Here is a 72089-nt window from a genome sequence, read left to right as displayed (position 1 = left end):
AATTGCCTATTGAGCAGAGGGGAGAGGGCCCCTCCCCAATTTCATTCAGTAAGGGGAGAGGTGTGTCCTCATTTTAATCAGCTCCCTCTGCTCAATAGAGGACAAAAAAATATATATATTACCTGAGGCCATTAACACCTTCAGGCCTGTGACTTGGGGTGAGTGTAGCCCTTAAAAAAGCACCCCAGAATGGCGACTACATCATCGCCGGTGGCGGGGCAAGCCAAGACTTATGCGGGAGCGGCAGCCACAGCCACAGCCACAGCTGCTCCCGCTGCTTCTGCTGCCCCGTCACCATTTAAACTGATAACGAAAAAGCTTGGGGTGAAGAGCTACACTCACCCTACTATGACCATCGAGGCCTGCGTCAAAGCCATGGCTGGGGTTGTCGGCCCCTCAGCCATCGTCGCGGCCTCGAAAATGTACGGGAAGGCTGTGTTCTTCCTGGGGTCGGAGCGGGCGGTGTCCCTGGCCGTCACCAAGGGGCTCACCGTGGGCGGGACCTTCCTGCCGGTGGATCCTCTCGAGGCCACCGCGCAGAGGATTGTCATCTCTAACGTCCCGCCCTATGTTCCTGGTGAGCTCCTCCTTCCCCATTTGCGTCAGCTTGGGGAGGTGAGGTCGGGGATCACGCCTATCCCACTCGGCTTCCGGGAGGCCAGCCTTCGCCACGTCTTCTCCTTCCGGTGCCAGCTGTTTATCCAGTTGGCGCGGGAGGAGGACACTGACGGAGCGTTCGTCGTCCTCCACGAGGGGACCGCCTATCGCGTCTTTTGGACGTTGGACGGTGTGCGGTGCCATGCCTGCAAGGAGGTGGGGCATATCAGGAGGAACTGCCCTGCCTCCAAGGCCGCCGGATCATCTCGTGCGGCCGAGGCGGGCGCCGCCGCTGCTCCTCCCCCCGGGTCTGCCCGCGCATCAAGTACGCCTGATGCGCGGTTGACGTCGGGGGCCGATGCCACCAAGGCCTCCGGCGGGGGGGAGGGAGCGTGTCCGGTCAGAAAAAAGGCGCGGGGAAAGAAAAAACACCTTAGGGCGGGTCCCCCCGTGGATGGCGAGCCCTTGCCCCTTGAGCCCCTTACACCCGCGCTCCTCGCGGAGTTGACCGGGGCAGATGCGAGCGGGAGGGGCCTCGTGCCCGAGCCTGTGGCCGCAACTGCCGCAGCGGTATTGCCATTACCTGCGGCCGGGCTCGGGCCCAAGGAGCCCGACAAACCTGCTCCACCGGAGGGAGTTGAGGAGGAGGCCTTTGCAGACATGGAGGTCTCCCTCGCTCCCTCCGCGCTAAAAAGAAGGCGCGACACCCTGGATGAGGAGGAGGACCGGGAGGTGGAGGGTCCCTCCGAACAGGGGGAGTCGTCGCCCGCCGCGGGGGCTGCGCCCCCCCCCACCGCTGTCACCATCACCGACGATCGGCAGGGGTCGCCTGTCCCTCGGGAGGCTGAGGCAGATGTGTCTGTGCAGCACGTGCCTCCCGGGGATGGGGACGAGACCCTGCCCGTGGGGGGGGTCGCGGATCAACCCGCGGCTGAAATAGACTATTTATCGGTGTCGTTACCCCTCGACGGGTCGGGCGGCCTGGGGTCTGGGTCGGGCGAGTTCGAAGATAGTGAGCTCGCCCAAAGCGGCCCGGTCATTTCCCAGGGGCTGCTCGACCTGGTTGAGGATTTAGCCAAAGACGCCCCATCTGCCGGGTCAGAGGCCGGTGGCGCGGATGAGGAAGGTCCTCTGGCTGTGTCTCGTGCGCCGGACGTCCTGGGGGAGTTCGGATTTGTGTTCTCCCCGATTTCTCCATTCGATCTGGCGTCTGGGGCGGAGGGGGGCTCCGAACCGCCGCCGCCGTCTTCTGGCCCGGCGCCCCCGGAGGAGCCCAGGGAGAATTCCTCCACCACCGATCCTGGGGGTGGGATCCGGGCAGAGGCGGGGCCGGCTGTTGCGGCCGAGCCGTCCGCCGCGCACTGCGCGGCGGGCGGGTCGGCCGCTGGTGACGACCCCCTGGAGGAGGATGGGGACTCGGTGATGGGCACGGAGGACGAGTCGGACTCCGGCGCCGACGAGGCGGTGGATGACCTCGTGCCCCTTGCCAAGTCTCCCCTCATTCCCGCAAGGGAACTCCGGGATTTTATGGCCACGTGCCTGGGTCGGCGCGGGAAGGTCCGGCTGGCCCTCGACAGGTGGTCGGAGCTGGCGCTGCTCATTGATTCCGTCCGCGCCGCCGTTAAGACCATGGACGCGGACGAGGGTGTGAGCCCACTTGAGCTGCGTCGGCTCAGAACACTTCTCACTGGGCTGCTGAGGAGGTGGCGGCTGACTAGCGGCTGCGCTTCCTCCCCCTGTTAGTTGTAGGTAGAGGTTGCACTATGCTTCTGACATGAAGATAACCATAGCCAGCCTCAACATCAACGGCAGTGGGGAGGGCGCGCCGCAGATTCAATAACTTCTCGGTCCTTCGGGACGGGAAGTATGCGGTGTGCTTCCTGCAAGAAACCCACACCATTCCGGGAGACGAGGCCACGTGGCTCCTGGAGTGGCAAGGAGGGGTCAGCATGAGTCACCTCTCCAACAATTCCAGCGGGGTGGCTATCTTGCTGGCCCCGCATTTTCAGCCGGAGATCTTGGGGGTCAAGGAGCACGTGCCGGGCCGCTTGCTCCAGGTCACTGTTCGCCTGGGGGGCGTGCCGCTCCATCTAGTGAACGTGTATGCCCCTCAGGCCGGTGCGCAGCAAGTGCACTTCTTTGAAGAAGTGTCCACTCTTCTGGGCTCCATCGACGTGGGCGAGTGCGTCATCCTCGGGGGGGATTTTAACTGTACCCTCGAGGCGAGGGACCGTACGGGTCCCCCGCGATGCCCGCCGGCGATGGAGAAGTTGAGGGACCTGGTCGGGTCCTTCGACTTGGTGGACGTCTGGCGAAATCTTCATCCCGACTCCAGCGCCTTCACTTACGTGAGGTCTGGAGGAGGAGGGTCCAGAATCGACCGCCTCTACATTTCCCGGGCGTACGTATCCTGCGTTCCGGCGGCTTCCATGCGGCCGGTGCCGTGCACGGACCACCACCTGGTGTGGGCGGAGCTCGTCCCGCTGCACGCTCGGGGAGGGTCCGCGTACTGGCACTTTAACAACCTGCTGCTGGAGGACGCGCGGTTCCGGGATTCGTTTCGTCGGTTCTGGGCCGACTGGAGAAGGAAGCAGGGGGGCTTCCCCTCCTTGAGGCTGTGGTGGGGCGTGGGCAAGGCTCACGTGCGTCTCTTCTGTCAGGAGTATGCGAAGGGGTCGACCAAGAGGCGGGAGGCCCGGGTCGGGCGGTTGGAGAAGGAGGTGCTCGACCTGGAGTCCCGTCTCGGTCAAGTCGTCGGGGACTCGGCCCTGCGGAAGGTGTATGAAGAGAAGAAGGGCGCGCTGAAGGACCTGCAGCTCGTCGGGTCCCGAGGCGCGTACGTGAGGTCGCGGATCCAGCTCCTGCGGGACCTGGACCGCGGCTCCCACTTCTTCTACTCGCTGGAAAAAAGACGAGGGGTCTGTAAGCAGCTCTTGGGGCTGCTGGCCGACGACGGATCTCTGGTCTCGGATCCGGAGGGAATCAGCGCGGAGACCCGCGCCTACTACGGGGCTCTGTTCTCTCCGGATCCGTCCAGCGAGGATGCGCGCAGAGTTTTGTGGGAGGACCTGCCGAAGGTCAGTCCGGAGGGCGCCGAAAAATTGGACGCTCCGCTAAGCCTGGCGGAGCTGACCGGCGCCCTCCGCCAGCTCTCTAGGGGAAAGTCCCCGGGGCTGGACGGGCTGACCGTGGAGTTCCACAGGGCGTTCTGGGACGTCTTGGGGGGCGACTACGCGCGGGTCCTGGGGGAAAGTTTGGCGGCCGGGGAGTTGCCCCTCTCTTGGCGCAGGGCGGTCATTGTCCTGCTGCCTAAGAGGGGTGATCTCCGCCTCCTCAAGAACTGGCGCCCGGTCTCCCTCCTTAGCACGGACTATAAAATCTTTGCCAGGGCTATGTCTGCTCGCCTTGGCACCGTGCTGGCCCACATGATCCACCCCGACCAGTCCTACACGGTGCCGGGCCGGACCATCCACGACAACATCCATCTGGTCCGGGACCTGGTCCACCACTCCCAGAGGGCTGGTCTGTCGGTCGCCTTCCTCTCCCTGGATCAGGAGAAGGCGTTCGACAGGGTGGATCACGAGTATCTTTTCGGGACTCTGCGCGCATTCGGGTTCGGGACGCATTTCATCGCCCGGATCCGACTTCTGTACGCCGCCGCAGAGTGTCTGATTAAAGTTAATGGGTCCTTGGCGGCGCCCCTTCGCTTCGGGAGGGGGGTGCGTCAGGGATGCCCCATGTCCGGTCAGTTATACGCCATTTGCGTGGAGCCATTCCTGCGCCTCTTGCGGAAGAGGTTGACGGGACTGGCTCTGCAAGGGCCGGGCGTGGAGGTGGTCCTCTCGGCTTACGCCGATGACGTGCTCCTCACGGTCACGGATCCCGCTGACTTGCGGAGGATGCGGGAATGCCAGCAGATTTACTCGGACGCATCCTCCGCCAAGGTCAACTGGGAGAAATGTTCCGGACTCCTGGTGGGTCAGTGGCGGGTGGACTCCCTGCCGGAGGAGTTCAGGCCTTTCGCCTGGAGCACCACGCACCTCCTCTATTTGGGAGTCTACCTTAGCCCTGCCGAGGACGCCTGGCCGGCGAACTGGCAAGAGCTGGAGGCCAAAGTCACCGCTCGCCTAGGACGCTGGACAGGACTGCTCCGAGTGTTGTCCTACAGGGGTCGAGCGCTGGTCATAAACCAGCTGGTGGCTGCCATGTTGTGGTACCGGTTGGTCACTTTGATCCCTCCCCCTGCGTTTGTCGCCAAGATACAGAAGAAGCTCATCGACTTCTTCTGGGACAAAAGGAAGCACTGGGTCTCTGCTGCGGTTCTGTGTCTCCCGCTTAGGGAGGGCGGTCAGGCGCTGGTGTGCCTTCGCACCCAGGCTGCGACTTTCCGTCTTCAGACGCTGCAGAGATACCTGTACGTAGAGAATCCTCCGAGATGGTGTGCGCTGGCGACGTTTTTCTTCCGTCAGCTGCACGGCCTCAATTACGACACGCAGCTCCTGTTTGTGAAAGTGGGCTGCAGGCGTGCCGGCCTGCAGGAGCTGCCTGTCTTCTACCAGGAACTACTATGGGTTTGGAACTATGTCGCTTCCAGGCGGAGCTCTCCCCCGTCAGGAGCGGCGGCTCTCCTTCGGGAGCCGCTGCTCAGGAATCCGCACCTCCGTGAATGTGGGTTCGGGCGGCTGGCGGAGGGTGGGGCTGTGGCTGGCGGTGTGACCAGAGTCGGGGACCTGCTCGATGTCGGAGGAGCGGGCTGGATGGCGCCGGAGGAGCTGGCGTGGCGCCTGTCCTGGGCCAACGTCTGGCTCGCGGCCGAAGCCATCGAGTCGGTGAAAGTGGCACTGGGCCCCGATTCCACTAGGTGTATCAAGGCGGCTCAAGCATGTGGGGCGATCCGGTCCGAGCTTACCCCCGTCCGGACGGAATTCCTTATTGGCGCCCGGCCCCGAAACTCCCCTCGGGAGCCGGCGCCTCACAACTTGAGCCGTCTCGAGGAAATACCCTCCGTGCCTTTTCATTCCGCGCGGAGGGGTTTCCTGTACGGGCTGCTCCTGCACACTCTCCACTTTGCCATCTTCGTCTGCCGTCCAGACACGCCTTGGCGTGGCGTCTTGCCGACTGGCGGTGGCGGAGGTCCCCAATGGAGGGCTCTCTACGCAGGAGTCCTCCCTTGTTCCATCGGGGACTTGGCCTGGAGGGTGTTGCACGGAGCGGTCCCGTGCAATAAGGTTTTAAGTAGGTTCACGGACTCCCAGGCCGCCTGTGTTTTTTGCGGCCTGGAGGAGTCCGTTTTCCACGTTTATATGGAGTGTGAGAGGTTGCAGCCCCTCTTTCACTACTTAAAGGGGCTGCTCCTCGATTTTTGGTTGCACTTCAGTCCCACGCTCTTGATCTACGGTCACCCGGTGCGGAGGGGAGCGGATAGGCTGGAGGACCTCCTTGTGGGCCTGCTCCTGGGCCTGGCTAAAAGAGCAATCAATTGGTCCAGGCAGCGGGCGATCGAGGGGGTCATCCAGCCGGATTGCCTGCCTCTCTTCCGCGGCCATGTTCGCGCCCGGGTGGCCCTGGAGATGGAGCACGCGGTGTCCGCTGGTACGCTTGAGTATTTCCGCGACCGTTGGGCGCCGCGGGGGCTGGAGTGCATCGTCAATTTGGAACACCAAATTTTAAATTGATTTATTAAGGTTTAGTTGAACTTTTGTTTATTTACAGTTGATCTGGTTTAGATTTTAAATTTTGGTTCAAATAAAAAGAGGACCTCCAACCAGTAAAGACCTGTTTTTGATTGTTATTAATTAGTCTGTGTCTTAATTAACTAGATAACTCACAGATTTAACACTGGCGACGAGTCTGATTCGGACCCTGCGGCAGTCACTCCACGGCAGCTTCGTCCACAGCCAGGACGTTGCAGAGAGGTTTCCACCCTCTCCACCCCACTGGAAGACATCCTGACCTCGGAGCCTCCATCGGCGACCGTCAGCTTCTTCTCCAGCTTGGTGGTGGGTAAGCCGTTGTCTGAGCTGGGCAGCGACGTGACAGGCAGTCGACCGCGTTGGCCGCACGAACGGGGCTGGGGGAGCCGGAGGAATAGGGCGCGAGAGCCGCTTCGAGCGGGAGGCGTTTCAACAGAGCGATCGCATCTCCTGATAAGGGCCGAGAGCCGCGAGAGCGATCGCATCTCCAGATAAGGGCCGAGAGCCGCTTCGGTCGGGAGCCACTTCGCGATCCAGCGATCGCATCCGCTGATAAGGGCCGCACTCGGGCGATCGCGGCGAAGATAAGGGCCGCACTCGGGGGCTGAAGGGAGACGGCGTCGGGGGACGGGTGAAGACCGCCAAGCGCGGGAAAACCGCCATTTTGTGGGCGGAGGACGACGGCAAGAGCGGGAAGCCGCCATCTTGGAAAGCAGTAAAAAAAAAAAAATCTGAGAAATTGCAAATCTCATAAAGTACTACAATGCCTAAACACGGGAATATTAGCAACTTTGATAGTGACATCGAAGATTGGGCCATATATGTTGAACGAGTTAAAAATTATTGTAAGGCCAATAAAATTCGTGAGGCTGATAAAGCACTAACATTATTAAATTTAATGGGTGCGAAGACATACGGGCAATTGAAACACCTGTTATCACCAGATGAACCGGCGGATAAGACGTTCGATGAGATTGTTACTGTCCTGAAAGATCATCTAAACCCCACGCCGCTGATGCTAGCGGAACGATTTAAATTTTACGACAGAAGGCAGCTACAGCATGAAAGCAATGCTGAATATTTGCTGGAATTGCGTAAATTAGCGAAATATTGCAAGTTTGGAACGGGACTGACAGATGCACTACGAGACAAATTTGTGTGTGGTTTATTTAAACAGGATACACAAAAGCGACTGCTCGAGGAGAATGAGCTGACGCTTGAGAAGGCGGTCACTATGGCAGCAGCACACGAAGCCGCAGCGAGAGGCACGGCAGTAATGCAGCTACGGTCACCGGAGCTCAGTGCACACAAATTGGGTGTGAGTTCTGGCAAATGTTATCGTTGTGGAAAGACAACGCATGATCAGAACCAGTGTTGGTTTAAAAACCAAGAATGTAGAACTTGTGGTAGGCTTGGACATATAGCTAGAGTATGCAGGTCAGGGAAGAAGACCAGCAACAAGAAGTCACCGCAAGGAAAATACGCAAAGGTACACAAGGTGACCGAACAGGAGTCCGATTCAGACGCTAGCTGTAATGAACTGGCTAGCTTAAGAGTACTCAACGCTGGTAAGGGTGCAGACCTCCAGACAATTTGGGTCACTCTTCAGATAGAAGGAGTCCAAGTAAAACTGGAATTGGACACTGGATCGGCATTGACGGTCATAAATAAGAAAGATTACGGAAAGTTATTCCAACATATTCCCCTACAGGATACGGGGATTATATTGAAAACATACACGGGGCAAAGAGTGTACCCCATCGGGAAAATAGAGGTTGCAGTGGTCCACAAGGGCGAAGACAGTCAAATAATGGACTTATATGTGATATCTGAAGGAGGTCCTCCACTACTAGGACGGGAGTGGATTAGGAAAATGAATATGGACTGGCATTTCCTACAAACAATAACGAGTGAGAACTCGGTGAAGATAGTCGGCCCAGACTCTGGAACGGATGATGGTAAGCCCAACTCAGGTGCAAAAGACAAAGTTTCAGCACAGAATTCCACTGAGCAACAACAACATAGGTTAACTGTGGATTCTGAGTCTGGCAAGTCTACTGATGTGCCCATTTCTGAGGGACACCGGGCTCGAACTCAACTCCATTTCAAACTACAACAGCAATTAGAACAAATGCTTCGCCGTTTTGAGCAAGAGTTGAATGCAACGAAAGAGTTCTTTGATATAGAGTTGGAGAATCTGGAAAGACAACAGAAGCAGCTGATGGAGAAAATGGAGCAGGAGCACACAAAACGTCTGATGTCAGAGGAGTTAACGGTCAGCCAACTCCTGCATATGCTGAAGGACAGGACTCTGAAATGGGAAAAACTTGAACACGAACTTCAATATTCAAACGAAAGGGGTTCGGAGCTCTCAAAGGTTATTGGAAGAGCTGAGGTGGCAACACAGACTGAGATGACTGCAACAGAGCAGCCCTTGGATGCCAAAAGTACGCTGACTCACGTCAACGTAGAACAACAGACCGCTGAAACAGCTGCTCCGGTAGAGGGATTGAATAGTCCGATCAATCAATCTCCAAAAGAAGTTGAAGTAGTAAAATCTCAAATGAGGTCATTAGTAAACGACTTGCTGAAAGCCCAGAAAAAGCTGGATGAAGAGGTACGCATGAAGAAGTCTCTTCAGGAAAGATGTCTGGACTTGGAACAAAAGCTGGCTAACGCCCAGCTGGGTATGGAGGAAATAGAAGACCCTCTCGCTGGCCTAGATCAGGACGACACCGAATATTACTATGTCCTGTCCTGCCCAACTTGTAACTTCGACTCCCACCATACAGAAATCATGGAGGAGCACCGAAAGTCTACGGAACATCGGGAGAAGGTGGCTCTACTACGGAAAAAGGAGGAAGAGAAGGAGGAACTGCGCATGCAGCTGGCAGCTGACAGTGGAGCCCAGAGAGTCTCCAAGAAGCAGAAAAGGAAAAGTCGAAACAGAAGATGACCCATCTGAACCATTATTACCTCTACCAGATCACACACGTGGTCCCTCCGAACGGAGCCAATTCAGTTCGGAAGTTCAAACTGTTAAATCCATGGAAGGACTATTGAATGAGTCACTCCAGCAACGTGAACCGACTACACCACAGAGATTGAATCTGTGAACTGTTTTCCACAGAGACTGAATCTGTGATATGTTACGTTAAACATGAAGTTATATATGTATATATGTTATTACGTTATGTTAAATGGGGGGGATGACTATAAAGCTAAGAAGGGAGGAGTGTTGTGTATGTAACCTGTTCCACCTTAAGAGAGCTTAAGCCTGTTCCACCTTAAGAGATGTACTACTTTCTCAGGCTGCTGTAGACGTAATACCGGGGGTGAACACACCGGCATATAAGCACTGTGCAGTAATCTTGTATTCAGAATAGTCCCTACCTCCAACCAGTAAAGACCTGTTTTTGATTGTTATTAATTAGTCTGTGTCTTAATTAACTAGATAACTCACAGATTTAACAACCAGGACGATGGGTGTTGCCCACTCGCTCCAATCTACCTTGGATAACACGCCTGCCTTTTCCAAATTCTCCAGCTCTGCCTCGACTGCTGGACGAATTGCGTATGGCACCGGCCTTGCCTTAAAAAACTTGGGAATTGCCGCATCTTCCACTTTTATTGAGGTGGTGACGCCTTTCAAGGTTCCTAGTTCCTGTTGAAACACTTCTTTGGCGTTGGCCAAGATGTCTTTTAATCGTTCAGGTATGACGTCATCATCATTTTTTTTCTTACTGGTCACCGTCAGTGCCTGAATGGAGTGCCAGTCTAAACGTATCTTCCTGATCCATTCATGTCCCAACAGCGGTGGACCACCATCTTGCAGAATGTATAAATACTACTTCTGTATTTCCTTGCCGTTGTATATAACAGGCACCCTTATTTTCCCTCTGGGGTATACTTTCTGCCCCGTATATGTCTTCAAGATAATGGATGTGTCTTTCAAAGGTATATGCGGAAATAGCCGCTCGTAATCCCGTCGAGTTATGACGGTCAGAGCTGATCCTGTATCTAGCTCCATTTTAACTGGGGACCCCGCTATCGTGAGGGTAACCCAAATGGTCTGGTAATCTTCTTTGGCAATTACATTATGTAATTTGACACAGCTTAGTCTCTTGTTTCCGGAGTCGCTATCACTCTTCTGGTCTTCGGAGCTACTGTCCGTCATCATTTGTACCTTTCTGTACTTTTCCTTATTGATTTTTTTTTCTGTCAGTGGATTTTTTGTTTCCAGATTGGCATACACGTGCAATGTGTCCCATCTTTCCGCATTGCCTGCATGCTTTGTCCTTGAACCAGCAGTCCCTCTGGTCATGGGTGGATCTGCCGCAGCGATAACATCTCTCGAAATCCCGTGTCATTTCATGGGTGCCGAAGTCCTGTGGCTTTTGCTGTATCTCTGCAGCTCCTCTTGCTGTTGCTTCGTGTGATACAGCCACACTGAAAGGCTTGTCCAGTGTCAAATCTTTCTCAGAAAGTAGCCTTTTCTGTGTTCCTTCACGCAGATGAATTTGTCTCGTAGAGAATCTGCCAGTCCTGCCCCGAATTGGCAGTGCTTTGACAGCTTTCTTAATTCGGTGAGGTAATCAGCATTACTTTCATTCTTGTGCTGATTCCTCCTGAAGAATTTGAATCGTTCCGCTATCAGCAGCGGTGTTGGGTTTAAGTGCTCCTGTAGGGTATCAACAATCTCCTTAAAATTCTTGTCCATCGGTTTGGCTGGAGTGATTAAGTTTCGTAACAGCCCGTATGTCCTTGCGCCCATCAGATTTAGAAGTACCGATGCCTTTTTATCATCCTCTACTTCATTCGCTGTGCAATATACCTCCACTCTTTCCACATATGTGGTCCAATCCTCTATATTACTATCGAAAGCAGTAATATTGCCAGTCTTAGGCATCCTGAAAATCAAAAATGGCGCCTCACGCACTTTCCTTTCTTCCCTGCCGAGAAAAAATGGCGCCTCCCGCGCTTTCCCGCCGCTGCTGACAACGCTGTTCTCCGCGGTTTTTATTTACACAGATATTTTTAATAGTTGGAGACTCGTTCCCGCCGGACTCTCTGGGATTTTTCCCTCCCTCTGCTTGGTCCGAACGCCGACCTGCTTTGCAGCGCCGGCTGTCTCCCGAGTGCTCCACCCTCCATCTCTGTTTGCCTCCGCCTTCCGACTCGCTGCTCGGCCCCGCTGTAGAGCCACCGGATTGAGCCCCAGCCCACCGCCCAGGAAGGATTAGTGCAGTACCTGCCACCAGCCCGGCTAGCTGGTGAAACCACACTTTTTTGTTTTTTTCTTTTCTTCGACCTTCATCTGAGGAATCGATCTCCTTGAGGTGCTGCTGAATTGCAGGTAAGTCCGTTTCCAATTCGTTGCCACTGTTGTATCCGTGTATTAATGGAGACACGGAATGCAGGAGTTGGTTTAACAGGTGTTTACTGAAGAAAGTCTGGAGGTGAACTAAAAGATACAAGACACTATACAGGCTTATATACCCGAGTGGTCACTACCGGTATTACAGTAAACAGGGGCTCTTAAAGGTACATACACTACAATTCCCAGCGACACTGCACCCGGCCACGGATTCTCTCCAACACAGCTCCTGAGGAAAGGTTCTGCAAACTTTCTCTCTGCAACACCTCCGCACCCCCCGCCACCCACCCAACATCCCCGCTAAAAAAAATACTGCAGAGTGCCCATCAAACCCATCAATACGGATGCCATCAATCATCAATGAGGCAGAACGTGTGGATCATTAATCACAGGCAGTCAACAAAGACACACCCTCCAGAAAAACTATCACCAGGAACTCAAAATAATAATGATAAGGCATAAGAACGTAAGAAATAAGAGCAGGAGTCGGCCATTTGGCCCCTCAAGCCTGCTCCGCCATTCAATGCGATCATGGCTGATCATCCAAACTCAGTACCCTGTCCCTGCCTTCTCCCCATATCTCTTGATCCCTTTAGCCTTAAGAAATATATCCAACTCCTTCTTGAATATATTTAATGAATTGGCCTCAACTGCCTTCTGTGGTAGAGAATTCCACAGGTTCACCACTCTCTGGGTGAAGAAATTCCTCCTCATCTCTGTCCTAAATGGCTTACCCCTTATCCTTAGACTGTGACCCCTGGTTCTGGACTCCCCCGTCATCGGGAACATCCTTCCTGCATCTAGTCGTTAGAATTTTATAAGTTTCATTGAGATCCCCTCTCATTCTTCTAAACTCCAGCGAGTATAAGCCCAATCGACCCAATCTCTCCTCATACGTCATTCCTGCCATCCCAGGTATCAGTCTGGTGAATCTTCGCTGAACTCCTTCCATGGCAAGAACATCCTTCCTCAGATAAGGCGACCAAAACTGCACACAATACTCAAGATGTGGTCTCACCAAGGCCCTGTACAACTGCAGCAAGGCATCCTTGTTCCTGTACTCAAACCCTCTCGCTACGAAGGCCAACATACCATTTGCCTTCTTAACCGCCTGCTGCACCTGCATGCTTACTTTCAGCGACTGGTGCACAAGGACACCCAGGTCTCGTTGCACATCCCCTTCTCCCAATCTATTGTCATTCAGATAATAATCTGCCTTCCTGTTTTTGCCACCAAAGTGGATAACCTCACATTTATCCACATTATATTGCATCTGCCATGCTTCTGCCCAATCACCCAACCTGTCCAAATCATCCTGTAGTTTCTCGGCATCCTCCTCACAGCACACACACCCACCCAGCTTTGCGTCATCTGCAAATTTGGAGATATTACATCTAGTTCCCTTGTCTAGATCATTAATATATATTGTGAATAGCTGGGGTCCAAGGACTGATCCCTGCGGTACCCCACTAATCACTGCCTGCCACTCGGAAAAAGGCCCGTTTATTCCAACTCTTTGCTTCCTGTCTGCCAACCAGTTCTCTATCCAAGTCAATACCTTGCCCACAATCCCATGTGCCTTAACTTTACATGCTATTCTCTTATGCGGGACCTTATCGAAAGCATTCTGAAAGTCCAAATACACCACATCCACTGGTTCTCTATTATCAATTTTACTAGTTACATCCTCAAAAAATTCCAGTAGATTAGTCAAGCACGATATACCTTTTGTAAATCCATGTTGACTTTGTCCGATCCTGTCACTGTTTTCCAAGTGCTCTGCTATTACATCTTTTATAATGGACTCTAGTATTTTCCGCACTACCGATGTCAGGCTTACCAGTCTGTAATTCCCCGTTTTCTCTCTACCACCTTTTTTGAATAGTGGGGTAACATTAGCTACCCTCCAATCCATGGGTACCATTCCAGATTCCATTGAATGTTGGAAGATGACCAGCAATGCATCTACTATTTCTAGGGCCACATCCTTAAGTACCCTAGGATGTAGATTATCAGGCCCTGGGGATTTATCGGTCTTCAATCCCATCAATTTCCCTAACATCATTTCCCTCCAAATACTGATTTCTTTCAGTTCCACCCTTTCATCAGACCCTATGTTCCCCAACATCTCTGGGAGGTTATTTGTGTCCTCCTTTGTGAAGACAGAACCAAAATATGTATTTAATTGGTTAGCCATTTCTTTGTTCCCCATTATAAATTCCCCTGATTCTGATTGCAAGGGACCTACGCTTGACTTCACCAATCTTTTTCTCTTCACATATCTATAAAAGCTTTTGCAGTCAGTTTTTATGTTCCCTGAAAGCTTATTTTCATATTCTATTTTCCCTTTCTTAATTAATCCCTTTGTCCTCCTCTGTTGAATCCTAAACTGCTCCCAATCCTCAGGTTTACTGCTTTTTCCTCTCGCTGATCCTCGCTCCTCTCGCCGCTGATCCTGCCGCTGATCCCGCCCCTCCCGCCGCTGATCCCGCCCCTCTCGCTGCTGATCCCGCCCCTCCCGCCGCTGAACCCGCCCCTCTCACTGCTCCTCTCATGTTCTTGGGCAGACAAGTGGCAGATGGAATTTAATACAGAGAAGTGTGAGGTGATGCATTTTGGCAGAAGGAACAGGGAGAGGCAATATAGAGTCATAGAGTTATACAGCACAGAAAGAGGCCCATCGTGTCCGCGCTGGCCATCAAGCCCTGTCTATTCTAATCCCATTTTCCAGCTCCTGGTCCGTAGCCTTGTATGCTATGGCGCTTCAAGTGCTCATCTAAATGCTTCTTGAATGTTGTGAGGGTTCCTGTCTCAACACCCTTTCAGGCAGTGAGTTCCAGATTCCAACCACCCTCTGGGTGAAAAAGTTTTTCCTCAAATCCCCTCTAAACCTCCTGCCTCTTACCTTGAAACTATGCCCCTTGGTTATTGACCCCTCTACTAAGGGGAAAAGTTCCTTTCTATCTATCCTATCTATGCCCCTCATAATTTTGTACAGGTCCCCCCTCAGCCTTCTCTGCTCTAAGGAAAACAACCCCAGCCTGTCCAGTCTCTCTTCATAGCTGAAGCGCTCCAGCAACAGGTAACATCCTGGTGAATCTCCTCTGCACCCTCTCCAATGCAATCACATCCTTCCTATAGTGTGGCGACCAGAACTGCACACAGTATTCCAGCTGTGGCCTAACTAGCGTTTTGTACAGCTCCATCATAACCTCCCTGCTCTTATATTCTATGCCTCGGCTAATGAAGGCAAGTATCCCATTGATGTGCCTCAATAATCCCGAGACTCGATGTTAGCGAAACAAAACAAGGCTTTTATTAACTTAGAAGATAACACGCAGTGGAGAGAGGTATCTTCCCTGGAGGTCTGCAGTACTGGCTGTGAGGCCAGACTGAGCTGGCTTACATAGAGGCCAGGTATGGGCGGAGCCCTACACACAACACATTCCATACATTCCAATACACAATACAATGGTGAGGAGAAACCTGAAACCAACCACAGTCACAGGCAATACAATGGTAAGGGGGAACCTGAAACCAACCACAGTCACAGTCACAGGCAGTGATGAATGGAATATTTCATCACACCCATATGTCTTTTTAACCACCTTATCTACCTGCCCTGCTGCCTTCAGGGATCTATGTACATGCACACCAAGGTCCCTCTCATCCTCTGTCCTTCCTAGGGTCCTACCATTCATTGTATATAACCTTGCCTTGTTAGTCCTCCCAAAATGCATCACCTCACACTTTTCAGGGTTAAAGTCCATTTGCCACTATTCTGCCCATCTGACCAACCCGTCTATATCGTCCTGTAGCCTGAGGCTTCCCTCCTCATTATTAACTATGCCACCAATTTTCGAGTCATCTGCGAACTTACTGATCATACCTCCTACATTCATATCTAAATCATTAATGTACACGACAAACAGCAAGGGATCCAGCACCGATCCCTGCGGTACACCACTAGACACAGGCTTCCAGTCACAAAAACAACCTTCGACCATCACCCTCTGCCTCCTGCCACTAAGCCAATTTTGGATCCAATGTGCTAAATTGCCCTGGATCCCATGGGCTCTTACCTTCTTGACCAGTCTCCCATGCGGGACTTTGTCAAAAGCCTTACTGAAGTCCATGTAGACTACATCAACTGCACTACCCTCATCCACACACCTAGTCACCCCCTCTCAAAATTCAATCAAATTGGTTAGACATGATCTCCCCCTGACAAAGCTATGCTGACTATCCTTGATTAATCCTTGCTCTCCAAGTGGAGACTAATTCTGTCCCTCAGAATTTTTTCCAATAATTTTCCTACCATTGATGTTAGGCTCACTGGCCTGTAATTCCCTGGTTTATCCCTACTACCCTCCTTGAATAATGGTACTATGTTAGCTGTCCTCCAGTCCTCTGGCACCTCCACTGTTGCCAGAGAGGTTCTGAAAATTTGTGTCAGAGCCCCTGCAATCGCCTCCCTTGCCTCACACAGCAGCCTGGGATACATCCTGTCAGGGCCTGGGGATTTATCCACTTTTAAGCCCGCTAAAACCGCTAGTACCTCCTCCCTCTCGATGCTAATTTGTTCAAGTATATCACAATCCCCCTGCCTGATTTCTACGCCTACATCGTCCTTCTCCATACTGAACACAGATGCAAAATATTCATTTAAAACCTCACCTACATCTTCCAGCTCTACACACAGATTGCCACTTTGGTCCCTAATGGGCCCTGCTCTTTCCCTGGTTATCCTCTTGCCCTTAATATACTTATAAAATACCTTGGGATTTTCCTTTAATTTGCCCGCCAGTGTTTTTTCATGCCCCCTCTTCGCTCTCCTAATTTCTTTTTAAGTACCCCCCTGCACTTCTACACTCCTCTAGGGCTTCCACTGTTTTTAGTCCTTTGTAACTGCCAAAAGCCTCCCTTTTTTTCCTAATCCATTCTTGTATATCCCTTGACATCCAGGGTTCCCTGGACTTGTGGGTCCCACCCTTGACCTTTACGGGAAAATGTTGGTGCTGTACTCTCTCTATTTCCTTTCTGAAAGACTCCCACTGCTCTGATGTGGATTTTCTTACAAGTAGCTGATTCCAGTCCACTTTGGCCAGATCCTGATTTATCATATTAAAATCGGCCTTCCCCCAATTTAGAACCTTTATTTCCGGTCGATTTATACAACTTAATGGCACAGTTTTAAAGAGTGTGCAGGGACAGAGGGACCTGATGTGCATAGGTCCCTGAAGGTATTGAGTACAAAAGTAGAGAAGGTATGCTGAACCTTTATAAAGCGCTGGTTAGGCCACAACTGGAGTATTGCATCCAGTTCCGGTCACCACACTTTAGGAAGGATGTGAAGGCCCTTGAGAGGATGCAGAGGAGATTTATCGGAATGGTTCCCGGGATGCGGGATCTTAGCTACAAGGTCAGGTTGGGGAAGCTGGATTTGTTTTCATTAGAGCAAAGGAGGTTGAGGGGTGATTTGATAGAGGTGTACAAGATTATGACTGGTTTGGATAGGCTAGACGGGGAAAGGCTGTTCCCACTAGTTGATGGTACAAGGGCTAGGGGACACAGATTTAAGGTTTTGGGCAAGAGATACAGGGGGGACGTGAGGAAAAACTTTTTCACGCGAGTGGTGATGACCTGGAACTCGCTGCCGATGGAAGTGGTGGAAGCGGAGACACTCAATGTTTTCAAGGGGAGACTGGATAGGCACTTGAGGGAAATAAACTTGCAGGGCTACGGGGATAGAGCGGGGGAATGGGACTGACTGGATTGCTCTACAGAGAGCCGGCATGGACTCAATGGGCTAAATGGCCTCCTTCTGTGCCATTATTGGGTGATTGGGCAGGTGCACTATAATGTGGATAAATGCGAGGTTTCCACTTTGGTGGCAAAAACAGGAAGACAGATTATCTGAACGGCAATAGATTGGGAAAAGGGGAAGTGCAACGAGACCTGGGTGTTCTTGTGCACCAGTCGCTGAAGGTGAGCATGCAGGTGCAGCAGGCGGTTAAGAAGGCAAATGGTATGTTGGCCTTCATAGCGAGAGGATTCGAGTACAGGAGCAAGGATGTCTTGCTGCAGTTGTACAGGGCCTCGGTGAGACCACACCTTGAGTATTGCATGCAGTTTTGGTCGCCTTATCTGAGGAAGGATGTTCTTGCCATGGAGGGAGTGCAGCGAAGATTCAGCAGACTGATACCTGGGATGACAGGAATGACGTATGAAGAGAGATTGAATCAATTAGGCTTATATTCGCTAGAGTTTAGAAGAATGAGAGGGGATCTCATTGAAATTTATAAAATTCTAACAGCACTAGACAGACTAGATGCAGGAAGGATGTTCCCGATGGCGGGGAAGTCCAGAACCAGGGGTCACAGTCTAAGGATAAGGGGTAAGCCATTTAGGACTGAGAAGAGGAAGAATTTCTGCACCCAGAGAGTGGTGAACCTGTGGAATTCTCTACCACAAAAGGCAGTTGAGGCCAATTCATTAAATATATTCAAGAAGGAGTTAGATATATTTCTTAAGACTAAAGGGATCAAGGGATATGGGGTGAAGGCAGGGACCGGGTACTGAATTTGGATGATCAGCCATGATCTCATTGAATGGTGGAGCAGGCTCGAGGGGCCGAATGGCCTACTCCTGCTCCTATCTTCTATGTTTCTATGTTATGACTATGGCTCTTTATAGCGCTGCTGATCCCATTCACCGTGTATAAAGTTAGCACCCTTACTGTAACCCAAATTGGGGCAGCAAGCAGGAAAACAGTAAGCTTAAAATGGGATTTTGCACCAACACACTGCAGGCTCTCAAAATCCCAATTGACGATTCAGAAAATTTAATTTGAACTGGAGGGCAGAAATTCAATGCCAAAAAGGAAAGATTAAAGGATTGTTGGGACATGTGGGGGAAGCAGAATCCATTCGAGCTTTTTGAAGGAGCATGAAGTATTTAAGAGAGTACGAGGATAATAGAAACATAGAAAAATAGGAGCAGGAGTAGATCATGGGCGTGTGTGCTGTGCGGAGGATGCCGAGAAACTCCAGTATGATTTGGGCAGGTTGGGTGATTGGGCAGATGCAGTATAATGTGGATAAATGCGAGGTTATCCATTTTGGTGTCAAAAACATGAAGGCAGATTATTATCTGAATGGCAATAGATTGGGAGAAGGGGAAGTGCAACGAGACCTGGGTGTCCTTGTGCACCAGTCGCTAAAGGTAACCATGCAGGTGCAGCAGGCGGTTAAGAAGGCAAAGGGTATGTTGGCCTTCGTAGCGAGAGGATTCGAGTACAGGAACAAGGATGTCTTGCTGCAGTTGTACAGGGCCTTGGTGAGACCACATCTTGAGTATTGTGTGCAGTTTTGGTCGCCTTATCTGAGGAAGGATGTTCTTGCCATGGAGGGAGTTCAGCGAAGATTCACCAGACTGATACCTGGGATGGCAGGAATGACATATGAGGAGAGATTGGGTCAATTGGGCTTATACTCGCTGGAGTTTAGAAGAATGAGAGGGGATCTCACTGAAACTTATAAAATTCTAAAAGGACTAGACAGACTAGATGCAGGAAGGATGTTCCCGATGGTCAGGGAGTCCAGAACCAGGGGTCACAGTCTAAGGATAAGGGGTAAGCCATTTAGGACAGAGATGAGGAGGAATTTCTTCACCCAGAGAATGGTGATCCTGTGGAATTCTCTACCACAGAAGGCAGTAGAGGCCAATTCATTAAATATATTCAAGGAGGAGTTAGATATATTTCTTAAGGCTAAAGGGATCAAGGGATATGGAGAGAAGGCAGGAACAGGGTACTGAATTTGGGTGATCAGCCATGATCTCATTGAATGGCGGAGCAGGCTTGAGGGGCCGAATGGTCTACTCCTGCTCCTATCTTCTATGTTTCTATGTCATTCGGCCCTTCGAGCCTGCTCTGCCATTCAGTGTGATCATGGCTGATCCTCTATCTCAATACCATATTTCCGCTCTCTCCCCATACCCCTTGATACCTTTTGTGTCTAGAAATCTATCTATCTCCTTCTTAAATATATTCAGTGACTTGGCCTCCACAGCCATCTGTGGTAGAGAATTCCACAGATTCACCACCCTCAGAGTGAAGAAATTTCTCCTCTCAGTCCTAAATGTCCTACCCCGTATCCTGAGACTGTGACGCCTCATTCTCGACACCACCACCCCCCCCCCCCCCCAGACAGGGAAATCAGGGACACTTCCTGTGTCCCTGGCGACCATGTGTGCGGGAAGCGTATCCAGCCGCACCTACTGGCAGACCGCATTGCGGCACTGGAGCTGCGAATGGATACATACTGGAGCATTCGCGATGCTGAGGACGTCGTGGATAGCACGTTTAGGGAGTTAGTCAGACCGCAGGTAAAGGCTGCACAGGCAGGAAGAGAATGGGTGACCACCAGGCAGAGTAGTAGGCGCAGGCAGGTAGTGCAGGGGTCCCCTGTGGCCATCCCCCTCTCTAATAGATATACCGCTTTGGATATTGGTGAGGGAGGTGGCTTATGAGAGGAAGGCAGCAGCAGCCAACCAACTTCCTGGCACCGTGGGTGGTTCTGCTGCACAGGACAGGAGGAAAAAGAGTGGGAGAGCTTTAGTGATAGGGGATTCTATTGTAAGGGGAATAGATAGGCGTTTCTGCGGCCGCAAATGAGATTCCAAGATGGTATGTTGCCTCCCTGGCGCAAGGGTCAAGGATGTCTTGGAGCGGCTACAGAGCATTTTGGAAGGGGAGGGTGAACAGCCAGTTGTCGTGGTTCATATAGGTACCAACGATATAGGTAAAAAATGGGATGAGGTCCTAAAAGCTGAATATAGGGAGTTAGGAGGTAAATTAAAAAATAGGACCTCAAAGCTAGTAATCTCAGGATTGCTACCAGTGCCATGTGCTAGTCAGAGTAGAAATAGAAGGATATTTCAGATGAATACGTGGCTAGAGGAATGGTGCAAAGGGGAGGGATTCAAATTCCTGGGACATTGGAACCGGTTCTGGGGGAGGTGGGACCAGTACAAAACGGATGGTTTGCACCTGGGCAGGACTGCGACCGATGTCCTAGGTGGAGTGTTTGCTAGTGCTGTGGGGGAGGTTTTAAACTAAAATGGCAGGGGGTTGGGAACCTGTGCAGGGAGACAGAGGAAAGGGAAACAAGGTTAAAAGCAAAAGACAGGAAGGAGAAAAGCAAAAGTGGCAGGCAGAGTCATCAAGGGTCTAAATCAAACATGGCCACAGTAAATAATTATTCTAAAAGGTCTAAGAGTGTTAAAAAAACAAGCCTGAAGGCTTTGTGTCTTAATGCGAGGAGCATTTGTAATAAGGTGGATGAATTAGCTGCGCAAATAGATGTAAATGGATATGTGATTGGGATTACGGAAGCATGGCTCCAGGGTGACCAGGGCTGGGAACTCAACATCCAGGGGTATTCAATATTCAGGAAAGACAGGCAAAAAGGAAAAGGAGGAGGGGTAGCATTGCTGGTTAAAGAGATTAACACAATTGTAAGGATATTAGCTCTGATGATGTAGAATCTGTATGGGGAGAGCTGAGAAATACTAAGGGACAGAAAACGTTAGTGGGAGTTATATACAGATCCCCCAAACAGTAATGCGGAGGTTGGGGATGGCATTAAACGGTAAATTAGAGACGCGTGCAGTAAGGGCACAGCAGTTATCATGGGTGACTTTAATCTACATATAGATTGGGCTAACCAAATTAGTAACAATACTGTGGAGGAGGAATTCCTGGCGTGTTTACGGAATGGTTTCCTGGACCAATATGTCGAGGAACTAACTAGAGATCAAGCCATCTTAGACTGGGTATTATGTAATGAGAAAGGAATAATTAGCAATCTTGTTGTGCGAGGCCCCTTGGGTCAGAGCGATCATATGATAGAATTCTTCATTAAGATGGAGAATGAAGTATTTGACTCAGAGACTAGGGTCCTGAATTTAAATAAAGGAAACTACGGTGGTATGAGGCATGAGTTGGGTAGGATTGATTGGGGAATGTTACTCAAAGGGTTGACGGTGGATAGGCAATGGCAAACATTTAAAGATCGCATGGATGAACTACAGAATTTGTTCTTCCCTGTTTGGCATAAAAATAAAACAAAAAGGGTGACTCAACCGTGGCTAACAAGGGAAATTAGGGATAGCATGAGATCCAAAGAGAGGACATATAAATTGGCCAGAAAAAGCAGCAAACCTGAGGATTGGGAGCAGTTTAGGATTCAACAAAGGAGAACAGAGGGATTAATTAAGAGGGGGAAAATAGAGTATGAGAGTAAGCTTGCAGGGAACATAACAACTGACTGTAAAAGTTTCTATAGATATGTGAAGAGAAAAAGATTGGTGAAGTCAAGCGTATGTCCCTTGTAGTCAGAATCGGGAATTTATAATGGGGAACAAAGAAATGGCGGACCAATTAAATACACACTTTGGTTCTGTCTTCACAAAGGAGGACACAGGTAGCCTCCCAGAGATGTCGGGGAATATAGGGTCTAATGAGAGGGAGGAACTGAAAGAAATCAGTATTTGTAGGGAAATGGTGTTAGGGAAATTGATGGCCGATAAATCCCCAGGGCCTGATAATCTACATCCTAGGGTACTTAAGGAAGTGGCCCTAGAAATAGTAGATGCATTGCTGGTCATCTTCCAAAATTCTATAGACTCTGGAACAGTTCCCATGGATTGGAGGGTAGCTAATGTTACCCCACTGTTCAAAAAAGGTGGTAGAGAGAAAACGGGGAATTACAGACTGGTAAGCCTGACATCGGTAGTGGGGAAAATGCTAGAGTCCATTATAAAAGATGTAATAGCAGAGCACTTGGAAAACAGTGACAGGATCGGACAAAGTCAACATGGATTTACAAAAGGTATATCGTGCTTGACTAATCTACTGGAAATTTTTGAGGATGTAACTGGTAAAATAGATATGGGAGAACCAGTGGATGTGGTGTATTTGGATTTTCAGAAGGCTTTCGATAAGGTCCCGCACAAGAGATTAGCGTGTAAAGTTAAGGCACATGGGATTGGGGGCAAGGTACTGACTTGGATAGAGAACTGGTTGGCAGACAGGAACAGAGTTGGAATAAACAGGTCTTTTTCCGAGTGGCAGGCAGTGACTAGTGGGGTACCGCAGGGATCGGTCCCAGGACCCCAGCTATTCACAATATATATTAATGATCTAGACGAAGGAACTAGATGTAATATCTTCAAGTTTGCAGACGACACAACGCTGGGTGGGTGTGTGTGCTGTGAGGAGGATGCAGAGAAACTCCAGTATGATTTGGACAGGTTGGGTGATTGGGCAGATGCATGATAATGTGGATAAGTGTGAGGTTATCCACTTTGGTGGTAAAAACAGGAAGGCAGATTATCTGAACGGCAATAGATTGTGAGAAGGGGAAGTGCAATGAGACCTGGGTGTCCTTGTGCACCAGTCGCTGAAGGTAAGCATGCAGGTGCAGCAGGCGGTTAAGGCAAATGGTATGTTGGCCTTCATAGCGAGAGGGTTCGAGTACAGGAACAAGGATGTCTTGCTGCAGTTGTACAGGGCCTTGGTGAGACCACACCTTGAGTATTGTGTGCAGTTTTGGTCGCCTTATCTGAGGAAGGATGTTCTTGCCATGGAGGGAGTGCAGCAAAGATTCACCAGACTGATACCTGGGATGGCAGGAATGACGTATGAGGAGAGGTTGGGTCGATTGGGCTTATATTCGCTGGAGTTTAGAAGAATGAGAGGGGATCTCATTGAAACTTATAAAATTCTAACAGGACTAGACAGACTAGATGCAGGAAGGATGTTCCCGATGGCCGGGGAGTCCAGAACCAGGGGTCACAATCTAAGTATAAGGGGTAAGGCCATTTAGGACAGAGATGAGGAGGAATTTCTTCACCCAGAGTGGTGAACCTGTGGAATTCTCTACCACAGAAGGCAGTTGAGGCCAATTCATCAAATATATTCAAGAAGGAGTTAGATATATTTCTTAGGGCTAAAGGGATATGGGGAGAAGGCAGGGACCGGGTACTGAACTTGGATGATCAGCCATGATCTCATTGAATGGCGGAGCAGGCTCGAGGGGCCGAATGGCCTACTCCTGCCTTCTATGTTTCTTCTCTGTTTCCTCCCTGCATCCAGTTTCTCTAGCCGTGTCAGAATTTTATACGTTTCAATGAGATCCCCTCATTCTTCTAAACTCTAGTGAATACAGGCCGAGTTGACCCAATCTCTCCTCATACAACAGTCCTGCCATCCCAGGAATCAGTCTGGTGAACCTTCGCTGCACTCCCTCTATGGCAAGTATTTCCTTTCTTAGGTAAGGAGAACAAAACTGCACACAGTACTCCAGGTGTGGTCTCACCAAGGCCCTGTATAACTGTAGTAAGACATCCTTGCTCCTGTACTCAAATCCTCTTGCAAAGAAGGCCAACATGCCATTTGCCTTCCTAATTGCTTGTTGCACCTGCATGTTTGCTTTCAGTGTACAAGGACACCCAGGTCCCTTTGTACATCGACATTTACCAATCTATCACCATTTAAATAATACTTTGCCTTTCTGTTTTTCCTAAGGGAAATGGGACTAAATTTACCTCCCTCTCTGACCAAGCTTTTGGTCACCTGGCCTAATGTCTCCTTGTGTGGCTCGCTGTCAAAGTTTGTTTGATAATCGCTCCTGTGAAGCGCCTTGGGACGTTTTACTACGCTAAAGGCGCTACAGAAATGCAAGTTGTTGTTGTTGTAAATGGATAGCTAAAGAAACCTACTGTCCTTACCAATGTTCCCTCTAAGCTACACGGTCGCAGCCCAGGACCGGCTTTTTCAATGTTAAATTACACACATGCGCGAACCTGTGAATGGGCTGCGCGCCCCTTTAAGCGTCCGCACACCCCAAAAAGAAATGATGGGGAACATCGGACCTTACCTGTTCTGGCCTATATGTGGACTCCAGTCTAACACCAACGTAACTGCCTAACACGCCACTCAGCTGTATCAAACCGCTACACAGCAGCAGGTCAAGAAAGCCTACTACCATCTTCTCAGGGCAACAAAAAAACAATGCCGGCTTTGCCAGCGACGCCCACATCCCGCGAATAAATATATTAAAAAAAACAAAGAACCAGAATGGGACATAAAGAATTGTAATCAACGTCTGGGCTAACAGCTGTTGGATATTGCAATCAACACGTTCAACATTTCAGAACTCAAATCACTCCTTAATAATCAAAGTAAACTTAGATAATGTTGAAAATTCTACTGGAAGTTTGTTTGCACACACAAGTCGGTACATTGGCCAAGTCCTATGCAGTCAGCGATGAGTGTGTTTGTAGAATTATTTTAGGTAAAAATGTTAATGTCTCAATTGTTGACATTGAGAATTCACTACACCATCCAAGTGAAGGAAAGCATATTCCAAGAATGTTAAACTTCTCCGATGTGATACTTAACTCTTTTTCAACCACATCCAAACCAATTGTTTATAACCTTCTCAGAACTGTTTGATTGGACTGCCAGCTCAAGTCTCTTGCTCCTAGTTGACTGCTGTAGGCTCCTACTGATGTGAGAAATTCAGGGACTGAAAATTAAACAAGCTCGCTAAAAATAGGAATTTTTTTTTTTTTTTTTTTTTTGAGTGCCCATAAAAAAACTCTAAGGCCCCAAAATTTCACTGCCCAGAGGCAGTAAATCTGTAAACAGTAAGTTAGAACATAAGGAATAGGGACAGGAGTAGACCATTTGGCCCCTCGAGCCTGCTCCGCCAAGTTACGGCAGCAGAGCTCCCGGCTTCTGAGCGGACGCCAATCAGCAAGTCGACTTATCTGGTCATTTCTCATAGCTCACCCATTTACCATGGATCAGCCTCCTCGCTCGCTGTTGCACCAGCTCAAAGGCTTGGGAACCCCTTTAATGTTTCACTGACCATAACTGTACAGAGTAGTTTGGAGCAACTCGACAGGAGCAGCAGCTCAGCTTCAGCACGTCCCCTGGGAGATCTGAACTCAACCGATTTGGCATATGCACCAACTTATTTACTTTATTACTGTTTGCTGCTGGTGAGCCAGCATCCTTGGGTCACCTCATACCTCTCTGCGCATTGTGGGGCACAGTTCCAAACTCACCTCCAGCTTTGATACCTTACACAGGAGGATGGGCTACTCCACTGCAGCCGATTCCGATCCTGTCCTCGCCCAGCGATCAGGAGCAGAAACTCCGTCCTGTTTATTTTCTCCTGCCTGATCTGTGGACACTAACCCCAGATACAGTAAGGTCTAACTGAGGCCGGCTAACTCTGGGCAGGTCGTGAACCAAGCCTGCAGTGCCGTCCGCTTGCTGGGAACCTATTCATTGAACGGCCAGGTAGAAAAACATTGTTACCTTAAATGAAACTGGACAAAAATATATCAAAACTAGTCAAACGGCAATAAAGAATCTGATTAAGTGCTTCATACCATTGAATTCTCCATCAGAAAATGGAACATTTATTCTCCCTTTACCTCCCAATTATAACTGGATTTAAACCGTTTGAAATTAAACCTGAAAAATTCTCGAAAATGTTGTATTGAACAAATAAGCTTCCACATAATGCAATGCGCAGTAGGACATGGAGGGGGCAGGGAGGGAACGTCGTTACTGGGTCTGAGCTTTCACTGAACTGATCAGCCGAACACAACAGGCATAAATCAGTGAGGTTAACCTCTCGCCAAGTCCAGATAAACTCAGTATCGGGCTTTCCAAAATAAAATCTTGCTCAGTTGTGGACAGATTATCCGCCTCTTTAAGATAATAACCATAGAAATTTACAGCACAGAAGGAGGCCATTCGGCCCATCGTGTCTGCTCCGGTCGAAAAAGAGCTCTCCAGCCTAATCCCACTTTCCCGCTCTTGGTCCGTAGCCCTGTAGGTTACGGCACTTCAAGTGCGTATCCAAGTACTTTATAAATGTGACGAGGGTTTCTGCCTCTACCACCCTTTCAGGCAGTGAGTTCCAGACCCCCACCACCCTCTGGGTGAAATAATTTCTCCTCAACAGACATCTCTTGCTGCCTGACTTTATAAGCAATCTAAAAAGATTTGTAAATGTATCTTCACACTTAGACTAAAATTGTTTTTTAAAAGATGGAAAAGATTAAAAAGCTCACATTACCAAACATCATGGGAAATCTAAATTGTGCCGTAAGTTCTCCAATGTGGACAATACAATAAATCAGCATTGATAAAGCACCTTGAATGTCGAAAAATAATCCAAGGCATTTCCCAGAGGAGTGAAGTGGACACTGAGCAGTCAGTGAGGGAGGGAGGAAAGGAGCCCCAGCAAGCCTGGTTGAATAGGTGAGAGGGTGGAACGGGAGAATGCACAGAAGCCAGAGTGAGCGCAACAAAGGGCTCGGGGCTTAAGGGTTGAGGCAGTGACGAGAGGTGGATTGAGGGGCGTGGAGGGATTTGTAGATGAGGATGAAGCCTATGTGTTGACGAGAGACGGACCAATAGGCAGGTTGGGAGTTGGTGCAGGGGATGGAATTCTGGACCGGTTGAAGTTTATGTGAGACAGAGCTGGAAAAATACACGTTGGATTGACCAACGATTCCATTTGATTCATCGACTCTTGTTCTTCAAACACGAACTGGGAAGGTTATGGGCTGGCACCATGAAAATAACCATGAAAAACCCAACTAGTTCACTAATGAGGAAAGATCACTGCCCTGAAACGTTAACTCTGTTTCTCTCTCCACAGATGCTGCCTGACCTGCTGAGTGTTTCCAACATTTTCTGTTGTTATTTCAGATTTACAGCATCCGCAGTATTTTGGTTTTTCTTTAGTTCACTAATGCCCTTCAAGGAAAGGGAAGCTGTCACCCCCATACCCAGACCGGGCCTACACGTGACTGCAGTCCCACACAATATGGTTGACAATTAAGCCACTCAGTTGTCAGGACAACTAGGGATGGGCAATAAATAATGGCCACATCCCAAGATGATAGAAAAATCAGTACCCTGTATTTGCTATATTCAGAGAACAAGATAGGGTAGTAGAAATCTGGGAACTCTCCTCCCCAAAAGGCTGCGGATACTGGGTGACCATTGGAGTTTTCCAGACTGAGATTGATAGATTTTTGTTGGGTAAAGGGTATCGAGGGAAAGGGAGCGACGGTGGATAATTGGAGTTCAGGTACAGACTGAATGACGGAGCAGGCTCGAGGGGCTGAGTGGCCTCCTCCAGTTCTTATGCAACAGGCTCAAGGGGCTGAATAGCCTCCTCCTGTTCCTGTGTAACAAGCTCGAGGGGCTGAGTGGCCTCCTCCAGTTCTTATGCAACAGGCTCGAGGGGCTGAATGGCCTCCTCCTGTTCCTGTGTAACAGGCTCGAGGGGCTGAATGGCCTCCTCCTGTTCCTGTGTAACAGGCTCGAGGGGCTGAATGGCCTCCTCCTGTTCCTGTGTAACAAGCTCGAGGGGCTGAATGGCCTCCTCCTGCTCCTGTGTAACAGGCTCGAGGGGCTGAATGGCCTCCTCCTGTTGTTAATGTTCCTATGATCGGAAGCGCCAGGACCATCTCCTGTTGTGTTACAGCCACGGGCAACAGAAATACTGAATATTCCCTTTAAATTACTCAAGAAACTCGAGATGAGTGTTCAGCGTGGGGCTCCTGTGCATTGTTTTCTAGCTTTAGTTGGGGTTTGTTCAAGCACAGGGCAAAAAGGAATAAACCCAGCATGAATTAATACCATTTACACTGCATTTTATCATCACAAACCCATAATTATTCATACTGGGGAAAGAAAAAAAACACTGCATTTCTCTAACAAATGAATTAATTGAATATTATTTACAGCAATAGAAGATGCAATTATGGCTTTTAAATTATAATTTATGACAAGCAGTTTAGAGCATTGATGATCCTTTTGCAGATTTTGAGAAGCCAAAGTACGTTACGTTTTACCCAGAAACGAGTAACCTAAAAAATAAGAGACTGATTGAAAAAAGTGACCAATGTTTTATAAACCCGAGTTATTTAGACTTTTACCTTTTTTCAGGCACAATCAGACTGACTAAACGGAGCTTCAAGTATTCAATCCATCTTAAGTAAAAGGAACATTATGCTAAAGGCAAACAATGTCTACAAACCGGATTCATGGCAGGATAGACAGTCACAGTGTGGAATTCTGTTCTATTGTACAAAAAGAAAAAGAGAGGGGGCAGGAAGGTTCCAGTTGAAGAGCTTCCAGCCGTTTTGTTTCCTTTCTCCCAGGCGCATTTATACATTGACTGACGATACCATGAAATATATAAAGTGTCTCGGTGCTGCAGCCAACATTGCCCTGTTTGGATTGGTCTTGGAGTTTCCTCCACATTTACAGGAGAAACTGTACAATGAACCAAAGCTGGTACTGTCCGTGCAGGTTCCACGTGTTTCAGCTCTCTTCTGGCTTTGCGTCTGTTTCTTTGCTGGTTTCTCCCTCTGCGCCTTTCTTATATTTTCTGATGTGTTTGTATTTCTCTACGTAACCCTTCACAAGGTTAGCAACCTTGACTGGATTAATTTCACCACTCTTGCTGTGGCAGATCTGCAGCATGATAAAAAAACACAAAGCCACATTTCTCAATCTTTGTATTCAAACTTTGCTTCCAAATCTGGACCCAATGGGCTGGATTTTGCTACGGGGGCGGGTTGGAGGTGGGAAACCCACATTCGGGCTTGTTGTCCCGCCTCCATGGAGATGTGGCCAACCCACTGGATTTTCCTCTGATTGACCTTGTTGAGCCCGCCCTGTGGGCTCAGCAGGCCAATTTAAGGGCCACCCGGCAACAGGTGACGTCAGAGATTGACATTTCATCTGTCAAAAGCTTTTGGCACATGAAATATCAGTGTTTAACAGCTGTTTGAAGCTGTCAAGCACTGAAAAACTGCTAATTCAGCCTCAGTCCTTTCTCAGGATAACTTTAAAATCATTTTGCTGTAGAAACAAAGAAGCTGATTTTTTTTTTAAAACTCGGAGCTTCTGTGGTTCTTGCAGCCGACTCCCGACACCGGAATGCAGGACTCCTGTAAAAGTAAGTTAAACTTATTTAAACACTTGCAAAACACTTACCTTTGCACTCCTGCACCCCTCACTCACCTGAACACTGGGCATCTCGACCCCTCCAAGACCTCAGACCCACGTCCCGCCTCGAAAACTTTTCGTGGTTTGGAGCTGTCGGGAAGCCCACAAACCTGCAATAAAAATCGCGAAAAGGCAAAAAACTACCTGTTAACAGGCAGTTTAATTGCCTTTAATCCCTTCCCGCCTCTGGGAGTCGAGTTCCAGCACTTGTCGGCAACCCGACTCCTATGAAATTGACATGGAGGCGGGATGGGGTCGGGACCCCCGGATCTCCGATTTTTATCGCACGCACGCCTCCAACCCGACTCCAGGGGCTTAGGAAAATCCAGCCCAATGTCTCCATCTCCTCCTCCTATTGCACTGAGATGACTATTAATTTTCAGTGTGGTACCATGGCTTAGTTGATAGCACTCTCACCTGAGACAGGACGCTGTGGGTTCAGGCCTCACTTCAGGACTTGAGCCCATAATCTAGACTTGACACTCCGGTGCAGTGCTGAGGGAGTGCTGCACTGTCAGAAGTGCCCTCTTTTGGATGAAACGTTAAACCAAGGCTGCCTCTTGCCTGCTCGTGTGGCCGAAAAAGATCCTGGGGCTGTAATCAAAGTAGGGCAGGGGAGTTCCCCATGTGTCCTGATCAACATTTCCCCCTCACCCGACACCACCGGTTAACTGGCCATTCATTTAACTTGCTGTTTCTGGGACCTTGCTGTGTGCAAATTGTCTGCCTGCATAACAGCAGTTGCAGCACTTCAATACTAACTCATTGGCTTCGTTTGATTGCACAAGAGGAATGAGGGACAACAGTAGCAGGTTTAGGAGCAAAATTCATTTATTGCCCATCCCTAGTTACCCTTGAGAAGGTGGTGGTGAGCCGCCTTCTTGAACCGCTGCAGTCCGTGCAGTGAAGGTACTCCCACAGTGCTGTTAGGGGGGGAATGAGTGGGGTGGTGTATGGTGGGGTTTGAATTTGAGTTCTCTGGATTATTAATCGGGTTATCAGGAGAACTCTCCTGCTCACCTTCAGATACTGCCATAGGATCTTTTATATCAGATTAGTTCAATCTCGTAACTTTCCACCAATGTTCCCTCTGCTGGTCCCGCTTTTCCAATGTTACTGTGAATGGGCCACGCAGCCCCTTAAAGGGGCCGGCACCCAAAAAGAAATTAAGGGGAATGTTTCTGTCCAGTAGTTTGGTTTTTTAAATTGTTCGGACATTTAAATCGTCTATTTCCATCTTAACTTGACCTTTATAAAGCAGCCTGCTGCTACACAGCATTAGCTCACTGGGCTGAGAGCTTGTTTTTAAAGAGGTCATTCTATCGTGTTCTTACCTTTTGCACTGCTTTGCGTAGAATCTCTTTGTACTCCTCTTTGGTGATCTCTTTACTCTGGTAAAAGGGCTTTAATGCTAATTTGGCTTCTTCAACAGCCCTCTCCTGCACATGAAGCTTCTTTATATACTGAAATAGATAGAAAGGAAATAGTTTAATGAGAATTTTCTGAGGAAGGATGTTCTTGTCATGGAGGGAGTGCAGCGAAGATTCACCAGGCTGATACCTGGGATGGCAGGAATGACGTATGAGGAGAGATTGGGTCGATTGGGCTTATACTCGCTGGAGTTTAGAAGAATGCGAGGGGATCTCATGAAACTTATAAAATTCTGACAGGACTGGACAGACTAGATGCAGGAAGGATGTTCCCGATGGTCAGGGTGTCCAGAACCAGGGGTCACAGTCTAAGGATAAGGGGTAGGCCATTTAGGACAGAAATGAGGAGGAATTTCTTCACCCAGAGAGTGGTGAACCTGTGGAATTCTCTACCACAGAAGGCAGTAGAGGCCAATTCATTAAATATATTCAAGAAGGAGTTGGATATATTTCTTAAGGCTAAAGGGATCAAGGGATATGGGGAGAAGGCAGGGACAGGGTACTGAATTTGGATGATCAGCCATGATCGCATTGAATGGTGGAGCGGGCTCGAGCGGCCGAATGGCCTACTCCTGCTCCTATCTTCTATGTTTCTTTCTAGCCGGTCATAAAATTACAGTGTGCAGTCACTATTTACTCTAACCTAACTGTAAATGTACATTAAAGTTCCTTCCTGCACATAGAATTACTTTGAATGTACAGCACGGGAACAGGCAACTCGGCCAGTGTTTATGCTCCACACGAGCCTCCTCCCACACTATTTACTTCATCTCACCCTATTAGCATATCCTTCGATTCCTTTCCCCCTCATGTGCTTATCCAGCTTCCCCTTAAATACATCAATACTATTCGCCTCAACCACTCCTTGTGGTTCCACAATCTCACCACTCGCTGAGTAAAGACAGCCTTAATGTGTATACTTCCCTCTTACTCTGGCCTATTCTAACCTAAAAGTTATCCAATTGGCTGACTTTGCATCCCAATTCACTCACAATTCTGCTCGTGTGTTACACAGTTGGGATCACCTGCTAACAACTCACGTTTATTTAGATTCTTTAAAGCAAAAAAACGCTCCAAGAAGTTTCACGACCAGGAACAAGGAAAACTGGCCCTGAGGAAGGGTGACTGAAGCTTGGTCAAAGACCCGGGCCCTGAGGAAGGGTGACTGAAGCTTGGTCAAAGGCCCGGGCCCTGAGGAAGGGTGACTGAAGCTTGGTCAAAGGCCCGGGCCCTGAGGAAGGGTGACTGAAGCTTGGTCAAAGACCCGGGCCCTGAGGAAGGGTGACTGAAGCTTGGTCAAAGGCCCGGGCCCTGAGGAAGGGTGACTGAAGCTTGGTCAAAGACCCGGGCCCTGAGGAAGGGTGACTGAAGCTTGGTCAAAGACCCGGGCCCTGAGGAAGGGTGACTGAAGCTTGGTCAAAGACCCGGGCCCTGAGGAAGGGTGACTGAAGCTTGGTCAAAGGCCCGGGCCCTGAGGAAGGGTGACTGAAGCTTGGTCAAAGACCCGGGCCCTGAGGAAGGGTGACTGAAGCTTGGTCAAAGGCCCGGGCCCTGAGGAAGGGTGACTGAAGCTTGGTCAAAGGCCCGGGCCCTGAGGAAGGAAGGGTGACTGAAGCTTGGTCAAAGACCCAGGCCCTGAGGAAGGAAGGGTGACTGAAGCTTGGTCAAAGACCCGGGCCCTGAGGAAGGGTGACTGAAGCTTGGTCAAAGACCCGGGCCCTGAGGAAGGAAGGGTGACTGAAGCTTGGTCAAAGACCCGGGCCCTGAGGAAGGGGGACTGAAGCTTGGTCAAAGACCCGGGCCCTGAGGAAGGAAGGGTGACTGAAGCTTGGTCAAAGACCCGGGCCCTGAGGAAGGGTGACTGAAGCTTGGTCAAAGACCCGGGCCCTGAGGAAGGAAGGGTGACTGAAGCTTGGTCAAAGACCCGGGCCCTGAGGAAGGGTGACTGAAGCTTGGTCAAAGACCCGGGCCCTGAGGAAGGAAGGGTGACTGAAGCTTGGTCAAAGACCCGGGCCCTGAGGAAGGGTGACTGAAGCTTGGTCAAAGACCCGGGCCCTGAGGAAGGAAGGGTGACTGAAGCTTGGTCAAAGACCCGGGCCCTGAGGAAGGAAGGGTGACTGAAGCTTGGTCAAAGACCTGGGCCCTGAGGAAGGGTGACTGAAGCTTGGTCAAAGACCCGGGCCCTGAGGAAGGGTGACTAAAGCTTGGTCAAAGACCCGGGCCCTGAGGAAGGGTGACTGAAGCTTGGTCAAAGACCCGGGCCCTGAGGAAGGAAGGGTGACTGAAGCTTGGTCAAAGACCCAGGCCCTGAGGAAGGGTGACTGAAGCTTGGTCAAAGACCTGGGCCCTGAGGGAGGAAGGAAGGGTGACTGAAGCTTGGTCAAAGACCTGGGCCCTGAGGAAGGGTGACTGAAGCTTGGTCAAAGACCCGGGCCCTGAGGAAGGAAGGGTGACTGAAGCTTGGTCAAAGACCCGGGACCTGAGGACGTTCTTAAAGATGGAGAGAACGATGGAGAGGTATTATGAGGGAGCTCCAGGGAGTAGGACCAAGGTGGCCTTAGACTCCGTCATTAATCGTGGGGTGAAGGGAGGCATGGGGTGGATAATTATTATCACGTGATGTAGCCAACGCCAGCAAGGCCGGCATTTATTGCCCATCCCTGGGCACCCTTGAGAAGGTGGTGGTGAGCCGCCTTCTTGAACCGCTGCAGTCCGTGTGGTGAAGGTGCTCCCACAGTGCTGTGAGGGAGGGAGTTGCAGGATTTTGATCCAGTGACTATGCAGGAACAGCAATATATTTCCAAGTCAAGGTTATGCGCCACTTGGAGGGGAACTTGCAGATGATGGTATTCCCATGATCTTGCGATTGGACTATCAGAAGAATTCTGGGATTTGGGAAGGAGGGATGACAATAACCCATGTCAAAAATATTTGGGGGCAGGGGAGGGACATATCTTAATCATTCTCCCCCCAACATGTGCACGATTAAACTTTCAAGTTTGATTCTCATCAACAGAGCAATGGAACAAAGATTAAGGTGCAGAGTGTTAAAGGGAAAGCAGCATGGATAGAGAGCTGGCTAGTGAACAGAAAGCAGAGAGGGGTGTTTTTACAGATTCCTGAGCTGTGGGTAGTGGTGACCCCACAAGGATCCGTAGTCGGAACTATGTAATTTGCCATTTATATAAATAATTTGGACACAGATCAAGAGGAACAATACGGAAGTTTTCCAATACAAAGTAAGGGGTTATGCAGGAGGTTTTGAGACACAAACAGGTTCGCAGAGCGGACAGACCGGTGGCAGATACAGTTTAGAGCAGAGAAAAATGAGGCAGCCAATTTGGCACAGCAAGGTTCCACAAGCAGCAATGAGATAAATAGCTAGACCATCATTTTTTAAAATTTTTTTAAAAGGATAAATATTGGCCGGGTCACAGGAGAACTCCCCTGCTCTCCTTCAGGTACTGGCATAGGATCTTTTATACCCAGCCAAAGGAGCAGACAAGGCCTCAGTTTAACGTCTCATCCGAAAGATAGCACCTCTGAAAGTGCAGCGCTCCCTCAGTACTGCCCCCTCCGACAGTGCAGCGCTCCCTCAGTACTGCCCCTCCGACAGTGCGGCGCTCCCTCAGTACTGCCCCTCCGACAGTGCGGCGCTCCCTCAGTACTGCCCCTCCGACAGTGCGGCGCTCCCTCAGTACTGCCCCTCCGACAGTGCGGCGCTTCCTCAGTACTGCCCCTCCGACAGTGCAGCGCTCCCTCAGTACTGCTCCTCCGACAGTGCAGCGCTCCCTCAGTACTGCCCCTCCGACAGTGCAGCGCTCCCTCAGTACTGCCCCTCCGACAGTGCAGCGCTCCCTCAGTACTGCCCCTCCGACAGTGCAGCGCTCCCTCAGTACTGCCCCTCCGACAGTGCAGCGCTCCCTCAGTACTGCCCCCTCCGACAGTGCAGCGCTGCTTCAGTATTGTCCCTCCGACAGTGCAGCAATCCCTCAGTACTGCTCCCCTGGCAGTGTAGCACTCCCTCAGTACTGCCCCTCCGACAGTGCAGCGCTCCCTCAGTACTGCCCCTCCGACAGTGCAGCGCTCCATCAGTACTGCCCCTCCGACAGGGCAATGCTCCCTCAGTACTGCCCCTCCGACAGTGCGGCGCTCCCTCAGTACTGCCCCTCCGACAGTGCAGCGCTCCCTCAGTACTGCTCCTCCGACAGGGCAATGCTCCCTCAGTACTGCCCCTCCGACAGTGCAGCGCTCCATCAGTACTGCCCCTCCGACAGGGCAATGCTCCCTCAGTACTGCCCCTCCGACAGTGTAGCGCTCCCTCAGTACTGCCCCCACAGTGTAGTGCTCCCTCAGTACTGCCCCTCCAACAGTGCAGCGCTCCCTCAGTACTGCCCCTCCGACAGTGCAGCGCTCCCTCAGTACTGCCCCTCCGACAGTGCAGCGCTCCCTCAGTACTGCCCCTCCGACAGTGCAGCACTCCCCCAGTACTGACGCTCCGACAGTGCAGCTCTCCCTCAGTACTGCATCAGAGTGTCGGCCTGGATTATGTGCTCATGTCTCTGGGGTGGGACTTGAACCCACAACCTTCTGAGTCAGAGGCGAGAATGAGCGGACTCCGAAATAAATTATACCGTAAATGGCAAGACACTTGAGGAATCTTGGGGGCGGGGAGGGGAGCAGACATATAGATCTTTAAATCAGAGGGCAGCTGTAAAATGCCATAAACAGAAAAATGGGATTGCAGGTTTTATGGATGGGACGCTGAATATAAAAGCAAGGAAGTGATGGTTAACTTGTACAAGACGTTGATCTGCCCACAAATGGAGTACTGCAAATCTCGGACCTCATTAAAGGAAGGATCTGAGAATCAGGGAAGATTCACTCGCATGATATTAGAACAAAGGGTGGAAATTAGAAGACAAATTTTTCTCAGTTATTACAAAGTGCAATACCTTACCGCAAGGGGCTTTAAAAAAAAAAAACTTATTTCTCAGGAGGTGGGCATTGCTGGCAAGATGGGATTTGAACTCACGTTCTCTGGATTATTAGCCAGTGGATTAATAGTCCAGTAGCATAACTACGATGGTACCAGCTATTAAGACAGAGACTGTAACATAATATAAAAAAGAACAAAATTATAAAAGGATATGGTGACAGGGCAGGGAAATGTGATTAGAGTAGATATCTCCAGTGTATCATATAGAGTCATAGAGTTTTACAGCACAGAAAGAGGCCCTTCGGCCCATCGTGTCTGCGCCGCCCATCCATCCCTGTCCAGTCTAATCCCATTTTCCAGCATTTGGTCCATAGCCTTGTATGCAATGACATTTCAAGTGCTCATCCAAATGCTTCTTGAATGTTGTGAGGGTTCCTGCCTCCACCACCCTTTCAGGCATTGAGTCCCACATTCCAACCACCCTCTGGGTGAAAAAGTTCCTCCTCAAATCCCCTCTAAATCTCCTGCCCCTTACCCTGAATCTATGCCCCCTTGTTATTGACCCCCCTACTAAGGGGAAAAGTTCCTCTTTGTCTACCCTATCTATGCCCCTCATCATTTTGTACACCTCAATCAGGTCCCCCCTCAGCCTTCTTTGCTCCAAGGAAAACAACCCCAGCCTGTCCAGCCTCTCTTCATAGCTGAGGCGCTCCATCCCAGGTAACATCCTGGTGAATCTTCTCTGCACCCTCTCCAAAGCAATCACATCCTTCCTATAGTGAGGCGACCAGAACTGCACACAGTACTCCAGCTGTGGCCTCACCAGCGTTTTGTACAGCTCCATCATAACCTCCCTGCTCTTATATTCTATGCCTCGGCTAATGAAGGCAAGTATCCCATATGCCTTTTTAACCACCTTATCTACCTGTTCCGCTGCCTTCAGGGATCTATGTACATGTACACCAAGGTCCCTCTGACCCTCTGTACTTCCTAGGGTCCTACCACTCATTGTGTATTCCCTTGCCTTATTTGTCCGTCCAAAATGCATCACCTCGCACTTTTCAGGGTTAAATTCCATTTGCCACTTTTCCGCCCATCTGACCAACCCGTTTATATCGTCCTGTAGCCTGAGGCTTTCCTCCTCACAATTTACCACCCCACCAATTTTCGTGTCATCTGCGAACTTACTGATCATACCTTTTACATTCTCATCCAAATCATTTATGTAGATCACAAACAACAAGGGACCCAGCACCGATCCCTGAGGTACCCCACTGGACACAGGCTTCCAGTCACAAAAGCAACCTTCGACCATCACCCTCTGCCTCCTGCCACTCAGCCAGTTTAGGATCCAACGCGCCAAGGCACCCTGGATCCCATGGGCTCTTACCTTCTTGACCAGTCTCCTATGCGGGACTTTGTCAAAAGCTTTACTGAAGTCCATGTAAACCACATCCACAGCATTTCCCTCATCCACCCCCCTAGTCACCCCCTCGAAAAATTCAATCAGATTTGTCAGACATGATTTACCCTTGACAAAGCCATGCTGACTATCCCCGATTAATCCTTGCCTCTCCAAGTGGAGACTAATTTTGTCCCTCAGAATTTTTTCCAATAATTTCCCTACCACAGATGTTAGGCTCACTGGCCTGTAATTCCCTGGTTTATCCCTGCTACCCTTCTTGAATAATGGTGCTACGTTAGCTGTTCTCCAGTCCTCTGGTACATCCCCTGTGGCCAGAGAGGTTCTGAAAATTTGTGTCAGAGCCCCTGCAATCTCCTCCTTTGCCTCCCACAGCAGCCTGGGATACATCTCGTCTGGGCCTGGGGATTTATCCACTTTTTGGCCTGCTAAAACCGCTAGCACCTCCTCCCTCTCGATGCTAATATGTTCAAGTATGTCACAGCCCCCTTGCCCGATTTCTATGTCTGCATCGTCTTTCTCCATAGTGAACACAGATGCAAAAAATTCATTTAAAACCCCGCCTACATCATCTGGCTCTACACACAGATTGCCACTTTGGTCCCTAATGGGCCCTACCCTTTCCCTGGTTATCCTCTTGCCCTTAATATACTTATAAAACATCTTAGGATTTTCCTTTATTTTGCTCGCCAGTGTTATTTCATGGCCCCTCCTCGCCCTCCTAATTTCTTTTTTATATATATCGCCATTCCTTCATCGTCACTGGGCCAAAATCCTGGAACTCCCTCCCTAAGCACCGTGGGAGCACCTTCACCACACGGACTGCAGCGGTTCAAGGCGGCGGCTCACCACCACCTTCTCAAGGGGCAATTAGGGATGGGCAATAAATGCTGGCCTTGCCAGCAAAGACCACGTCAATAAAAAAAGTGTTAATAAAGCACTGGCAGAGGCGTAACGAGCCAAATGGCCTCCAGTGCTGTAAATTCTACGACTGTATGAAGTCCAAGAAAACATTAAGCAGCAGCTGAATTCTTATTGCCTTTGCCTGGAGTATGGAGATTATGGACAGACAAACCAGCAAGTTCCAGAAACAATGAATAAGACAGAAAGCAGAAGGAATGTTATCAATGAGAAAATGAATCATAACTGATCCAGGTTTTTAGAAAGATTTCCAGTGCAATGAAATTAGACATGTAAGTATTGAAGATTAAGGGTGATCTGATCGAGGTGTTTAAGATGATTAAAGGATTCGATAGGGTAGAGAGAGAGAGAAACTATTTCCTCTGGTGGGGGGAGTCCAGAACAAGGGGGCAGAACCTTAAAATTAGAGCCAGGCCGTTCAGGGGTGATGTCAGGAAGCACTTCTTCACACAAAGGGTGGTGGGAATATGGAACTCTCGCCCCCAAAAAGCTGTGGATGCCGGGGCTCAATTGGAAATGTCACAGCGAGAGGGATAGTTTTGTTAGGCGAGGGTGTCGAGGGTTACGGAACCGAGGCGGGTAGATGGAGATAAGCCAGGATCTCAGTGAATGGCGGAACAGGCTCAAGGGACCGAATGGCCTCCTCCTGTTCCTAGAAAGACAACACACAAGATAAAATCCTTGTACAAAGTGTAAAAGAGCAGAAAAAATTAACAAATTCAACAGAAATTCCGCACCAGTAGCACAAAGGACAAAGGAGATTCTGACTCCAGCAACAAAACACCAGGAGGTGGAGGGAAGGAGTGGGAAATTAGTACTCGAGTCCGTGAAATCAGAAGCAAACACTGAAATTCTTATTCCAGTTGAAAGAAAATAAAACCTTTGGAAATGGAATTAGATACAGATGCTTCATTATCCATTTATGCAAGAAATTTCAATAAATGTACCACCCCAGGATTCACTTGTCATTTTAAAGACTTATACAGGACAGATGGCACCCATCATTGATGTATCTGTGACGTACGAAGATCGGACTGTTTTTGCATATTGTTTGAGAAAAGGGCCAATCTTCATTTAGAAAAATATGGCCATCTTCTACACAGTTAAATACAGAAAACTAATAGTCTCTGCAGAAGCTGAAAGGTCACCGAGCTGCCACACAAGTTGAATGAAACAGTAGAGAACCCGGTGCGTGGTTAAACTGAGTGTAAAAGGACGGCACATCAAAACTCTTTAAACCATGACCGGCACCATATGCAGCCTTTAAAAAGAACATGTCTCAGGAAGGCCCGGGGTAACTGAAAAGGTGGGTGGGTGGACGTTCACTGTTTGAATGATAAAACCCAGATGGAAGTATTGGAATTTGTAGTCACTGACCTGAAGCGCTGTGCGTTCAGCTAAACGGAGCAGGAATCTTCCAGGTATAAGCTTTCAGGGGCTCATCAGTATTCGCTGCTAACACTTCACAATTTTAAGTGTTCTTCATAGATCGAGGCTCTTATCTGTGGGCCAAGAATTACTATAGAACCACAGCCAATCATGTAGTCTATTTTAAAATCATACCCCATGGAATTGCTGTGATGAGTGTAGAATAGTTGCTTGCTCCTTTATAATTCTACCAGAGCACTCCCACTCCTAGGGATGCCTCGTATTAAGCACGTCGACAGAGCACTTCCACTCCTAGGGGTGCCTCATATTAAGCACGTCAAGGCCTTGGAGAGGGTGCGGAGGAGATTTACTAGAATGGAGCCAGGGATGAGGGTCTTCAGTGATGTGGAGAGACTGGAGAAGCTGGGATTGTTCTCCTTGGAGCAGAGAAGGTTAAGGGGCGATTTAATTGAGGTGTTCAAAAATCATGAAGGGTTCCGATAGAGTAAATAAGGAGAAACTGTTTCCAGTGGCAGGAGGGTTGGTAACCAGAGGACACAGAGTGGAGGTGATTGGCAAAAGAACCAGAGGGGAGATGAAGACATTTTTTTTACGCAGTGAGTTGCTGTGATCTGGAATGCGCTGCCTGAAAGGGCGGTGGAAGCAGATTCAATAATAACTTTCAAAAGGGAACTGGATAAATACTTGAAGGGGAAAAAATATAGGGCTAGGGGGAAAGAGCAGGGGGGAGTGGGACTAATTGGAGAGCTCTTTCAAAGAGCCGGCACAGGCACGATGGGCCGAATGGCCTCCTCCTGTGCTGCATCATTCTATGAGTGTAAGGACTGGGTGCTACCATTTTGCATTCTTCCAAAGGGGCTCCAAGAAAAACCTCTAGCAGCTGGATCATTGACCTCTGCAGAAAGATGTCATTCATACATTGCAAAGGAGGCAGTGGCCATCATCCCTGGTCTACACCAATAGCAGTCAGGGCAGGAAGTTTATTTTGATGATTGATCATGTCAATTTCTGTTGACACTGGCATCAAAGAGAGTCCGAACAGCTTCCAGACCGTGTTTATCCAGCTGTTGGCTTATCATTGCAAGAGTAAGCACAGATCCAGTCGGCAAAATGTGAAACGTTGCTGGATAACCTTGGTTAGCCCCGAAAAATACAAAATCTGACAGCTGTAACTCTACACTGCTTTCAACAGTACTGAGTTACAAACACTTCCAGTAACACCAAGTAATATTCATCCAGGTTATAAGGATGATACCAGAGCTGAGAGGTTATACCTATCAGGAAAGATTGAACAGGCTGGGGCTCTTTTCTTGAGAAAAGAGAAGCCTGAGAGATGACCTGATAGCGGTCTTTAAGAGAAAGGTTTGATAGGGTGGACGTAGAGAAGATGTTTCCACTTGTGGGGGAGACCAGAACTAGCGGCCATAAATATAAGATGGTCACTAATAAATCCGATAGGGAATTCAGGAGAAACTTCTTTACCCAGAGTGGCTAGAATGCAGGACTCGCTACCTCAGGGAGTGGTTGAGGTGAATAATGTAGATGCATTTAAGGGGAGGCTGGATAAACATGAGGGAGAAAGGAACAGGTGAGATGAAGAGGGGCGGGAGGAGGCTTGGGAGGAGCATGAACACCAGCACAGGCCAATTGGGCTGTATGGTGACTTATACAGTCATTCTATGTAAGGTAAACTCAAATTTTTGTCACAGATTTTATGTTTACACTATAAGCATGGTGAGATGAGATACAAAATGTTATAGGAAAAGGGATGAACTGTAAGGATGGTTGGTTGCTACAGGGTATTCAGTTTGGGGGCCATTTATTGGCATGTTTATATGAAAAGCACCCAGTGCTTGGGGGGGCTAAAAGCCATGGCCATTGTGTGTGTTGATCAAGTTTGGATTCTGATGTTGGCCAGACGGTACGAGATTGGCCAGACAGTACGAGATTGGCCAGACGGTACGAGATTGGCCAGACGGTACGAGATTGTCATCCTTTTACGAGAACTGACCTAAGTCAGTTACAAATCCAGCTAATCACTGGATTTGGCCTTCAAGACAATGGCAACAGATCCTGGTTGCCTCGACTGATCTGCTTATCCATGGGAAATTCCCCATTAGGGTGGATGCTCAGTGGTCTGAAGTCACTCGTACACCATCCAGAACCATCAGTCCACCATTGAGAAATGTCTTTTCATCTCCTGGTTTACTAGAAAAACTGATTTCAGACAATGGTCCTCAGCTTATAACCCAAGAATGTGCAGAACTTGTAAAGTGTCATGGAATACAGAGCATCTTATCCTCACCTTATCATCTGTCTTAGGAGATTTCAATGAAGATGATTAAATCTATGTCACACATGCTGGTCAGAGGATGCTGTCTTTTCCATTGACCCATGTCATGTAGCAGTATCAAGTGCACACCACTGAATCATCCATGGGTAGATGGCTGCATATACCCACTTAGCTACAAGGAGGTCTAACCTTAGTGGTACCATTCACAAACAGGCCACACTATCAGAAGATTAGCTGGAAACTGAAGATGCAGGTTTGGTTGGTGATGCGGAGGGCTGCAGGTATGATTAGAACACGTGGTCCTGTGACCTGCCATGTCCAACTGGTAAACTCAACTTGGAAAAAACACGGTGATCAAAACCTGGATTAATCCGGAATGAAATTCGGGGATCACTTAGGGGTGTGGCCTTATAACCCATTTAGGAATAATCAGGCATCAAGTGTACCAGTCCATGGCTCAGGTAAGTCACTGGGCAAGGTGATAGCCAAATCAGTGACCCCCCACCAACTGAGTTCAGTAGTGAAGTCCAGCTTCCACCACCATAAGGTCAGGGTAAACTGGTAAGAAGATCTGAAAGAGCAGAGACATCCTTTTCCTTGACATCAGTGAAACATATGAAGGTGCGTTTTACAGATGCATGGTTACTATACCCAAATGCACTACGTTAATTTTCAGTATTGACGGGGATCATTTCTTAAATTGTTTTGAGATGGTAGCGGAGTTTTTGTAGTAACTTAATCTGAAGAAGATAGTTTTAGGTAATTTGTCTTGAGGAAAGTGAAGCTGTTATGGGTTAAACAATGTTTAATTAGATGAAGTACTGGTTCCACTGGAGGAGGGTGCAGGATTCTAGTTAACCTTCCCTTACAGTCAGGTTCTGTGTAGAATCATACAATCTTACAACACAGAAGGCGGCCCATCGAGCCTGTGCCGGCTCTTTGAAAGAGCTCTCCAATTAGTCCCACTCCCCCCTGCTCTTTCCCCACAGCCCTGCGAATTTCTCCTTTTCAAGTATTTATCCAATTCACTTTTGAAAGTTATTATTGAATCTGCTTCCACCGCCCTTTCAGGCAGCGCATTCCAGATCACAACAACTCGCTGCGTAAAAAAAAAAGTTTCCTCATTCTCCCTTCTGATTCTTTTGCCAATTATCTTCAATCTGTCTCCTCTGGTTACCAACCCTCCTAACACTGGAAACAGTTTCTCTTTATTTACTCATGATTTTGAACATCTCTATTAAATCCCCTCTTAACCTTCTCTGCTCTAAGAAGATCAACCCCAGCTTCTCTAGTCTCTCCACATAACTGAAATCCCTGGCACCATTCTAGTCAATCTCCTCTGCACCCTTTCCAAGGCCTTGACATCCTTCCTAAAGTGTGGAGCCCAGAATTGGACACAACACTCCAGCTGGGGCCGAACCAGTGATTTAAAGGTTTAGCAGAACATCCTTGCTTTTGTCCTCTATCCCTCTAATTATAAAACCCAGGATCCCATCTGCCTTTTTCACAGCCTGCTCACCTTGTCCCGCCACCTTCAAAGATTAGTGTACGTTCACCCCCAGGTCTCTCTTTTCCTGCTCCCTGAATATGTGGTGCTGGTAATTTAAGTAAGTCACTCTGGGAGAATAGAATAGAAACTGCTGTATGGAGAGCTTGTGCTGGATAATTTCTTTCAAAAACACAGCATTAACCTAACAGATGAATGCTGCACGGGAACACACTCAATACAGAGCCATGGTAAGCATCATCAGTACAAGAACCGCCAGTTTTCAGGATACAGCTGCCAAAACGCAATGTTCTGCAAATTACAAACGAGCAACAGGTTTCAGGCCCCGTCAAGGAGATTTCGATGGGCGGACACAGAATTATTACGACTGTGTTCAAACTCTCTTACATTCTCATTTTGAGCTTTGTCGTCGCAGGGTTGGTTATCGGCATCCAGGTTTCCTTCCATTTGCAACACGTGTGTTTCAGCAGCCAGAGTAGAAGCAGCAGCCACAGCAACCGCTTGGTAGGTGGGCTGTGGGAGCAATGGAGGCACAGGGGTGGAGCCGATCAGAGGGATATTCCCTTGCACGATGTACGGAACTGTCGGCTGGCTGACTGGTGCGTAGGGAGGCGGATGCAGCGGTGGGAATGGTGGCATGAACGGAGGCGGCATGTTGACTTGGTTAAATGCCTGCAAGCGGGAAAAAAAAGACGTAGAATTTCGCAACAGTAACACTTTTGCAGAAGTTATGGCGAACACGTCGGCACTTTCACAGATATAGCACACTTAATTCAAACATGCATGCAGTGGCTCAATTAATGCCCAAAAAGTATCAGCCATAGCTCAGTGGGTAGCACTCTCGTCTCCGAGTCAGAAGGTTGTGGGTTCAAGTCCCCACTCCAGAGACTTGAGCACATAATCCAGGCGGACATACTCAGTGCAGTACTGAGGGAGTGCCGCACTGTCAGAGGGGCAGTACTGAGGGAGTGCCGCGTTGTCGAAGGGGCAGTACTGAGGGAGTGCAGCACTGTCGGAGGGGCAGTACTGAGTGAGTGCTGTATTGTCAGAGGGGCAGTACTGAGAGAGCACTGCACTGTGGGAGAGCTGCAGTACTGAGGGAGCACTGCACTGTCGGAGAGGCAGTACTGAGGGAGTGCTGCACTGTCGGAGAGGCAGTACTGAGGGAGTGCTGCACTGTCGGAGAGGCAGTACTGAGGGAGTGCTGCATTGTCAGAGGGGGAGTACTGAGGGAGCGCTGCACTGTCGGAGGTGGCGTCTGTCGGATGAAACATTAAACCAATCATGGGATATTTTACGTCTGCCCTCTCAGGTGGATGTAAAATATCCCATGGCACTATTTCGAAAAAGAGCAGGAGAGTTCTTCCCGGTGTCCTGGCCAATGTTTATCCCTAAACCAACATCACTAAAAAACAGATTATCTGGGTCATTATCACATTACTGTTTGTGGGAGCTTGCTGCGTGCAAATTACCTGCCGCGTTTCCTACATTACAACAGTGACCACACTTCAAAAGTACTTCACTGGCTGTAAAGCGCTCCCTCAGTTCATTGGCTGGTACGTCCTGAGGTTGTGAAAGGCGCTATGTAAATGCAAGCCTTTCTTTTTTTAAATATCAATGGGTCTGACTAAATACTGCAAATCTTTCATTTCGAGCAGAGTTACTGGATCCCAACACAATCGCATGCCTCTCGATGTAGCTCACAAAAGTTACACCCCAGATCCACACTGAACAAGACTGAAGTCTCACACCCAGTGCTGTAAAGTTAAAATCGGCACTGCAATAAATGCGGTGCATTTTATTATATTGAGGGATAAATATTAGCCAGGAAACCAAGAGAACTCCCCTGTTTTCCTTCAAATAGTGCCATGGTATCTTTTATACCCAGCTAGGTCTCGGCTTAAGTCGCATCGAACGACGGCACCTGCAACAGTGCGGCACTCCCTCAGTGTTGCACTGCGGTGTCAGCCCAGATTATGTGCTAAATTTCTGAAGTGGGGCTTGAACCTACAACCTTCTGACTCACAGGCACGAGTGCTTCTAAATAAGGCAAGCTAACACTGGCAATTTGACGCTGGAGTAATATAATAATTAAAACAGTAAGAGCCTAAACTGTAAATCTAACCCATTTATGAAGTGTGTACTGGAAACTCTCTTTTTACTGGCACCTAAATAACCGGAAATCTCTTAACCGGCAAAATTCAGGATTAGGTTGAGGCAAGTTTTACTTCATATTAGGAATGGGAGGGGAAAGGAGCAATGTTCAACTTGAGCATCCGGAGTGTCGGCATCAAGCGCACACTAGGCGCAGACGGTGATGCGCCTTTCTACACTGTTCCAGAAATGGTGACATCTCCCCAAACCTACCCCGCAGCCCACGAGAGAGTGCCTGTGTTACTGCACCACTGGGCATCCTTCCAGTTACCACACCAGCCATGCTCGTGGCCCACTGATTCAGCCCCAGTTTGTGACCATTGCTGGGGTCCTGACCCACACCTGTTTGGGCCCGTGTTGAGACTACCTCAAAAACACATTTCACATAAAACCCTTACAGCCGATGGGGAATCGGGGGGTGCAGTGGGTACGGCACTGGCCCGACCACCTCGAGGATCTAGATTCAAAGCCTGTCCAAACTAAATGACCATCTCCTGTGTCTGATGCGAAATGAGTTTGGGGCATTCCCAATTGAGTTACCAGTGGGGACGGACGCCCAGCTCAGAGCCGTGCCTATCCCGGCACTCACTGGCAATCTCACTCAGAGCCGTGCCTATCCCGGCACTCACTGGCAATCTCACTCAGAGCCATGCCTATCCCGGCACTCGCTGGCAATCTCACTCAGAGCCGTGCCTATCCCGGCACTCACTGGCAATCTCACTCAGAGACGTGCCTATCCCGGCACTCACTGGCAATCTCACTCAGAGCCGTGCCTATCCCGGCACTCACTGGCAATCTCACTCAGAGACGTGCCTATCCCGGCACTCACTGGCAATCTCACTCAGAGCCGTGCCAATCCCGGCACTCACTGGCAATCTCACTCAGAGCCGTGCCTATCCCGGCACTCACTGGCAATCTCACTCAGAGACGTGCCTATCCCGGCACTCACTCAGAGCCGTGCCTATCCCGGCACTCACTGGCAATCTCACTCAGCCGTGCCTATCCCGGCACTCACTGGCAATCTCACTCAGAGCCGTGCCTATCCCGGCACTCATTGGCAATCTCACTCAGAGACGTGCCTATCCTGGCACTCACTGGCAATCTCACTCAGAGCCGTGCCTATCCCGGCACTCACTGGCAATCTCACTCAGAGCCGTGCCTATCCCGGCACTCACTCAGAGACGTGCCTATCCCGGCACTCACTGGCAATCTCACTCAGAGCCGTGCCTATCCCGGCACTCACTCAGAGCCGTGCCTATCCCGGCACTCACTGGCAATCTCACTCAGAGCCGTGCCTATCCCGGCACTCACTGGCAATCTCACTCAGAGCCGTGCCTATCCCGGCACTCACTGGCAATCTCACTCAGAGCCGTGCCTATCCCGGCACTCACTCAGAGACGTGCCTATCCCGGCACTCACTGGCAATCTCACTCAGAGCCGTGCCTATCCCGGCACTCACTCAGAGCCGTGCCTATCCCGGCACTCACTGGCAATCTCACTCAGAGCCGTGCCTATCCCGGCACTCACTGGCAATCTCACTCAGAGACGTGCCTATCCCGGCACTCACTGGCAATCTCACTCAGAGCCGTGCCTATCCCGGCACTCACTCAGAGACGTGCCTATCCCGGCACTCACTGGCAATCTCACTCAGAGCCGTGCCTATCCCGGCACTCACTCAGAGCCGTGCCTATCCCGGCACTCACTGGCAATCTCACTCAGAGCCGTGCCTATCCCGGCACTCACTGGCAATCTCACTCAGAGCCGTGCCTATCCCGGCACTCACTGGCAATCTCACTCAGAGACGTGTAAGAAATTGCTGTTCGATTCAAAGATGGGTTTTCATTCTTAGAACAGAGACTGCCAACATGCAGCCGGGAACAGAGAGCAGAAATGGCAGCAAGGTCGAATATCAAGCATCAAAAGACAAATAGAAGTGATAAGGGAATCGTAAAATGCAAAACAACACAGGGTGGGGGGACAATAGACAACAATGGAGCCGAAAAGTCATAAAATGCCCTTGAAGAAACCTAACAAAACATTCCTCAGAAAGATAAGAGGGAGGCCTTGTCGGTCATGCAGAAAGGGACGGCGAAGGTTGCCTTCCCGCTTCACAATTGGACAATAGGATGGGGATCAAATGATTGACACCAGGTGATTACCAGCCCACCGAAATAACTATAAATATAGACGACCGAGAGAGGAAATCAGGCAGTCAGGGGCGAAGGCTTCCCCGAGGTGGCTACGGCCTAACACCTTGGTCAAGTTTAGCCTCTGAAGTGGCTGACGGCCTCACACCTCCAACAGCTCGAGGGATGACCCAACGGAAGTGACCGCTGCAGCAGACTGCAGGAATCCACCCAATCCGAGACCACCCTACTGCCTCCCCATCCGTCCGATCGTGGCATTCCGATTCGGGAGTCGTAGATCGCTCCTACTCTCACGGGTTGTATGTCTATTATACTCGGCTTAAACCATATGTAATACCTGATTATGCTTTAAAACTGTAGCTCTTTACCGCTCCCTTCTTCCAGAGAGAATAAAACACTATACTCAGTCTAAGCAACGATCACGTGCATTTGACTGGTCCCGCCGGTCACCCCGACCGGAACCTTACAACTCCTAACTCTGTGATCCCACTTCTGACACCACTGTAAGATCCGGATCACAGGCCACACACACATTACCCAAAAGGGTTTTAGAAGTTGTAAGGCTTTTATTAAAGAGCCTTTAATAAAAGCCTTACAACTTCTAAAACCCTTTTGGGTAATCTGTGTGTGGCCTGTGATCCGGATCTTACAGAAGCCACAGGAGTCCCTGGCGTGGGAACAGAAAAAATGTCACACTGGTGCAGTAGGGGTGCTGTTGAGAGGTTGGGGCTGAGGCACATCATTAGAACAAGTAGAGTGAGCTTTACTCTGCATCTGGCTGTGCAGCAACTAACCTGGGAGTGCTGGATAGGAATAGGAGACCATTCAGCCCCTCAAGCCTGTTCCACCATTCAATGAGGTCATGGCTGATCTGTATCTTAACTCCATCCTCCCACCGTGGCTCCATATCCTTTTATACCCTTGGCTAGCAAAAACCCATCAATCTCAGACTCAGAATTATTAACTGAGCTCACATATACTGCTTTTTTTAAATGTGTGTCCTCTGGTTACCGACCCTCCTGCCATGAATCCAAGAGGGAGCCACATGTATTTCTATTTATAGATTTTTAGTCTAACAAACTTCACAAGTGGCCTAATTGTTCTCTACAACAGATGATCTGATTGACATTGTTTAAAGGATTGTCAAGAAACTACAATAAAGCTTCAACTCAACTCTCCTGCATTGCAACTGTAACAGAAACGCTAGATTTTTGCTAGCCAGTGGGTATTAAGGGTTACGGAGCCAAGGTAGGTGGATGGAGTTAGGATACAGATCAGTCATGATCTCATTGAATGGGGGAACAGGCTCGAGGGGCTGAATGGCCTCCTCCTGCTGCTATTTCCTACGCACATTCTCGCTCTCTCTCACGCAAAAGGAAATTTGATTGTGCAACCTGTCTAGAAGGGAATTAAAAAGGCTGCATTTGGCATGAACCCTTAATCACTGTAATTACCAGGGAAACAGAGATATCTCAGGACACTAGCTGCAAGACTGAGCGTTGGCACTAACCTGAGGTGGAAATAGACCGGGGAAAATAGGTGGAGGGGGGATCATAAAGTTTGCTCCCGGAGGCTGGAACATCGGCAGCTGATCTGGTGGTTGACTTGTTTCTGGGGCTTTCCAGATGCCTTCTTTGTTAAATCTGTGCGTCCTATAGGAGAATGGAGTCCCTGCAAACAAACACAGGGCAGCTTAAAACCCAAATCCTCTTTCCATCTTGCAACATATAATCTGAATATCGTCTGTACAATGCTGAGTGTGTAAATGTTTTTTTTTATTCGTTCATGGGATGTGGATGTCACTGGCAAGGCCAGCATTTATTGCCCATCCCTAATTGCCCCTTGAGAAGGTGGTGGTGAGCCGCCTTCTTGAACCGCTGCAGTCCGTGTAGTGAAGGTGCTCCCACAGTGCTGTTAGGGAGGGAGTTCCAGGATTTTGACCCAGCGACGATGAAGAATCGGCCAATATATTTCCAAGTCAGGATGGTGTGTGACTTGGAGGGGAACTTGGAGGTGGTGGTGTTCCCATGCGCCTGCTGCCCTTGTCCTTCTAGGTGGAAGAGGTCGCGGGTTTGGGAGGTGCTGCCGAAGAAGCCTTGGTGAGTTGCTGCAGTGCATCTTGTATGTGACAGGTTCAAACAGCCATGGAGCGATTTTAACAGTGTGACTGCTGCCAACGGACTGGAAGCTGCGCAGAAGCATTCTGCACATAAAAGCCGATAGAAACACCAACTCAAATTCTTATTTTTTATTTTTGGCTCAGTTCGGCAGCAGCGATCTTTTTTCCCACCCCCTCCCTTGCTGGTAATATTTAACATTAAACCATCATCAGCCATGCCTATTATTAGTTAAATGTTAAGCTCAGTGGATGCTGACCATTGACAAACTCCAGCAGCTTTCGCTTCTCAAGCACACCAGCTACACGCGAGGAACCCGGAGCCGAGCCCGACCCCACCAGCTACACGTGAGGAACCCGGAGCCGAGCCCGACCCCGACCCCACCAGCTACACGTGAGGAACCCGGAGCCGAGCCCGACCCCGACCCCACCAGCTACACGTGAGGAACCCGGAGCCGAGCCCGACCCCGACCCCACCAGCTACACGTGAGGAACCCGGAGCCGAGCCCGACCCCGACCCCACCAGCTACACGTGAGGAACCCGGAGCCGAGCCCGACCCCGACCCCACCAGCTACACGTGAGGAACCCGGAGCCGAGCCCGACCCCGACCCCACCAGCTACACGTGAGGAACCCGGAGCCGAGCCCGACCCCGACCCCACCAGCTACACGTGAGGAACCCGGAGCCGAGCCCGACCCCGACCCCACCAGCTACACGTGAGGAACCCGGAGCCGAGCCCGACACCGACCCCACCAGCTACACGTGAGGAACCCGGAGCCGAGCCCGACCCCGACCCCACCAGCTACACGTGAGGAACCCGGAGCCGAGCCCGACCCCACCAGCTACACGTGAGGAACCCGGAGCCGAGCCCGACCCCACCAGCAAATCACCACATCGGCGACCAGAAACCCGTTAGAGGTTACTGGAAACCGCAAGCATCATTACTTCTAATAATTACAAAGATTATTTATTTCATGAACAAACCACATGAATATATCAGAACAACTGCTGCCAATTAAGTCCGGCGAGAACAACCAAACGTCCACTGGAACTGCGCAGGCGCAACTACTTTATTGCATAAGCAGCAGTGGCATCCCGTCTTTAATTAGCTTTACGCTCGCCCAACAATCCTCAAGCTAACCATGGATTAGCGTCTCCAGTTGGTACTCGCATTGAGTGATCAAGATTCCGCGCTGGAGACCATCCATGTCGACAGGGGTTGCATGTACAGCGAGACTAAATTCAGTGTTCTGTCCGTGGCGTATAGGGTTGACAATTCTGGGAGGTTTCATCGCATGACCCCTGCCTCTCCCCCCCCACCCCCATGCTCCGACCATCGGTTGCCAGACATGGCCACCTTCACCGCAACTGCTCAATAATGGTGGCTACAATACCCACAATGCCCTGCGCTCCAGAAACTGCTCTATCAATTGACCAGTTAGAGCGCGCATACACCAGGGCCGTGTTGCATTCTCAGTGCGCTGGGGCCCTCTGGTTTGTTCAACACCGTTGCGAGTCAGGAATGTGAAATGACCATGAAGTGTGTGTAAAATTTATTTGTGCGATTCTATTGCTACTAACAGCACAGTCACATGTATGATAATCAGAAAGGGGCAAAAAGAATTCTCCCGGGTTGCTCACAGCAGCGATGAGGAGACTGACCTTCGATTCTGGAAGACTCCAGGACAATGTGGGAGGGCTGGCACTTGGCAACCCTACTGGCATATTCTTTGCTTTTCTGTCTTTTTGGGATAGCATCTTCAGGATTGAAACGAAGTTCACTTAAAAGTAAGTATCTCGAATTGGTTTGATACACAACAGCCCAGGAAACGGGTGGTGGGCTGGAGTTTCTGCTCGGCTGTGCAATTTTATTTTAGCGCAATTCACCCGAAATCAATCAAACCAGCGCAAAAGATCGGGGAATTTTAAGCGTAAGTTACATCCAGTGCAAATCGAGTTTCTGCGATCTTTCGTACTAGTTTAAAAAGACATCGCACTGGAAGTGGGCCCCACCCCCAGGAGGAATTAATCGCCGTGGCCAGGGTCCGCTAATTGCACCCGTTTGTGGCCTTCGAAGAGGCTCTTAAAACTAAGCTGTTTTTTGGGCGCAAGGACACTAATGGGCATGCTTTAAAAGCTCTTAAATATTTATTTTTAATTCACTAGGAAACACGTAAATGATTCTGTATAGTATTTTAGCGTCATTTTCAGTTACTTAAAAATCGGGTTCCTCACATGTGGTGGACTAGACACTCGATTAAAAATGCTTATTTTTTGTACTACTTTTCAACATATTAATCAAACTGCACCAAGATACCACTCTTAAATATAGCAAGGAATACGAGAATGTGGAACTCGCTACCACAGGGAGTGACTGAGGCGAATATTATAGATGCATTAAAGGGGAGGCTAAACAAGCGTGTGAGGGAGAAGGGAATAGAGGGTTATGCTGATAGATTTAGATGAGGAAAGACGGGAGGAGGCTCGAGTGGAGCATAAACACCGGCATGGACTGGTTGGGCCGAATGGCCTGTTTCTGGGTTGTATATCCTATGAAATCCTATGCAAAGGAATATTTTTTAATGCAAAATTTTTTAAAATTACATTCTAAATCACTACCTGATTGCGCTGGATCATGGCAGATATAACCCTTGGACTCCCAAGGTTATATTACGAGGAGTTGCACGATCTAGAGTTGTATCCCCTGGAACTTAGAAGGTTAACGGGGGATTTGATCGAAGTTTTCAGGATATTAAGGGGAACAGATAGGGTAGATAGAGAGAAACTATTTCCGCTGGTTGGGGATTCTAGGACCGGGGGCAGAGTCTAAAAATTAGAGCCAGACCTTTCATAGAAACATAGAAGATAGGAGCAGGAGTAGGCCATTCGGCCCCTCGAGCCTGCTCCGCCATTCAATGAGATCATGGCTGATCATCCAAACTCAGTACCCTGTCCCTGCCTTCTCCCCATATCCCTTGATCCCTTTAGCCTTAAGAAATATATCCAACTCCTTCTTGAATATATTTAATGAATTGGCCTCAACTGCCTTCTGTGGTAGAGAATTCCACAGGTTCACCACTCTCTGGGTGAAGAAATTCCTCCTCATCTCAGTCCTAAATGGCTTACCCCTTATCCTTGGACTGTGACCCCTGGTTCTGGACTCCCCGACCATCGGGAACATCCTTCCTGCATCTAGTCTGTCTAGTCCTGTTAGAATTTTATAAGTTTCAATGAGATCCCCTCTCATTCTTCTAAACTCCAGTGAGTATAAGCCCAATCGACCCAATCTCTCCTCATACGTCATTCCTGCCATCCCAGGTATCAGTCTGGTGAATCTTCGCTGCACTCCCTCTATGGCAAGAACATCCTTCCTCAGATAAGGCGACCAAAACTGCACACAATACTGAAGGTGTGGTCTCACCAAGGCCCTGTACAACTGCAGCAAAACATCCTTGCTCCTGTACTCGAATCCTCTCGCTATGAAAGCCAACATACCATTTGCCGCCTTAACCGCCTGCTGCACCTGCATGCTTACCTTCAGCGACTGGTGCACAAGGACACCAGGTCTCGTTGCACTTCCCCTTCTCCCAATCTATTGCCGTTCAGATAATAATCTGCCTTCCTGTTTTTGCCACCAAAGTGGACAACCTCACATTTATCCACGTTATACTGCATCTGCCATGCATCTGCCCAATCACCCAACCTGTCCAAATCATACTGGTGTTTCTCGGCATCCGCCTCACAGCACACACACCCACCCAGCTGTGTCATCTGCAAACTTGGAGATATTACATCTAGTTCCCTCGTCTAGATCATTAATATATATTGCGAATAGCTGGGGTCCTAGGACCGATCCCTGCGGTACCCCACTAGTCACTGCCTGCCGCTCGGAAAAAGACCCGTTTATTCCAACTCTTTGCTTCCTGTCTGCCAACCAGTTCTCTATCCAAGTCAATACATTGCCCCCAATCCCATGTGCCTTAAGTTTACACGCTAATCTCTTATGCGGGACCTTATCGAAAGCCTTCTGAAAGTCCAAATACACCACATCCCCTGGTTCTCCCTTATCTATTCTACCAGTTACATCCTCAAAAAATTCCAGTAGATTAGTCAAGCACGATTTACCTTTTGTAAATCCATGTTGACTTTGTCCGATCCTGTCACTGTTTTCCAAGTGCTCTGCTATTACATCTTTTATAATGGCCTCTAGCATTTTCCCCACTACCGATGTCAGGCTTATTCCCCGTTTTCTCTCTACCACCTTTTTTGAATATGGGGTAACATTAGCTACCCGCCAATCCATGGGTACTGTTCCAGAGTCTATAGAATTTTGTAAGATGACCAGAAATGCATGTACTATTTCTCGCGCCACTTCCTTAAGTACCCTAGGATGTAGATTATCAGGCCCTGGGGATTTATCGGCCTTCAATCCCGTCAATTTCCGTAACACCATTTCCCTACAAATACTGATTTCATTCAGTTCCTCCCTCTCATTAGACCCTATGTTCCCCGACATTTCTGGGAGGTTATTTGTGTCCTCCTTTGTGAAGACAGAACCAATTATAAATTCCCCTGATTCTGACTGCAAGGGACCTACGCTTGACTTCACCAATCTTTTTCTCTTCACATATCTATAGAAATTTTTACAGTCAGTTTTTATGTTCCCTGAAAGCTTACTCTCATACTCTATTTCCCCCCTCTTAATTAATCCTTTTGTCCTCCTTTGCTGAATCTTAAAACTGCTCCCAATCCTCAGGTTTGCTGCTTTTTCTGGCCACTTTATATGTCCTCTCCTTGGATCTTATGCTATCCCTAATTTCCCTTGTTAGCCACGGTTGAGTCACCTTTTTTGTTTTATTTTTATGCCAGACAGGGATGAAGAAATTCTGTAGTTCATCCATGCGATCTTTAAATGTTTGCCATTGCCAATCCACCGTCAACCCTTTGAGTGACATTTCCCAATCAATCCTACCCAACTCGCTCCTCAGACCATCGTAGTTTCCTTTATTTAAATTCAGGACCCTAGTCTCTGAGTCAACTACTTCACTCTCCATCTTAATGAAGAATTCTATCATATGATCGCTCTGACCCAAGGAACCTCGCACACCAAGATTGCTAATTAATCCTTTCTCATTACATAATACCCAGTCTAAGATGGCCTGATCTCTAGTTGGTTCCTCGACATATTGGTCCAAGAAACCATCCCGTATACACTCCAGGAATTCCTCCTCCACAGTATTGTTACTAACTTGGTTAGCCCAATCTATCTGTAGATTAAAGTCACCCATGATAACTACTGTGTCCTTATTGCACGCGTCTCCAATTTCCTGTTTAATGCCATCCCCAACCTCCGCATTACTGTTTGGGGGTCTGTATACAACTCCCACTAACGTTTTCTGTCCCTTGGTATTTCTCAGCTCTAACCATACAGATTTCACGTCATCAGGGCTAATATCCTTCCTTTCAGGAGTGAAGTTAGGAAACACTTCTACACACAAAGGGTGGTAGAAGTTTGGAACTCTCTTCCACAAACGGCAATTGATGCTGGATCAATTGTTAATTGGAACTCGGAGATTGATAGCTTTCTGTTAACCAAAGGTATTAAGGGAGATGGGCCAAAGGCAGGTAGATGGAGTTGAGATACAGATCGGGCATGATCTCATTGAACGGCGGCACAGGCTCAAGGGGCTAAATGGCCTCTTCCTGTTCCTATGTTCCTAGATATTACGTTTGGCGATCTGCAAATGAGATTGTGCAGAAACTTGAGGGGAAAAAAGTTTGAGCACAATTTGCGCCCGGATCACCAATTGCGCCTAAAGTGGAAACGCTTGGCCTGTGCGGTCTAGGAGACATTAATATGTAAATGCGAGCCTCCCTGTTCATTTTGTTTTTAGAGTTCAATGGGGGTTGGTCATTACAATAGGTGACAACTGGATTGTCTGAGTGGCTATTAATTGGGCAGCAGTCTCCCAGGTTTTACGCACCGGTTTAGTTGCCGGTGGTTTACTTGGAGTCAGTTTCTGGGCAGCTCCGCATTATCCCTGGATGCAATCAGGAAAAAATAAATTGTTTTTTAAACCAGGGACAAAATAAATCACTGTCTGAAGGGTAAGAAACGAGTACTGGTTAGAGGAGATATGTCAGAGTGGAGGCGGGGGAAGTACGGAGTGAGGTGCCTCAGGGGTCAGTATTGGGACCACTACTGTTTCTAATTTACATCAATGACTTGGATTCAGCAACTCAATGCAAAATGATCAAATATTCAGATGATGCCAGATGAGGGGGGCAGTGGGATCAGAGCTCAGAAATTACAGAGTGAGTTGGATAAAAGTGAGCGGAACAATGGGCGAGGGAATTTAACGCAGAGAAATGTAAGGAGTGACACATGGGATGAAAGAAAGGATGAATCCTGTGTGCTCCATGAATGGAGCTGAAAGAGACCCAGGAGTCTCAACAAATTCAACGCTAAACACACCCAACCAGGACAGAAAGCAGCAATCAACAGGCCACTGAACTACAGTCAGAACAGAACCTGCGTCTGGAGGGGTAATGATCAAGCTCAGGGCTCTGGTCAGACCGCAGCTTGTGCACTGGGTCCAGCTCTGGTCACCAAGAAACCAGGGAGATATTCAACTGCTGGAGGCAGTGTAGCGAACAGCCACGAGTCTGGTCCCCAGTGTCAGGGTCTGAGTCATTGAGGGAAGACTGGAGCTTCTCAGCTGAAAAGGGGGGTCTGAGAGGGGATCTTACAGAGCAATACATAATTGTTAAGGGTATAGAAAAAAATTACCCTGAAATATTACATTAGAACTAGGGGACACAGCAACTTGCAGTTATATAGCACCTTTAATGTAGTAAAAACATCCCCCGGCGTTTCGCAGCAGTGTAATCAAGACAACATTTGACACCAAGCCACATACTAGGACAGAGGCAAAATACTGGAGGCAAAATGCTGGAAATCTGAAATAAAAACAGACAATGCTGGAAATACTCAGGTCAGGCAGCATCTGTGGAGAGAGAAACAGAGTTCACGTTTCAGCTCGATGCCCCTTCGTCAGAACTGACGCTGCCTGATCTGTTGAGTATTTCCAGCATTTTCTGTTTTTATTAAAGAGATATTTGGACAGGTGACCAAAAACTTGGGAAAAAGAGGTAGATTTTAAAGAGCAACTTAAAGGAGGAGAAAGAGGAGAGAGAGAGGCGGACAGACAGGTTCAAACTAGAGAAGGGCACTTTTAGGACTGATAGCAGGAAATTCTTCTTCACACAGAGAGTGAGCGACCTGGGGAATAAGCTCCCAGTTAGGGTAGTGGAGGCAAAAACCCAGGCATTATTTAAGAAGCAACTAGGATGCCAAAACTGGGGGGGGTTGGAGACATTAGGAACTCTCTGGTGCATGAATCAAATAGTCTTCCTCATCTGTAATTATCTTATGAAAAGTAAAATTAAAAGGAGATTCGCAGTTGGTGTTGCAGGAGGCTTTGGTTGCTGGCACAGGAGATCTCAGTGCATGTCCACATATATCTACGTGCACCTGCCTCCGATATATGAAGGCTCAGCTCAATATTACTCAGCAGTTGCAACAACTAATGGCCGAACCAGAAGATTGAAGACTGGCGCTAATGAAGAGTGTCCAATGTCGAACCACAAGTGTGGCCACAGTTTCCGGTCTCAATTTATCAACTTAAGCAGCAAGGCATGAGAAAGCCAAAGGGTACGTGACAGAATGACACACTATTCTTAAAAAGTGCAGAAGATCCTAAAATGATCATTTGAGCTCTGCTGATATTAGGAACATAGGAAAGTAGATGAGCAGAAACGACTGCAGACATCTGAACGGTCTCATTCATTCCAACTATCCCTTAGCTTTTCCCACACTGTCTGCCTCACTCCCTCCTGGTTCAACAATTCCATATATTCACCCCCCTCTCTTCCATTACCTATTCGTAAAATGCATGTGCCCCTTTGTAAATGTACCTCTTTTTCCACGTTTTTAAAATCGAGTTATCATTCACATACATATTTTCTGAAGCCACTGTGCCAGGGGTCACAGTCTAAAGATAAGGGGTAAGCCATTTAGGACAGAGATGAGGAGGAATTTCTTCACCCAGCGAGTGGTGAACCTGTGGAATTCTCTGCCACAGAGGGGGGTGGAGGCCAGTTCGTTAAATATATTCAAGAAGGAGTTGGATATATTTCTTAAGGCTAAAGGGATCAAGGGATATGGGGAGAAGGCAGGGACAGGGTACTGAATTTAGATGATCAGCCATGATCTCATTGAATGGTGGAGCAGGCTCGAGGGGCCGAATGGCCGACTCCTGCTCCTATCTTCTATGTTTCTATGTACATTTTGACTGTCTTTCATTGCTACGTTCAGGTTTCTTGGTACTGAAAGCAAAACGGGTCTACAGGTTGAAGCAACTTGGAATCATACAACACAGGAGGAGGCCATTCGGCCCATCGTGCCTGTGCCAGCTCTTTGAAAGAGCTCTCCAATTAGTCCCACTCCCCCCTGCTCTTTCTCCACAGCCCTGCAAATGTTTCCCCTTCCAGTATTTATCCAATTCCCTTTTGAAAGTTACTATTGAATCTGCTTCCACCGCCCTTTCAGGCAGCGCTTTCTAGATCACAACAACTCGCCGCGTAAAAACATTCTCATCTCCCCTCTGGTTCTTTTACCAATTACCTTCAATCTGTGTCCTCTGGTTACTGACCCTCCTGCCACAGGAACCAGTTTTCTCCTTATTTACTCCATCAAAACCCCTTCATAGCTTCAGCCAGATGGCGTCTGTTTTTTGTCTGTGGTGAACAATTTGGTCTTGGATCAGGAACGGGAGCTGGGTTTGGGGGGGCGCGCGAGAGACACGAAGTGGGAATGGTCAGTTGGAGTTATTGTCTACAGGTGGGTCGCTGTGCTTGGGGAGGGGAGCATGGGGTGGGGTTAGAGAGTTTGGGTGGAGTGACCTCCCAACATCTTAGAAGTGTTAGGAATGTGGGATAATCCCCAAACTAGAAAACAAATCCTAGTTTCTATATTAAGTGTGTATTATGTAGATATCTGAAATTCATTATGACTGAATGGAATATAAAATCATGCCGGCAAACTCACTTTTAGTAACAAGAAGTTAACGATACTGACAGAAACCTTTTGTCTAACTTCATAATCCTGCATTGGTGAAGAACACACATCACATTAAGTCCTACTGTACATTCATTCTTAATATTGCATTTTCGATCAGGCAGGTGTTAACATATCCTGTAAGGTTTGATTAAACTTTGGCCTTCAGTGCAAACTGGCAAATAAAGAGACAGTCTGCAATTAGACTGTGCAACTAGAATTCAAAGGGTAGTACACACGAGAGAAATAATCATACTCACTTGCAGGCCTCCCAGAGGGTGCCTCGTCCTTCTCCTCTGTTTCCAGGTTCCAAGTCACTCTCTTGACAAGAGGTCTGGCTTTCACCGCAGTGCTTTGTGAACCTGCTTCACTCTCGGTCTTGATTTTCACAGGCTCCGTCGATTCTAGGAGGGGAATCTCCTCGCACTCCCGACTGGTCTCTGTTTTCATAGATTCTCCCTTTCCTTCCGAGGGTTCATTTCCAATCATGTCACTCCACGTTGCCTCTTGCTCATTTGTACTGTTTGAACCCAGGCCAGCTGACACAGTCTCATGGTTTGTTTCAATCTTCTGGGAGCAGGTACCTGTCGCCCAGCTCTCTGGGTGCTCGTTCTTAGATAAATTTACTGCCTCAATATCCGGAGGGCTGAAGCTTTGTAGTTCCTCAACTGTACTCATGTCCACAGACTCTTTCTCATCATCTACAGATACCATTGGCTCAGCAGAGTTAGAATTGTCAGTTACAGGTAAAGGTGCGTCAGATTTAGCTGGAGAATGTTCGTGAACTGGTTCAGCTTCAGGTCTCAAGGCTTCATTTACAGACAAAGGTGAAATTTCCTCTTCTTTGCCAAGGCATATGAGGGGAATAGAAACCTCATCTGCAACAGCATACTCTTGGTAACAAGGACTTTTGATTTGGAGATACTCAGACACAACGCTTGGACTTTCTATTTCTGTTTCTGCTTGGCTTGTGCGTGAGCCAGTACTTTCCCAACCGTGTCCAACTCCAACAAAAACATCACTAGTGTTTTCTCCCAAGCTCTCACTTTTGCAGCTGGACGCTTTGCTTTGCTCAAGAAGTTCTATCTGTTTTTCTTCTTGTACTTTAATAACGTATGGTATTGATTCCTCTTTAATGGTTACTGAACGGGGCTGGCTCTGAACAATCGGTATAGCGTTACTTTCCTGCCAGCTTTGAGCACTACAAGAAATGACCAGTTTCTTTACCGAGGCTTCCCACTCAGAAGGCTCATGACTTCTAAAAGGTGAAGCTCTCTTTTGCTCTTGATGTTTCTCACCAAATTTAACTTTTTCTTGAGAGAAAGTCCATTTTCTTTCTACTTCTGGGAATTGCCATTTTGATTGCGAGCACCTATCTCTGGATCTTGATCTACTCTGGTCTTTAGACCTCGAACGAGTTCTTGATCGAGTTCTTGGTTTTCTTCTTTCCCTGGATCTAGATCGAGTCCTTGATCTTCTCTTTTCCCTAAATCTGGCTGATCTCTTCTCTCTGGAACTTGATCTAGTCCGTGATCTTCTCTTATCCCGAGAGCTAGATCTGGACCATGATCTCCCTTCTCTAGAACTAGACCTGGACCAGGACCTTTTCTTCTCCCTTGATCTAGGCCATGGTTTTTTCTTATCTCTGGATCTAGACCATGATCTCGAGCGTCTTCTCTCCCTTGACCAGGAGGTTGAGCGTCTGCTTCGTCTTTCATACTGTTCCCGGCTTTGCTCTCGTCGGTACTGCCTTCTCTTTCCTTTCTCACTGCTGCTCCAAGAGTGTCTGTAGGAGCCTTTGTGGTCCCTTGATCCAGAAATTTTCCTTCTTCTCCTGTGGCTGTCTGTAGATGCACCAGAGGAGGAACTGCCCGACCTTCTTTGTCTAGATCTGGATCTGGAACGTCTTCCTCTTTTTTCCATGCTCCTATCCGGTTTAGGTCTTCGCCTCTTGAACTTCTCGGAGCTGCTGGACCGAGACCATGACCTGGATTTTGATCTCCGTCGCTCTCGCGAGTGCGATCTCAACTTTTTCCGTTCCTTCGATCTTGACCTTGATCTGTAGCTCTTGCGTTTTTCGGAGACCGAGTTCTTGCATTTGTGTCGGGTGTGGGAACTTGATCTCGATCGTGACCGTGAACGAACCTTCAATTCGGTGTGGAGTTTTTTATTCACTGTTTTTCTTAGTTCATTTTCTGGTGAGATATCTACATCAGTTCTCACACTAGTGGGAACAATCTTGTTGACAACTTGCAAAGTACCCTCATCAGAGCATACACAAGAAACACCATCACTGTCTGCATTTACTGTCTGTTGTTCACACTTGGGCCTGTCTTCAGAAGATGTTGAAGAGCTGTAATATGTTTGGTTTGAGTGTGCACTGTCCCACTTTCTCACAGTGGATTCTTCACCCAATTTCATATCCTCATCTCCAATACTAGCCTGAGATTCACTATTAGCTTCCACATCAGAGGCTGGAGAAGGTACATTAAAAGATTCACAACTATCAGGACTCGCAGTTGGTTTTTCTGTTAGCAGAGCTTCAGTTTTGATTTTACAAGGCTCAGTTTGCTGTGTGCAAGATAACTGCGTAGTATCAGTATTAAAGTAAAGATTTAATGTATTAGCTGTGTGTTTACCTCCTTCAGAAATCCCATTACCAGGGCTCGACACTGGGGACGTGCCCTCAGATCTTGACTCATTCCTATCAGGGGTGGAACTAGATGAACATGGGTCGGAGCCCGTGGGCTCAAAAGGATCATATATGTCATCTCTTTCTTTTTTTACACCGAGTTGCAATCGAGCAGTATTCTTGCCTCTTTTGCTACAATGCTGAAATTCATCATCCGTGGGTTCGAATGGGTCGTAGGCATCCAACTTGGGCAACCTAGTCCAATGGTCAGTGCCACTTGTCGCTTTTCTACAACTCTGACCGGACCAGCTGGAAACTAGGTCTTGAGCGCGGAGCTTTTCCTGGGAAGTACTGGAGCAGTCAGCCGAGCCTGTGGCGGGAGAAGATCGATGCCTCTGCTGGACGGGTCTCTCACTATCCTTTTCCCTGCTGTTTTCCAGCTCCGTAGGTCTTGCAGCCTGGGTGCTCTGCTCATTGTCTGCGAGTCTGTTTATACAGGCTCGAGCTATTCCATTGCTCTGTTTGTTACCAGGTTGCAAACCTAAAGTACCAGTTTGGTTCTTGATCTTTGGTATCCGAGGAAGTTCTGATATATCAAGCCTCCTAGGAGATGGTTTGGGGGGAACTCGGCTCAGCGTGCCTACGGTGTTTTTGAAATGCAAACTGGAGGCACTGTTTAACCATTTGAAAGGTGTAAAGCCACTGGTGCTCTTCTGATTGTCCCCGACACTTGTACTAAATCCTCCTGTCCGTTGTGTATTAGGCAAAGAAACAAACCGGCCTGGCCTGGGGCCGACTGATATTTCAGGCATCGGAGTAAATGTTCCCGAAAAGGCAGGTCTTAGATTGTTGGATGCCGTTTGTTGCCCCGGCTTAGATGTTAAACCAGATGTTGACGGCAATGTGGCAGCGTGACCAGCAGTTTTCGAGGTGCTTGTAGAGTTCCCTGAGATACAAGCACTGGTCGACGAACATCCACCAGAGGGTTCACCTGTCCTGCCGCTACTTGACGTCGATTGTGCAGGTTGTCCTGATGCAAGAGCAGAAAGGAAATGGTAAAATTAATAGGTTATACAACACACGCTCATGAAGTGTGACGTAAGAACACTACCAGGCACTTGGTCTAAGCGTTAAACAAAGCTTTAATCAACTGTTTTACAACATGGAGATCTAGTTGTGTCCTTCACTAGTTCCTGTTAAAAAATGTCCTGAGCAAGCTGGGCCCAGGCCCGAGTATTTATACTCTCCCTGGACAGCGCCACCAGCAGGCCGCCCAGTATTATTTCTTAAGTCATTTCCACATGAATGGCAAGATTCATGTCACAGGGCACTTCTAACATTTCATTCCAGAAACAGATTTGCACCTAGAGGTTTTACCATTTTTAGGAATGTGCTGTAACACAAAGCTTTCTATAATTTTTGTTAAGAGACGTTAATTTTTTACATTCAATTCTGGACACCACACTTTAGAAAGGATATCAAGACCTTGGCGAGGGTGTAGAGGAGATTTACCAGGAATGAGGGACTTCAGTTGTGTGGAGAGACTGGAGAAGCTGGGGTTGTTCTCCTTAGAGCAGAAAAGGTTAAGGGGAGATTTAATAGAGGTGTTCAAAATCATGAGTGGTAATGCAGACTGGGATGGTAGGCTAATGTGGAGCGGGCAGGTAAGCTAATGCGGACCCTTCTGCTCCAACTAGAAACGGATAGAAAAGTGAGCTCTGATAAAACTGAACAAAGTAGTTGGGGCAGGGGGATTGGAAGAGAGAGAATAGGTTGGTGCCCAAACAGGTTTTTTCAATAACTAGAAACAGGTGACAACTGGTGGGTGATGTATGGAGGGCACCCACAGTGGGGTAATGGAATGCAATAAACCAGATAACTAGCAGCGAACTAGAAAGATCATGAAAGCAAAAAAATAAGTTGACCAGCATTCTTCCATTAGAAACAGAAGTTAGCTTAAGACTTTAAGATAAATGACTTGGTGCTCTATTTCAGAGAATACCTCGATCTTTAGGCTTTAGTGTTCCATCCCTATTGATCACAACACTGGAACTGTCCATCAATAAGGCATTCTGCCCTGCTAGGATACTTCCCAACACATCTGGTACAGACGTGGCTTCTGCTTCTGCCTCCTGAGCAACAGCTGGAAGTCTTCCATTTCTGTCACATAGAAAAAAAAAGATGTCATCTCTGTTTAAACATTCCCTGCCACACGGACTAAGTCGTATCTGACCGTTCCGCTGTAAGACTGATTGCCCGGAAGTACAAAGAGATTGTTCCGATTACAGCTTTTAGGCCCTTAGAGGACTCATGTGGCAGCATATATCTTGTAGAAGAGCACAGGACTGCACCATCACTGTCACTGACACAAACAGCCAAGTGTGCAACAATACTGATGGGGGTTCTTCCCTCAATAACTTCAATCGTGCCCAAACTGCCAATGGGTCCCAAGGTCCTCGCGTTTGAACACGAGAACCAGGGTTGGGTTGACTGGGTCCTAAAACTCAGCAGTTCAAGTCCAATGGTTATAAGATGATAAATGCGATACACCATAAACCCAACTGATCACCACAGACAGAGAACAAACACCTTCCAGCTGGAGCTATGAAGGCTTCTGATAGAGTAAATAGGGAGAAACTGTTTCCAGTGGCAGGAGGACACAGATTGAAGATAATTGCCAAAAGAACCAGATTGGGGTGGCGTGGGGGAAATGAGAAAAAATCATTTACACAGCGAGTTATCATCATCTGGAATGTGCTGCCTGAAAGGGCAGTGGAAGCAGATTCAATAGCAACTTTCAAAAGAGAATTGGATAAATAATTGAAAAGGAAACATTTGCCGGGCTGTGGGGAAGGAGCAGGGGATTTGGAGAGCTCCTTCAAAGAGCCGGCACAGGCAACCTCCTATCATTCGATGGTTCTATGATTTTCTGGTGTTTAAAATTAAGGGTATATTTTGCTAGGATCCACTCCCAGCAATGAGACTCCACATTCATCCTTGGATTTAAATCCCTAGATATGATATTGTTAAAATGTGAGGTGGGACCTGAGAGGAGAGGGTAGTGAGTTAGTCGAGGATAAGCGGATGTTGGCAGAAATACTGAACAAGTATTTCGTTTCAGTCTTTACAAAAGAGGATATCGAGGAGAAGATAAATCCTGAATTGGTTAAAAGCCAGGTGAGAGCTATTATAATAAGCAATGGGTGAGTATTAGAGAAGTTAGTTAAGGAGGACAAAGTGATGCAACCTGATGGGATAAATCCAAGGATCCCGAGGGAAATGGAGGAAGAAACAGCATAGGTCCTAGAATTTATACATCAGGGGTCTATTGAGAGTAAATGTGTGCCGGAGGATTGGAGAGTGGCCAACGTAATACCCACTGTCAAACAGGGAGACAGTGCTAACCCGGGTAAAGATAGAAACATAGAAGATAGGAGCAGGAGTAGGCCATTCGGCTCCTCGAGCCTGCTCTGCCATTTAATGAGATCATGGCTGATCATCCAAATTCAGTACCCTGTCCCTGCCTTCTCCCCATAGCCCTTGATCCCTTTAGCCTTAAGAAATATATCAATGTCCTTCTAATCAGAGACCAGTGAGTTTAACATCAGTGGCAGGGAAAGTTATGGGATCATTAACTGAAGATGAAATTACTAAATATCCAAATCGAAAAGAAAATTAGAAACAGCCAACACGGATTTTGGAAAGAAATATGGTGCTCGACAAAACCCTGCCATGCCAAGGGAGACTGACTAGTGCTGAAGGGGGGGGGGGAACATTTCTATTGCGAATGGCCCGTTAACAAGCCTCCAATCACAGTAACAATTCACCAACACCGCTTCCTACCTTGAGGTTTTTACAGAGATGGGTCGGGCTACCGGCCGGTGAGATCGCAGGGCTGAGCGGGAAAGAATTCTTTTCTTGTTGCTGAGAGGGGACCCGAGACTTGATGTTTCCCCGTACGAAGGTTCGGCGACACTAAAAAAAAATAACAATTATTTCTACACCGTTTCAGTTTCTCACGAATCCTAAAACATTGGTAATTTTACATTCAAATGATATCCAACAACTTAAACAGCCCCCTTAATGTAAAAAAGTCCCAAGGAGCTTTACTGATAAGCAGAAGGAAAGTGATTGCTGAGCCAGGAAAAGGGTGATCAGGAGGGTCACCGGAAGCTTGGTCTTACAGATGGGTTTAAAGAGAGGTGCAGAGGTTCAAGGAGGGAGATAGAGAGAGTAGGATCCAGGCAGCTGAAGTCTGTGCCACCAATTGGGAGTGGGGTGTGAAGGGAGCAGGACACACAACAACCTACCAACGCCCTCCTTCCAAGTTCCACCCTACATAAACTACAACGGGTACAAAATTCCACAGCTCCCACTCACGTCCTCACCGGCTCCCTACCCTCTACCAGCACCCCCATTTACAAAATCCTCCTCCTCATGGCCTTATCCCTCCGTGGCCTTATCCCCACCGTATCTCAACTTCCCCACCCTGTCTCTTCTCCTTCCCGAGACCCAGTCCATGCGCTTCCGTTCTGATTCTGGCCTCCTGAGCATTCCCCCCTTCCTCTGCTCCACTTCCAGAGGCAGAGCCTTCCTCTGTCCCGGCTGTGCTCTTGGGAACTCTCCCTGAGGTGTCAGCCTAGATTTTGTGCTCAAGTCTCTTGGGAAGCATGCTAGAAGATTCACACCAATGGAGAACTAACCTTTCAAATGGATCCAGATCATTTGGGTCACCGTACACAGATAATGAAGCCACTCCAATGTCTGTTCGCATATTCCTCAAGGACGGTTCCAGTGGCCTGTACACGGAGGGAACTGAAATTCCATTTACGGGTTTACCCAGGCCAAGGCTCTTTGCAATCCGTGAGCGCGCGGTGACACTCAGCTTAATCTATTTCAAAACACAAAAATGTTACCCAGATATTCGACTGGGAACTCAGAACTGCATTACAGAACAGCAGCAATGTTGCTCTCACCACCTTCTTCTTGCCTCTCCGTCGCTTCACTCTTCTCCTGCGTTTCCTCGTAATCTTTCCGCTGGTCTTAGATCCAGATGCGAAGCTGGTTTTGCTGCGAGGTTTGTGTGTTCCGGCTCTTTTCCTCTTTTTACCTGCAGAGACCCCGGTAAGATCATAGCACACGTCAGCACATTCAGCCAGCGCGAGTGGTCACTACAAGGCTAGAAAGTACAATCTTCGCAGCAAATTCTATTCTGTGTTATAGTAATGCAGGCCTTGGCCCTGTTTAAAATACCGCCGGCAAAACAGCAGAGAGGGGAATTTAGCACGAGCGAGTTAAGCGTTATAAGAACAGCACCGCCCGTGAATTCTAGCCACGGTGACTGCATTCTCCATAAATGAAAAGGTACAGCTACAGGCAACACAAAAACTAAGAGAGCATATGTAGAACGGGTTGACTGAGTGGTGCAGTAGCTTATCACCATTTCCTTCCAGCTGTAAGACCTGAGTTTAAACACAACCTAGATTGAAGCTTCTCCAGTAAGTGATCCGACATTAAACATTTGGACAGTTTCAAAGAAATTTCTAGTGGACGCAAATCCACAGTACAATATCTATATATATATATATATATATATATAAAAAACGGTTGGTCTGTTTGTCTTTCTGTCTGGCTATACAATCAAAAGTTATAGAGCGTACCTACACATATGTTATATCAAAAAAAAGCTTATCATTAGGGGACTCTAATAGGCGTATTTACTTTTTGGTCAGACAAAAATTGTTCGGAAAGTATACAAAAAAGGTTCAAAAAACAGCAACATTGTGTGACGTGATGGTTGACCAATCGTACAGGGGATTAACCTGATGGTTGACCAATCGGTGCGTCACGGGGGGCGTTTCATTGCGTGTGTGGGCGGGCCTAATCCTTCTGAGCTGAGGTGAGTGGCCGCCATCTTGATTCCTAATGATTTATTTTTCCGTTTATTTTTCCCAGTGTGTGTGTGGAGGGGAAATTGTTTTAAAAAAAGTAAATTAATTTGTAAATATTTTTTCTAAGCTGATTAATTTTCCTACCTTTCACCCTCTTTTTTTCCTCGACTCGCTACATCCGCCGGGCGCCGCAACCTTGGAGGGTTACCCCACCTGCAGGCCCCGAAGCCTCGGTCTCTCCTCGCCAGCCACGCCCGAGCTAGGCACCGCCCGCCCCGCGATCGTCGCCATCTTGGTAAAGGCTGGCGGCGTGGGACTGAGCCGAGCGTAGCCATCGCCGCCATTTTAGTAAAGGCGGGCGGGGCGGGAGTCAGCGCGCGCCTCAACGTCGGCCCGGAGCGTGACCTGAGCTAAGGTGAGTCCGGCCGGGCCTCACGCGCTAGGCCGCGCACCGGCCGGCCCATAGGCGCTGATCGCGGAGGTGGAGGGAGCGAGAGGAGAGGGGGGGAGGGAGAGAAGGGGGGAGGGAGGGAGAGAAGGGGGGGGAGGGAGGAGAGAAGGGGGGGAGGGAGGGAGAGGGGAGGGAGGGAGAGGGGAGGGGAGAGGAGAGGGGGGAGGGAGGGAGAGGAGAGGGAGGGAGAGGAGAGGGGGGAGGGAGGGAGAGGAGAGGGGGAGGGAGGGAGAGGAGAGGGGGAGGGAGGGAGAAGAGAGGGGGAGGGAGGGAGAGGAGAGGGGGAGGGAGGGAGAGGAGAGGGGGAGGAGGGGGAGGGAGGGAGAGGAGAGGGAGAGGAGAGGGAGGGAGAGGAGAGGGGGGAGGGAGGGAGGGAGAGGAGAGGGGGAGGGAGGGAGAGGAGAGGGGGAGGGAGGGAGAAGAGAGGGGGAGGAGGGAGAGGAGAGGGGGAGGGAGGGGGAGGGAGGGAGAGGAGAGGGGGAGGGAGGGAGAGGAGAGGGGGAGGGAGGGAGAGGAGAGGGGGAGGGAGGGAGAGGAGAGGGGGAGGGAGGGAGAGGAGAGGGGGAGGGAGGGAGAGGAGAGGGGGAGGGAGGGAGAGGAGAGGGGGAGGGAGGGAGAGGAGAGGGGGAGGGAGAGGAGAGGGGGAGGGAGGGAGAGGAGAGGGGGAGGGAGGGAGAGGAGAGGGGGAGGGAGGGAGAGGAGAGGGGGAGGGAGGGAGAGGAGAGGGGGAGGGAGGGAGAGGAGAGGGGGAGGGAAGGAGAGGGGGAGGGAGGGAGAGGAGGGGGAGGGAGGGAGAGGGGGAGGGAGGGAGAGGGGGAGGGAGGGAGAGGAGAGGGGGAGGGAGGGAGGGAGAGGAGAGGGGGAGGGAGGGAGAGGAGAGAGGGAGGGAGAGGAGAGAGGGAGGGAGAGGAGAGAGAGAGGGAGGGAGGGTGGGAGAGGAGAGGGGGAGGGAGGGAGAGGAGAGGGGGAGGGAGGGAGAGGAGAGGGGGAGGGAGGGAGAGGAGAGGGGGAGGGAGGGAGAGGAGAGGAGAGAGGGAGGGAGAGGAGAGGGGGAGGGAGGGAGAGGAGAGGGGAGAGGGAGGGAGAGGAGAGAGGGAGGGAGAGGAGAGGAGAGAGGGAGGGAGAGGAGAGGAGAGAGGGAGGGAGAGGAGAGAGAGAGGGAGAGAGAGAGGGAGGGAGAGGGGAGGGAGAGGAGAGGGAGGGAGAGGAGAGGGGGAGGGAGGGAGAGGAGAGGGGGAGGGAGGGAGAGGAGAGGAGAGAGAGGGAGGGAGAGGAGAGGAGAGAGGGAGGGAGAGGAGAGGGGGAGGGAGAGGAGAGGGGGAGGGAGAGGAGAGGGGGAGGGAGAGGAGAGGGGGAGGGAGGGAGAGGAGAGAGGGAGGGAGAGGAGAGAGAGAGGGAGGGAGAGGAGAGGAGAGAGGGAGGGAGAGGAGAGGGGGAGGGAGGGAGAGGAGAGGGGGAGGGAGAGGAGAGGGGGAGGGAGGGAGAGGAGAGGGGGAGGGAGGGAGAGGAGAGGGAGAGGGAGGGAGAGGAGAGGGGCAGGGAGGGAGAGGGGAGGGAAAGAGTGAGGGGGTGGGACAGGGAGGGAGGGAAAGAGTGAGGGGGGTGGGACAGGGAGGGAGAGCTCGCCTTCTTCCTTCCTTCCTTCGCAGAAGTCCATCGGGCCAGGCCTGAGGCGCTCCTTGCACCCCCCCTCTCTCCAGGTTAATCCCGAACTAAATCCAGCAGTCTCTCTCCTTCCTCCCGTGTCTCTCTTCTCCCCCCAGTCTCTCTCTCTCTTCCCCCCCCCCCCCCCCGTCTCTCTCTTCCCCCCCCCCCAGTCTCTCTCTTCTCTCCCCCCCATCTCTCTCTACTCCCCCTAGTCTCTCTCTCTCTCTCTTCCAACAACATCCCCTCAAAAAACCATCGGCACCGCCGGGCACTCCAGCTGGTTGCCAATAAATGAGCAGTCTGACTCTGAAAAGGTCACAGATGTGGGAACTGGAAAATGTCACACTGGTGCAGTCGGAGTGTTTGAGGTTGCGGTTAAAGCACCGTGTTGGGGCACGGTGTCAGCTGTGGCTCAGTGGCAGCACTCGTCTTTGAGATCGAAGGTTATGGGATAATGTAGAAGGGGCTCACTTCCGAAATAGAGGTTAAACACATTGTTGGAACTCTGCAGAGGGAGTCTTACCCATAACCTAACCTGTACCTGCAGGAACAGTAGCATAGTGGTTATGTTACTGATCTAGTAATCCAGAGGCCTGGACTAATGATCCAGAAACGGGAGTGCAAATTCCACCACGGCAGCTGGGGAATTTAAATTCAGTTAATTAAATAAATAAGAACATAAGAAATAGGAGCAAGAGTCGGCCATTTGGCCCTTCGAGCCTGCTCCGTCATTCAATAAGATCATGGCTGATCTTCTACCTCATCTCCACTTTCCTGCACTATCCCCATATCCCTTGATTCCCTTAATATTCAAAATCTATCGATCTCTGTCTTGAATATACTCAACGACTGAGCCTCCACAGCCCTCTGGGGGAGAGAATTCCAAAGATTCACCACCCTCTGAATGAAGAAATTCCTCCTCAGCTCAGTCCTAAATGGCCGACCCCTTATTCTGAGACTGTGACCCCTTGTTCTAGACTCCCCAGCCAGGGGAAACATCCTCCCTGCATCTACCCTGTCAAGCCCTGTAAGAATTTTGTATGTTTCTATGAGATCACCTCTCATTCTTCTAAACTCTGGAGAATATAGGCCTAGTCTGCTCAAATCTGGAATAAAAAGCTAGTGTCAGTAACGGTGACCATAAAACTATCGGATTGTCGTAAAAACCCATCTGGTTCACTGATGTCCTTCAGGGAAGGAAATCTGCCGTCCTTACCCGGTCTGGCCTATATGTGACTCCAGACCCACAGCAATGTGGTTCACTCTTAACTGCCCTCTGAAATAGCCGAGCAAGACACTCAGTTCTACACAACCGCTACGAAAAACAATAAGAATAAAACCAGACGACCTGGCATCGACCTCGGCACCGGCTTCAGACACGACAACGGCACACCCAGTCCAGTCGACCCTACAAAGTCCTCCTCACCAACATCTGGGGACTGGTGCCAAAATTGGGAGAGCTGTCCCACAGACTAGTCAAGCAACAACCTGACATAGTCATACTCACAGAATCATATCTTTCTGCCAATGTCCCAGACACATCCATCAACATCCACCAGCAGGACAGACCCACCAGGGGTGGCGGCACAGTGGTATACAGTCGGGAAGGAGTGGCCCTGGGAGTCCTCAACATTAACTCTGGATCCATGAAGTCTCATGGCTTCAGGTCAAGCATGGGCAAGGAAATCTCTTGCTGATTACCACCTACCGCCCTCCAATGCTGTCATAGACAGATGCATCTGCGACAGGTAGATTGGCGAGGACGAGGTTAAGTAGGTATTTCCCTCATGTTAATTCTCTCACTGCCTGCCACAGTACTAGTCTGGTAGCTATGTCCTTCAGCTGATGAATCAGTACTCCTCCATGTTGAACACCACTTGGAAGAAGCACTGAGGGCAGTAAGGGCACAGAATGTACTCTGGGTGGGGGACTTCAATGTCCATCACCAAGAGTGGCTCGATAGCAACACTGCTGACCGAGTTGGCTGAGTCCTGAAGGACATAGCTGCCAGACTAGGACTGCGGTAGGTGGGGAAGAGAACCAACACGAGGGGAAAAACCTACTTGACCTCATCCTCACCAATCTACCTGTCGCAGATGTATCTGTCCATGACAGCACTGGTAGCAGTGACCACCGCATAGTCCTTGTGGAGACGAAGTCCCATCTTCACACTGAGGACACCCTCCATCGTGTTGTGTGGCACTACTACCGTGCTAAATGGGATAGATTCAGAATAGATCTAGCAG

At 49.1% G+C, this 72089-nt stretch overlaps 1 protein-coding gene across 1 annotated transcript; it reads right to left on the bottom strand.

Moving 5' to 3' along the window:
- Positions 1-24814: 24814 nt before the first annotated feature.
- Positions 24815-67022, bottom strand: LOC147107212 (uncharacterized; the record flags this gene model as incomplete). Its single annotated transcript, XM_086007546.1, has 9 exons — positions 24815-29248; positions 31120-31248; positions 44075-44359; positions 49499-49659; positions 59483-62884; positions 63857-64014; positions 65698-65829; positions 66558-66745; positions 66831-67022. Coding segments are annotated over 9 exons (4800 nt in total), but the record flags the coding sequence as incomplete, so codon positions are not given.
- Between the last annotated feature and the right edge of the window lie 5067 nt (positions 67023-72089).

This window comes from Somniosus microcephalus, chromosome 15 (assembly GCF_052327205.1).
Source record: "Somniosus microcephalus isolate GS21.2 chromosome 15, FLI_Smic_1.0, whole genome shotgun sequence".
NCBI classification, from domain to species: Eukaryota; Metazoa; Chordata; class Chondrichthyes; order Squaliformes; family Somniosidae; genus Somniosus; species Somniosus microcephalus.
Note: the sequence above shows the minus strand (reverse complement) of the source record. Positions and strands in the feature narration are given on the sequence as shown.